The sequence below is a fragment of the Amblyomma maculatum genome, chromosome 7 (assembly GCF_055883805.1).
Source record: "Amblyomma maculatum isolate TAMU_Amacu chromosome 7, ASM5588380v1, whole genome shotgun sequence".
Lineage (NCBI taxonomy): Eukaryota > Metazoa > Arthropoda > Arachnida > Ixodida > Ixodidae > Amblyomma > Amblyomma maculatum.
Window position 1 is genome coordinate 101,520,886 of NC_139350.1, and position 62,168 is coordinate 101,583,053.

General features: G+C 45.9%; 1 protein-coding gene across 1 annotated transcript; it reads left to right on the forward strand.

The window, feature by feature from the left end:
- The first annotated feature begins 7,608 nt into the window (after positions 1 to 7,608).
- LOC146184159 (kelch-like protein 10) lies at positions 7,609 to 39,632 on the forward strand. The gene is made up of 8 exons (XM_084608498.1): positions 7,609 to 7,839; positions 11,422 to 11,628; positions 18,845 to 19,053; positions 34,670 to 34,887; positions 36,486 to 36,678; positions 37,901 to 38,085; positions 38,534 to 38,644; positions 39,436 to 39,632. The coding sequence occupies exons 1-8, from the start codon at positions 7,609 to 7,611 to the stop codon at positions 39,630 to 39,632; spliced, it is 1,551 nt and encodes a 516-aa protein (XP_084464624.1).
- Positions 39,633 to 62,168: the final 22,536 nt, after the last annotated feature.

Sequence of the window (62,168 nt, forward strand, 5' to 3'; positions counted from 1 at the left end):
TTAAGGGCCGTCGAAGCTGGTGGAGGCGATCGAGAACCCGCACCTTGACGCTCAGCTGCAGTTAGCCCACACAACTTTATACCACCTTTTATGATCGCAGGGATGCTTTCGATGCATACCTAGAATGTTTTGAGCTTATGGCAGAAGGGCACAAGGAAAAATGGGCTGCAGCACTTAGCGTCTCTTTGAATAGGGAGGCTCTCCGTGTGTTCGGTCGATTGTCTCGAACAGCGTTAATGAATTATGATAAGACGAAGCTAGTCCTCCTTTAATATTTTAGGTGGACCGCAGTGGGATATCGCGAAATGTTTCGTGAAAGTTGTCCGCATGATAAAGAAACAGGCAAGCAATACGCAGTCTGCTTGCACAGTCCTTTAAGATGTCGGGTACGACCCATCGCTCAATGCGTTGCGTGAGTTCGTGGTGGCTGAACAGTTAATAAGGAAATGTCATAGCGGTTTACCGAATTTCCTTCGAGGAAGAGCGTGCTGCCACTGCGTAAAACGCCTGAGGCTGGAGAACATTTCCAGGAGGCCCAGTAGCAAAGAAACTTCTCTTCTTTCAAAAAAGCGTTCAAAGTCGACACCACGAGAAATAAAGATGTTCCATCATTTAGACAGTCAGGAAGGTGCCTCATTTGTAGCCTACCTGGATATAGTGATGCCGACTGTTGCTCTAAGCAACGACAGCGTTATTGCCGTTATTGTCGGAAGGCAGGCCTTGATGTAAGATCCTGCTCAACGAAGCACGAAAACTAGAAGCAATCATCCTCTTGTATTCATCCAGAGAATGTTGCACCTAAAATGTTGTTCACCAGAGCGGTTAGTATTCAACCGGCTGATGAAAATGTGGTGGATGCACTTGTCCGAAATAGCCCTGCAGACAGATAAACAATGCCTGTGCTAGAAGGAGAGCTACGAGGCTTTCTCGTACGGGTGTTACGGTCCATCGGGAGCAATACGGTGTTCGCGCGGAGGGCCCTAGTCCTTGACACAGCTCTCGCCGGCTCGTGATCCACGGTGTTCCCTGTCGATGGCAGTACCCTACTGAAAAATCCTGCATCAGTTTCTTAATAGAGCTTTTGTTCTGGCCGGTGGCCATTGTTTCTGTAGAGAAACGCGACGCCAGCCTGGAAAAACTTGCACAGCTGTAAGATAACAAGCTACTCCTGAAAAAAAAAGCGAGAAGGAAACAATTGCACTCAAAAGTCGCCATTCGAGCTTCGGCCTTGAAGCTCCACAGACAGGCATTTCAACCACTACTCCACGACCTTTATTTTATGAATTGCCAGGATTTAACCGATTTCAATATACGTACATTAAGATATATCACAGAAAAAGACGCAAACTTCTAGGAGTATAACTTTGCCGCACTAAAATTCTCTAAGGGCGTTCAAGGGCTTATCGTGGTAACCAGTCAGGGGCCCATGTTTGAGATTTCAAAACCTCAATATTATTGTGAATACTTTCATGGCTAGTGAATGTGTGCTAGCCAGGGATCAATATCGCAGTGATTCACGGCCATTCGGTTGACCGATATACAATGGAGGCCCACGAGCAAAACTAAGTCTAAAGGACAACTACCTTCATTATCTGCAGGCAAAAATCTACTTCAATACGAGGTGAGCGTTAGCCCCTCTTTAACAGTCCTTTGTAGCACTTGCGAGAAATAAACCCCTTTCCAACAGTGCGAAAATACGTGATGTATATATTTGGGTATTGTTTACAGCTGCGTCAGTTGGTTACCCATGGTAGGAAAAAGCTATTTTTACTTGGAAGCACTTTACAGATAATGTTCCGGTGTGCAGTTTGAAAAAGGAATTTTTTGTTCCTGGCGGGACCTGCATCCTCTTGACCCTCTTCAAAACATTAGTGCCTCGGCGTTCAGAGTATAAAGCCCTGTACATGGGCTCCGGAAACTGTATCTCCTAAGTCTCTCTACAATGTTTGTAGCCTGACATTGCTTAGGTAATTCATAGAAAACCTGGCAGTCAGAAATCAGACACCAGGAAAGGCTTCTTTAAAGAATCCGGAAGTTCCTCCTATCCATTCCGATAACAAAATTGGGTATGGCAAGTCCAAGCCTGACTTGGCGAAAGGTACGTAAAAACGGATCTTTAACGCTACGGAGGAACATGAACCTATTTACCATCCACCGTACGAAAAAGTGCGCAAGGCACCCTAGGCTAGGGTGCGCAAGGCTAGGGTGCGCAAGGCACCCTAGCCCCGACTGAGAGGTCGTAAAAAGAGGAGAGAGCTCATGTTGCTGTTAGCGTGTTAGCTCGTGGAGCTACGCGTAGTTTTTATTTATTCAGCCTCTCTTGCAGTTTAATCGCCTCTTCATTGAAAACAAGTTTTCCGTACTTGTGTGTTATTATTGTTGTATAAGGTAAGTTTCGTCGTTTTACTGCAACTGTGTCCTCCGTCTCATGTGTGTTGGTGTGTGAACTACACGTTGCCTGCCTAATTGAAGAGAACTTGAAGACATTACTGTCCGTTACGTGTAAGGTATTTACTAAGGCAATCGCGTAGATAAGGATAACCTTAGATTGCAATCAAGCAGGGTTTCGGAAACGGTTCTCTACTATCGATCATATCCATACCATCAACTGGTGACAGAAAAATGTTGGGAATATAACCAGCCCTTATACATAGCATTCATTGATTACGAAAAAGCATTTGACTCGGTTGCAATTTCGGCGGTGATGCAGGCATTGCGAAATCAGGGAGTACGTGAAAGTGCTGGAAGATATATATAGTGGCTGCACAGTAACCATAGTTATGCATTACGAAAGTAACAAAATTCTCATAAAGAAAGGTGTTCGGCAAGGAGACACAATCTCCCCAGCACTATTCACAGCTTGCTTAGAGGAAGTGCTCAGAGACTTGGAATGGGAGCAGTTAGGGATAAGGGTAGATGGAGAATACCTCAGTAATCTGCGATTTGCTGATGACATTGCTTTGCTAAGCAACGTGGGGGTTGAACTGCAAATAATGATCGATTACCTCGACAGGAGAAGTAGAAAAGTAGGCTTGAAAATCAATACGCAGAAGACTAATCCTCGGGATGGAACAGCAGTTTACATTAGGTAGCGAAGTGCTGGAAGAAGTAGGCGAATGTCTACTTTGGAAAGGTAGTAACCGCAGATCCGGACCATGAAAAGAAAATAAGAAGAATAAGAATTGGATAGAGCGCATTTGGTAAGCACTCGCAGATTGATAAGCAGATTACCGGTATCGCTCAAGAGGAAAGTATACAATAGTTGCATCTTAACTGTACTCAGCTACGGGGCTTAAACGTGGAGGCTAACCAAGAGGGTTCTACTTAAGTTGAGAATAACTCAGAGGGCTATGGAACAAAAAATGGTAGGGGTAACATTAAGAGATAGGAAGCGTGCAGAGTGGGTCAGAGAAATACCTCATGTTACCGACATTCCGGTGGAAATTAAGAAGAAATGGGCATGAGCAGGACATGTAGTGCGAAGAGAGGATAACAAATGGTCGCTTAGGGTAACAAACTGGATTCCTAGAGAGGGAAAGCGTAGCAGGGGGCGGCAGAAAGTTAGGTGGGTGGATGAGGTTAAGACGTTCGCAGGGGTCAAGTGGACGCAGTTAGCACAGAACCGGGTTAATTGGAGAAATATAGAAGAGGCCTTCGCCATGCATTTGGTATAGCCAGACTGATGATGATGATGAAGGCGACAAAGAACCTGAGTTTTACTGGTGGCAAGTTGAAAAAAAAAAGGAACCGGAAAAATTTGCAACAATACCAACCGGTGCAGAAGACGTTCGTCGCGTTTGCTATTTTTCGAGCTAAATCCTGTCGCATAGCACGTCCGGCAGAAAATGATAAATTTACTTGCGGATAACTTTGAACATGACGAAATAGACAATTCAAAACTTTGTGAACATTGCCAAACCATTAAAATTATTTACTTGGATGTCTATAACAAACCAACGGGCATTATTGCAGGTGAGTGGCAACAGAACGAGGCTGTTAGAATAAAACCTTGCCCGCTTGAGTATTGTACTGATGGTTCTTCTAAATAAAGGTGCGCCTTTTGCATGAACTAAACAGTAATGCCCTTCATGAAATATAATCAGTATAGGAGAAACGATACAAAAAGAACACCCAGCAGAGAATAGCTTTTTGAGTAAAATCGAGTAGGGACAAGAAACATTCCTGGTTTGCAGAAACTCAGGAGAAGAGGGAATATTTTCTCATAAAGGTTTTCAGGGTTGGGTAGGTTTTGGAAAGTAAATTAGGCGTTTGGTTTCTTGAAGCTGTCCGAAAATTTATTACAGCATTTTTTATTTTAGGGTAAATAAAAGTGGACTCTCGAACTTGTGTGGTCAGGAATGTGATATTTTAGTGCGTTATTTGTCTATGAAGGAAGATGTCAGGACTTTCGCTTTTGATCAAAAATTGTTCATTTCCCCATACTGGCTTCTGTGAGGAAATTTACATTATTTGATGGTTTTGCTCCTGCTGATATTGCTTTACATACCCTATTGAAGAGGTTTGATTTAATCGGTTTCGTCGAATTTACAGTCTCGAACTATAGCCTGTTCCATTATCAAAACAGGAAATCTAAAAATCATATCGAAACCGTCATTTTTGAATGAATTATCGAAGGAGACAAAGAGGGATATAGAGTGCAGGTATCAATGCATGAGGCATCAAAAAAGGCAGCTGTAACTTCCAAATTCCCCTGTGCAGAGGATAGTAGTGGTTCTGCAGGACCGTCAGATTTAAGAACAGCATCAACAGACCATCCCCTGGTGCTTGTAATAGCAAAGATGGATAGCTAGCGACCTCCGTGGGCACTCCACGACGAGATTCACATGAACATGTCAAGGCTCGTCGAGCAGGCATGAGTGACAAACCTATCCACTACAGTCTTGGGCGTCTCCATGCAAGCAGAAGGGCGTGCAGAAAGCCCACATGCTGTACTCAAAGCACGGAGCCCCCACCTGTACAGAGCATGCAGGAGGTATTCAGGACCCTGCGAGGTGACCCTCTCTACCACCACAGTCAGACTCTAGTACAGCATCAAATGGACATCCGCTAGTGCTTGTAAACCAAGAATGAGATGTTGGCAACAACAGAGCGCACGCCACTACAGGAAACAGACCAGAAATGCACTATCCTAATAAGGTAGGTAGAAAAGAAAAGGGATACTTTGAAGGAAAGACAACAGAACCACGGGACGAAAATGAGAGTAAAGAAATGGAAATCAACTATAAAGTGTTACATAAATAATTGGAGCACATATTTGGAAGAAAAGAGTGTCAGAAATAGAGTAGGAAAACAAACCATAAGCAACATTCAGAGGTTATAGGTAGAGAAATAAATCTGGCAGCATGTTAATTTAAACGAATTTACACAGATGGCAGAATTTCAAGAAGAGCAGGGTTTTGAGACGTTGTAAAGCGTGATAGTAAAGTAGCAGCAAAATAACCATTGTGGAAGTAGTGACGAGCATCTCCAGACTTTTCCGCAGTAGCAATGTGTAAACAGGAGGAAAGACATACTTTTTGAAATAAAAAAGTAATATGTCATGCCCTGTGATAAAGTTTTGAGGCGAATTACGGGGCGAACATAATTTTGGAATATTGAGCGTGATAGGTATCCAATGAAGTAATTATATGCCGCTATAATTTTCTCGCCGAAACGTGCTCCTAAAACAAGGGAAAAAGATGTGTGCGTGAAGGCACGAAACATCGTGAAAGTGTAGAAATGCATAATCGGCCTTATTGGCTTGCACTACCAGCTGCTTGGTCGCCTAACTCATTAGCACAAATTTCAGAGTGGCCCCGGATATGGAATAACATGAATGGAGCAAGGGGCAATAAACGAAATATCTTCTTCTTAATAGCATTAAGAAATATCACAAAGCAGAGACAAATGATTAGTATATAAATGAATACCGTGGTGTGAGTGGTATTAAGAACATAATAAGCAGCAGAATGGAAGGCTACTAGTTCCGCTTCATACGCACTGGAGAGCGGCTGCAGACAAAGGGGGATGAATAATAATATATTTGGGTTGTGCTAAGCACAATAAAGAGCGGCGCCCGTGGAGTTATAGGTGAATGACCCATCATTAAATAGATATGGAGTGCCCGTTGCGAAGAAAGGAACGTGGCTTCCCGATGGGTGAGTTTAATAAAATGAAACTTGAGCTTCCGGGAGGGATAATCAGTCCCGGGATTGAACAAAAGCTGGGCTTTAGAAGTGTCAAATTTAATATTACCATATAATATAGGTTGCCGGGAGTGTTTTTAAAAAAAAACTTGAATTCAGCAGATAACTGGCCTAAATGAATGAAAAAACATTTGTTAGAACATGTAGAAACGCTATATGCGTGGTAGCGTAGATGCAGTAATAGCGAGGATTGGTATTCGTTGCAGTGACAGGACATAGGATTACCAAGTAATCTAGTCAGGTTTTCTAGTCAAGATTACCAAGTAATCTAGTTATATATGAGATCGGTCTCTGCATACTGCTTCCTCTATTATGCCATCCTAACACTTACAATTACCTTTGTTTTGTAACCCGAGGTGCTCCTTATGCAACAAAATATCATCGTCACTTACCACTTATTATGTGTCCTAATCCTTTTGCACAGACAAAACCTTACTCATTCCATTCAATCCTCCTGCGTTTCCCATATGCAATTCTTTTCTGTTACCGTTTATTTCCAGACAGGAAATAACATCAGCATCGCAAAGAGCATCGCTGACCGTTAATTCTTGTTCGCAGTGTTGTGCTATGCCTTGTCCTTTCTGTACTACCTACATGTTTTGTGTCGCCGCGTTTTCTTTTTTGTGGGTTGGCGCTGTCCCCTGCCGCGATATTGTCTTTTCTTCTCGCTGGATTTAGTGGGCTTATCGCGTTTATGGCTTTCTACATTAGCTCCATCATTCGCTCCTAATAGTGTCTTTCTGAATGATTTTTGTCGCGTCTACACCATTTATTAAGAACGCTTTATTGGTTGTAGCAATTATACACCTTGGGCTAAATTGTCAACTGCGGAACTGAAGATAATATGTGCCTGGCCGGGAAGCGTTCCACTCTCCTACAAACTTATAATATAATGCCAGTAACTCTCACCGAACATCGTGAATGATGGGTACGCGGCACAATTTGTGTCAAGCTTATATTCCGCATTCACAAATATCTTGATGAAGAATGCGTCGCACCGGCAATTCAAGACTTTGGACTTTTCATGCGATATTAGTGCTTTTGCTAAACCGGAGTTGCTAATTTCAAGAAGTAGAGGTCTGCGCAAAATTCAAAAGACCGTCGTATCCCCATGCGACCCCAAACTAGGGGAACATGTACAAAAATGCTTTGTCAAAGTTTGGAACAGCCCCAGGCCACTTCCTTTTCATCACCTAAACTTGCGCTCCAATAATTAATTATTTTTTGCCCTCTCGGTTCGGTACCTGGCTTTACTGGGGAAGTTATTTTCAGACGGAATATTAGAGTTCGGAGCCCAGCAGAAGAAGACGTTAAATGTTGCACGCGAAGCTCGTGGACTTAGAGTAAAGAAGAAGACAGTGCATAGCTTTGGCAGGACGCGCTTTCACCTCGCTCGGGAAAAATGTCGGTCTTGTCGATACTGCTTGGTCCCGGCGGTGACGCGCCCTGTGACTTCTTGATTCCAACGGCTGACGGCTCCGAGTTCAGCACCCACCGATCATTCCTATGCAGGGCAAATCCTTTCCTTCGGGCGGCGCTTGGCCCGGAATACGGTTCCAGCAAATGGCCGCTGCTGAAGGGTGTCTCGGCAGCTGACCTCGGCCTACTCCTTGTATATTACGACATGGGCGAGGTAAGCCTACGCGCCGGGAACAAGAGTGTAGAATCTGGGCAGGAAGAAAAAACCGAGGTTGGCCGTTAGGTTTCACCAGCGGCTACCATAGAAACCTAGAGAGTGTAGAATCATAGAAAATTTCACCAACCTTTGTGAAATGTAACAATAACAGTACTGCAATGCTGCATCCTCACAATTCATGGCGATGCATGCGCACTGTTTTTGACTAAACGCCGGATTCAGACTCGCAATTTTCCCAGTCCTGCCATCTGCCACCTCAATTACCGAGCAATCTATATCTCCTTGGGTTGTCATTTACTCCCGGCCAGAGCCAGCCTTGACCAAATCGGGGGGCTGCGCTCGCAACCCCTCACCAGAACCACTCAGTATTCATTCAAAGGAGCAGCCCTGCCCTGCGCAGCCCAGAGTCTGGTCTTCAAGACCATATCCTACTAAGCGTAAAACCTGCCTCCCCCATTGCCCCTTTCTCCTATGGGATAAATTTGTGACTCAATCATAGGGTTTGCTCAAGTAGAAATGGTGTCCTGCCTCTATAAGCAATACGTTTTCCCTGAGGCATGCCAAGGGCAATGGTATTGACGGAAAACCCAGTTTTTAGATCAGAAGCTGTACATCGTCCATGGTAAACCTCAGCCACCTGGCATAGAACGCTTCATCTTCAGGCGGTTCAGCGGATCCGTGTGCGTGACGTCATGCCACGTGATTCACTGCGACTCCCAGTGCAGGTACAATGTGCGGAGCAGGCGATGTACGCGTAGTGGTCATGGCCTAAATAGAGTAGGTGCCCACCAAAAAGAGAAACACTACTGATCTTTTCCGAAAGATCAGCGTAAAGAAACAAAATTTAAAATTTTTGAGGCACTTAATACCACTTAAGAGCTAGAAGGCAAACGCTGTTGAAGCTGCGTCTATTGTAGTGCTATTTTCAAAAAACTCCGCTGATCCTACAGTGCAGAACCGCAGCTTCTTCCGTTCCGGACTCAGAGTAGCTCCGCTAGGCGGCGATGGTGCGCGTTCGTTGCCCAACTTGGTATTCATAGTTGGCGGCATCAGACGTGCCATACGCTACCTCCTGGAGACCGAGGTGACACCGTCTTCGTCGTGACCCTGCGTTGCCATGGAGACAACGAGAACGCAGGACAAGGAGACCTAAATCATAGCTCTTACGTGACAGGCGTGGCCTGGGCGGTTAAGGGGTCGGCTGCTGATCGGAGGGGTAGGAATTTTATTCGTAGTGGAGGCGTTTGAAACATGAAGCCGTAGCTTCACTGTTCGAGGTCAGGAGCTCTCTGCGGCATGCGCTGCCCATGACTTGCAAGGTTCAGCCAAGGTCAAACTTAAACTGCGTGACAGAAACATGAACTGAGACAGAAAACACGAACACAAAGACAGCGCAGCACCAACCAGCCCGCCAGAAAGCCCTTCGTCGAACTTATTATTAAAAAAATGAAGAACCACTGGATTGCCAGTGGACGAGAAAAAGCATATAAAAGTCAAGGTGAAAGTCAACAGTGAAAGTCTTTTCAAGATCAATCCGAGGACATCCAGCTCGTTTAAGGTCAATTAAGTTCAACCAAATATTTTCACGTGATCGACTTTTGGCGGCCTAGAAACAAGTCGACATGCGGTGTTCCCGTGCTCGGCTGTGATGTCAAACGTTCAGGCGAGCACAGAATGAATGATCGGAAGAACTTTATATTCCCCCAGAAAAAGAGCCGACCACACCGGCCCGTGGCACGCAGGCCTTGGAGACGGGGCCGCCGCGTTAAAACGGGGCCGCCGCGCAAGCCTTGACGTATATAGCAGCATCCGCCGCCAGATGGACGATGTTCCGCTGAAGCTCAGGATCCGCGATTAGATTTAGGGTCTCCCAATTCTCTCTACTGGCTATATTTTGTCCCACATCGGGAGAGTGGAGGCATTGTTGTGCCGAAGGAGTATGGCCCGCAGCTCACCTTAACCGTTCTTGATCAAGGGCTGCCTGCTCCCTCCGGCGGTCGTGATCGAGCCCGGATACTCAGGCACAGTAGTCGTGCCTCTTACCACTGCACCATCACGTTATATCCTATGACAGATAATATTTTAGCTTTTTTCAGAAGGTTTACCGTCCCAAAGTGACTCAGGCTCTGAGAGAAGTCGTAGTGGAAGGCTCCGGCAAAATCGATCAAATGGGGTTCTTTATTGTGCACTAACATTGCACAGCACGGCAGAAACATCTCGCGAATATACGAGACGCAGAACAAGAAACACTGCCTTTTACAGCGAAGATCTTTGGGACCCGTTCTTTTGTTTCCCGGCGTTGCCGTTCTCTCTCATGATCAGCTCCATAAATAAATAGATAAATTAAATCTAAGCACTATGCCTCTCCTTCCCGGTGAATTTTTGTGGACAGACCCACCAGATTTTGTGTGCTGGTTTATAGGAAAGGAAAGGCAGAGACTGTCAAGAGTTAACGCAACGGTCTTTTTTAGTTCATGGTCGAAATCTCGCGTGCGCGGGATCTGTTCGCAAGATTTTGCGAGATGTGTCATTGACTGGCGTTGTTGCCATCTGCAATTCATACTTGAACATGCGCCAAGGAACGCCACACGACAGGTGCGACAGTGTACCTTCCACACACACTTGCCGGAGAACGTGCGATAGATACACCGCCTTCCCTTTCCGCAAACCAATTATCAGAAACAATTGTGAAAGATTATGTGCGTTTCCCTTCCTGTGAACTTTTTATTATTTTTAATAGCACTGCAATGAGTTGAGTTCAACTGCAACGAACATGCTCCAAGGAAAGGAAATCATTGCGCGGGGCACGAGTTTCGGCCTTGCTGGATCGGTGGCGGCGGATCTCGATATGTACACCGCCCGAGCCTAAATGCAGAGCCACCGCTGTTCGTCCACTGCGAACCCCCCTTCTTGCGACACGCATTAACATCCCATCAATCCACACCAATTTTAGCAGTCGACTGTGTCCAATGAAGCGGAGTCAAATTCCGGCCTCGGCGGCTTCGTTTCGATGGAGGCGAAACGGAGTGGCGTCCGTGTGCTGTGCGATGTCAGTGCACGTTAAAGAACTCCAGGTGGTCGAACTTTCCGAAGTCCTCCACTACGGCGTCTCTCATAGCCTGAGTTGCTTTGGGACGTTAACCCCACAAACCAAAATAAACCATATAGATATATAGACAAACAGGATTTTTTATCAGCTTATACGGGAGAACATCCGGTTCCTCTCGTTTGAAAAGCCTCTCACGGCTGTGACAACCTCGCGAAATGCTTGCATAGACCTCATATTTAAGAACCAGCTATTGGTGCAGCGAGTTGAACTTATATCCGTCTATTTTTCCGACTTGAAACTTTCTTTATGACAATAAAGAACTGTTAGTGAAGTGTTTCTTGAAGGAGGAACATGTCTGAATAACAAAACCTTGGTAATTGCACATACATACCTTCCCCTAATTCTTTGCCTCAGTTTATCGAAAAGCCTAAACGGGTGATGAGCACCGCTCGAATTTCGCATTAGGAAGTGACGTTATCGTCTGCAATTGTGTACGGCAGTAAAACAAGCTATATTTCTTATCGCTGAAGCTGCGCATTGACAACAACAATGTGGCTGAGGTGCTGGCGGCGGCCGACATGCTGCTCATGGATGAGGCGCGCGACCTGGGCCTGGACTACGTGCTGAAGAGCACTGACATCGACGACTGCCTCGGCATGGCGCAGCCAGCGCAGGATCAGCACTGGCCGAGGTTCCACGACAGCGTGTTCTCCTTCGTGCACGAGCACTTGGATGCGGTGAGCGAAGACTTAGTTGGTCTGTGATGGGTTGAGGTGTGCACAATGGTAGACCGTATTCAAACCGGTACCGCCAGTAAGATTACTCCAAAACTATTCGGCGTATGTGCTTATTGAAGGTACAGGATGCTGGGGAAGATATTGTTACGTAGATCTACAGTCCGAAAGCTCTCCGCACAGCTAACGTTGATGGGGGCACCGATTTCACAACACTCCTCATCACGAACAGCGAATACAGCTAAGTAACACTACCCCTCCCCCCCCCCGCGGGAAAAGCACAGTCCTGGTGCGGTCTATGTTAGCAAAATAGAACGTTGATAATAGGGCTTTAGACGGGACACATGCACTATTTCGGAGGTTGTAGCTGTGGACGGAGACTTCGGAAACACAGATTCAACTTCGTAGGTGACGTCGGTCACGGGACGCAAATCACTGTAAGGGCCAGTGTAACAGGGCAAAAGTTTTTCACAGAATCCCCCTCGACGGCACGGGAGCCACAGCAAAACGAGAGATCCAGGAGTGTAGTGGACATCACGGTGGCGGCTGTCGTACCGGAACGTTTGGGAGTCTTGGGATGCAGAGAGCCTGGCATGAGCTATCCGGCGGGCATCATGAGCGCGGGCGACGGCATCACTGGAATAAGTACTGGTGGCGTCTGCCGAGGGTAGGGAGGTGTCGAAGGGTAGTAACGGATGTTGGCCAAATAATAAATAAAATGGGGAGTATCCAGCGGTAGAATGTACCGATGATTTGTAGGCGAATGTTACAAAGGGGAGATGGACGTCCCAATCTCGATGGTCGTCAGACACATACATGGCCAGCATGTCTTTGAGGGTACAGTTTAGACGTTCCGTGAGGCCATTGGTCTGGGGGTGATAGGCGGTGGTGAATTTGTGGCGGACGGAACACGAACGGAGAATTTCGTCAACCACTCGCGACAGGAAAAAGCGGCCACGGTCAGTTAGTAGTTCACGAGGAGCACCATGATGAAGAATCACGTTTTCTAGAAGGAAGTCAGCGACGTCTGTGGCCGCAGCTGGTCGGGATGGCTCGGGTAATAGCGTACCGAGTAGCGTAATCAGTGGCGACGGCGATGTATTTGTTCCCCGAGGCGGAAACTGGAAAGTGGCCAAGGAGTTCAACGCCTATACGGGAAAACGGGTCAGCCGGTATGGGTATCGTCTGCATATGACCTGAAGGCAAAATTGTGGGCTTCTTCCGACGCTGACATAGTTGACATGCTGCAATGTACTGCTGGACAGAGCGGTAGAGCCCCGGCCAGTAGAAATGTCGGCGCAGGTTGTTGTATGTGCGAGAGACACCCAGGTGGCCAGCCGTGGGAGCATTATGGAACTGTTCAAGGATGGTGGAACGCAGGTGTTGGGGAACGACGAGCAAAAGGTCTGTGCCTTCTGGTCGCATGTTACGTCGGTATAGGGTGTTCTCGTGGAGCCCAAATAAGGCGAGAGAGGGGTCAGGGCGGTCGGAGGTACGACGGAGGATAATGAAATGCAGAGAAGAATCTAAGTGCTGTTCCTTGGCAATGTTTGCAAAGGCCGAGACAGACAAGACACATGCATCATCGTCAGAGTCTGTAGGACTAGGGGAGTCGACGGGATGACGTGACAAACAGTCGGCATCTTGGTGAAGCCGGCTGGACTTGTAGACGACGGAAAAGGTGTATTCTTGTAATCGTAGCGCCCAGCACCCCAAACGGCCAGTAGGATCTTTGAGAGAGGAAATCCAGCACAAAACATGATGGTCTGTTATCACAGTAAAAGGGCGGCCAAGCAAATAAGGGCGGAATTTCGTAATAGCCCAGACAAGCGCCAGGCACTCTCGCTCTGTGATAGAATAATTTTGTTCGGGTGTTGAGAGGAGGCGGCTGGCATACGCAATCACCCTTGTACGGCCGTGTTGTCACTGAGCGAGTATAGCTCCTATTCCATCGCCACTTGCTTCGGTACGGAGTTCAGTATTGGCGAAAGGGTTGAAATGGACCAAGACTGGTGGAGCAGTTAGAGCAGCAATAAGCTCTGAGAAAGCTTCGACTTGTTCAGGCCCCCCATAGAATGAAACGTCTTTCTTGAGGAGTTGGGTGAGCGAACGAGCAAGGACTGCGAAGTTCGGGACGAATTGTCGGAAATAGGAGCATAGGCCAATAAAGCTTCGGACATCGCTGGATGAACGCGGAGTGGAAAAATGTCTGACGGCACGTATCTTGTCAGGGTCAGGCTGAACGCCGGAAGCATCAACCAAGTGACCAAGGACTTTGATTTCCCGATGGCCGAAACTACATTTCTTTGAGTTGAGTTGAAGGCCGGCGCGGCGGAATAGCTCGACAATGGTAGAAAGGCGAGAGAGGTGGCTGTCAAAAGTGGACGAGAAAACAATGACGTCGCCTAAGTAACAAAGACAAGTCGTCCACTTGAAGCCGCGCAGAAACGCGTCCATCATTCGTTCGAAGGTAGCAGGGGCGTTACATAGGCCAAAAGGCATGAGTTTAAATTGATAGAGGCCGCCAGGGGTGATGAACACTGTTTTTTTCACGGTCTCTCTCGTCGACGGAAATCTGCCAGTAGCCGGAACGAAGGTCGATGGATGAAAAGTAGCTGGCTACGTGCAAACTATCAAGAGCGTCGTCGAGGCGCGGAAGAGGATATACACCTTTTTTGGATATTTTATTCAAATGACGGTAGTCAAAGCAGAATCTCCAACTGTTATCCTTCTTCTTGACCAACACGACAGGGGATGCCCAGGGGCTACTGGAAGGCTCGATTATGTCGTTCGCTGATATCTTTTCGACCTCCGTTTGAATGACGCGTCGCTCGGCAAGCGAAACACGATAGGGCCGCCTGTGAATAGGACTGGTATCTTGGTGTCAATGCGGTGGGTTACAACTGTCGTTTGACCCAATGGATGGGTCCCGAAGTCAAAAAGGTCACTGTAGGTAAACAAAAGCTTGTGTAACTCTGCGGCGAATTCAGGTAGCAGATCAGCTGCAATCATGCTGTTAAGCGGATCAGGGCGCGATGTGGACGACGAGGGGGTGTTGGCAGGGACGACAGTTGTATGATCTGTAGACAGAGCTAAAATGGCACAATCGGTCATCGGGGACAGCGCAGCTAATGAAATTCCCTCGGGCAGAACATGAGTTGAAAAGCTGAAGTTAAGGACAGGGAGAGTGGTGCGGTTCTGGGAGATGTGCACGATTAGATGAAGAAGGGTGACGTTCCGCTGCAGCATGACATCAGTAATGAAACAAGCGAGGTAGTCGCCATCTGGGACGGGTGGAAATGGCGACATAGGGATGTAAGTGGCAGTTTCAGGAGGAAGGCGGCTAAACTGTGCTGATCGAAGGCGGGGTGAGCAGGAGGGGTCTTCAGAGCAGAGCGGAAGGTCCAAGCGATGTAGGCCGCTAGAGCAGTTATAAGGGCAGAGTGGGCTGTTAAGAAGTCGATGCTAAGGATAACACGTCGTGGGGGCATTCATGTAGGACGGTGAACAATGACGGTCAGCAATTGTAACTCGCGCCGTACACATGCCAGCCGCGGCAGCAGAGCTTCCATTGACGACGCGAACTGTGGACGAGACGGCTGGCGTAAGGCCTATCTTGAGGCGACGGCGAAATGAGGAGCTGAGAACGGACAGTTGGGCGCCTGTATCAATTAGAGCAGAAACGAGAACTCCATCCACAAGGACGTCGATACGGTTATTTTGTAGGGCAGGGTTCAACAGAAGTTTTTCGGTCCGGGTCATAAATGCAGCGTCACCTCCTGGAGCTGCATGGGCTAGTTTTCCGGTAAGTGGCCAGAATAGGATGGCGGCGAACTGCGGCGAGGAAGACAAGAACGCGAACGTCGTGCTTGCGGGGATGGTGAACTGTTGGCAGCACGGACAGTGTAACCGGGGTCAGCACGGGTCTGGTCGGGGCGAGGTGAGGAATAGCGAGGGGCATAGTTCACCTACGCGGCGGTCGACGTAGGTGAACTGACGAGATGGCGTATACCAGCGGCTACGGCAGTGACGGGAAATGTGGCCAACGCGAGAACAAGTAAAACAGATGCGACGATTATCCTGGGTACGCCATTCATTTGGGTTGCGGTACCGATATCGGGGCGAGAAACCGGCGCTGGATGAAGCAGCAGGAATCACTGGAGGGGCAGGTCCTGAATCCACGGTGTCGATGGCGCCGGCAGAAGGGAGGCCCATATTCGCAACTTCTTGGCGAATAACAGCCTTAATAAGTGATATAGTAGCCAGGGTGTTGTCGGGTGTATTCGACAGTGAGGCCGCGGTAGTCATTGCTTCAAGCTCTTGGCGGACAATGCGGGTCAAAGTGCTGTCGTTAGAAGGCGGTCGAGGAGTCGGGCGATCGATACAGGAGGAGCTAGCAGCCGTGTTCGGCAGCCGGTCGAAACGGTGAGATATGCGCTTTTGTTTCGCCTGCTCGAAACGTCGGCACACTTGCAGTCCACGGTGGAGCAATCCCTGCACAACAGAAGGTTGAAGGCATCGTCGGCAATGCCTTTTACAATATGGCCGACTTTATCCTCCTGCCTTGATCGACTTTGCGCCATAGAGACAGGACGTCTTGAATATAAGTGAGATAAGACTCCGTAGACGTTTGGGCGCGAGAGGCGAGCGCTTTCTTGGCGGCGATGTGGCGGCCGATAGGCTTTCCGAACAGATCGTGTAGCTTCTGTTTGCAGATACCCCAAGACGTTAGGTCATCTTCGTGGGTTTCAAACCACACCCGCGCGGTCCCAGCCAAGTAGAAGATTACATTCGCGAGCATGAGTGTGGGATCCCACAGGTTGTGCTTGCTCACGTGCTCCTATAGGGCTAGCCAGTCGTTTACGTCGACGTCGTCGGTCCCGAAGAAGGTTCCGGGGTCACGGGGGTGGGCCATGACAACAGCAGGTGCGGCGGCTGTAGAGGTAGAGGCGTCTGTAGTCATTGTAGTGGTTCCGACGTGGCGACCGCTGCGGAGATCCAGCTTGTGACAGGGGATCGAATAGATTCACCTTCACCAAGAGATGTTACGTGGAAGATCTACAGTCCGAAAGCGCTCCGCAGAGCTAACGTTGATGAGGGCACCGATTTCACAACACTCAGCGTCATCGTCTTTTCGGAGTCTGTTGCACTGCTTCATCCTCATAACGAACAGCGAATACAGCTAAGTAACAATATTCACATAGAGCTCTGCATTTTACTGACATGCGCAATTCTCATTCCGGAGGCTATGCTTTAATACTTACAACCAGAAATTCAGCGCTTCAGGGCATCATGACCATTCGCCGAGTTTTTAGAGCCGAAGGTGGCATGGAAGTTGTACGGGTTAAGGAGCGAGTGCATCCATGCCCTGCAAATCGGCTGGTACAGGTTATGCTCCCCGGCTGGACATTGCATACGCTTTCTCTAGGTCGCAATGAAAACACAGAACTAATCTCGATTCAAAGAGGCTAACCCTTGATTTCTATCTTCTAGTGTGCCAGCCTCGTGTGCCTAAAAAAATGTTCGAAAACGTCAGCCTCATCATGTCATTGTACTTGGCTGAGCAAAATCGCGTACGTTCGGTCGGTGATGCGATTGCGAAGGTGTAGATTTCCGATGTACGAGTTATATGTATTGAATGCCTGCAACTCATATTTCGTCGGTTCATAAACTTCGCTGGCGAAATGAAAACTTTTACGTCTTCTGTACGCAAAAGAATACAAAATGAACTTGCAGGTTTTTTGTCAGGAATATGCTCAACCTTGCAGTGATATGTTTGTTCACCTAATTTTCGCATCGTTCACGTCGCAGATAAGGAGAATGCGAATGCAATACATCGAAAGCAGTTCACTGTATTTCGCACAACGGGGACCACAGTAATACGTTGTCAGCCATATTTACTTAGTAGAAGTAGTAGTAGTAGTAATAATGTTAGTAGTAGCAGTAGTTGGAGACTATTCAAGCGCAATACGTAGGCGCCTAATACATAGATATATTACGTCAACACTAGAAAGGTTATCTCAAGAGTAGGAATTATGACCAAATGTGAGCGTTCACCGTCCATGGTACAAAATATTGATTACGTCACTATGCCGGTATACGATCCTATAGAGAATATAAGAAAATATGTAGTCAAGAATAACGAAAGGCAAACTCTTGTGACCTTTAGAGGTTTTGTGAGCAAAGTCATATAATGACTCATATATTGCGGCGTATCATCCGTCAGCGCTTACAAAGCACATTATTATAAGGTAAGCGGTCACTAAAAATAATACGTATAGGAATATTTTTTATTGTTATAGTCGTGACTCATATTACACCAAGCATGAGTCCATCAACATTGCGCATAGTGATGTATATTTACTAAGAATCATTATGCGACGTCCCGTAATAAAGCCCTCCACGAACTATTGTAATGACTTCGAATTTTCACCTATAAGCTGGGGTAAAAGACTTGCTGTAGAATTGTTTTCTCCTATTTAAAGCGTAACATCTACTTTCGAAATGTAAATCGTTTCTTCTCTCCTTAGAGTCTTACATGAAAAGTCAAGGAATTATAATATTGCTATTTACAATTTACATGAAGTGTGACGCCTTGTACGAAGTATTACAGGTCTCTGCGGAACAATATCGTTAATAGTTTGGGCAGGGAGGCTGTAGAAGAGGGTTTATTAAACCAAGCGTGAACACTTCTTCTTTCGCCAGAAAAAAAAAAGCTGTTTCAGAGAATAGCTTTAAAGTCGGAAAAAGTACTAAATGTAACCCTCTGTACCTATCACGGGTTAACTGCATTAGCAAGGATTAGAGGCAGTTTTTTTAGCATTCCTTAATATTGCTTGCTCAACATTTTTGTTTGGTTTGACTGATGACATATTGAACGAAAGTTTTACCGCCTTCTCCAATGCTGCATGCTCTAACCTGCCGTCCGTTAATATGAAAGCGATATACATGAATGATCTTCCATGCGAAGCGGCGACCATCGTCAACCCGGTTCACTTTAATTCTGCCGCCGAATACTATCCATACCTAAAATAATATTGTTCTATCTCACCCACCTCTTCTGTAATTTTCCTTGCAGACCTTTCCATAAAAATGAATGAACTTTGCTCTTGCCTTCACGCATTTATTGCTGACCCAGATGGCCAGGTTTTCGGCAATTGGACTTTCTGGCACCTTCGGAATTATACAGCGGATCCCGCCTTTTGTGTGGTTTGTGCAGGCGTGGCGTAGGAGCAGCGCGTTTCAAGAGGTTCCAGCTCCGCTGCTCGTCGAGCTATTTTCCTCGAGCGAACTCAACGTGCGCGACGAGGTCGACTTGTTGTGCGCCATCCGCCGCTGGTTCACGCGAAGCCGGATGTCCGCAGCAGAGCTGGAAGACAGCCTGCCTTTCCTGCTGCAGTGCCCGCGCGTCGGCCTCTGCTCAGAAACGTGAGTGACACGTTCCGTGGGCGCATCACTACTAAAGCGCGCTACACGCCATCGGAAGTAAACGCGACTTTGCGCTTTTCTGATAGCATCTACTCAACTGTTGTTTGCATTGCAGCACATAAGCGAGCAAACGAGCTCAGCTGAACCTTAAAACAGCACTGTCAGTATGCGATGTATCAGTGGTTAAGGACCACGCCTATACTGACTGGAGCACCCGGGTTCCATACCGACCGCTGCGCCTCCTTTTTGATGGCAGGAAAAGGCCATGCGCATGTAGTTCACTAGGGCGCCTCACGTAGCTGAACTGCACTGAAGAATTAAACCTCATAAGCAAAACAAACTGCTCTTTCGTGACATTTAAAATATTTTTTGGATACACAAAGAGAAAGTTTAATAACGCTCTTACAAACGACACATCGATGAACGTACATTCCGAAGGAGCCTTCAGTCCGAGATTTATAGCAAAGTAATGTACTTCAAAGCACTTGTAAGCACTTCGAACCAAAATTAGTTGAAGCCGTACCTTAGGTAGGAGCTCTGTTCAGAGTCCTCTGATATAAAACAAACACTTCATCACCTTATCCCTCTCACTGGAGGCCAGCGGAGGCATAAAAACTGAACAAATTGTTTCATTTCGGTAAGCAGTGCACAAAATCTAGAGGGCAACGAAAAACGCGTGTGCCGCCGCCCTAGTAACGGCGCTTCCCCATCTGCTGCCAGCTGATCAGAAAGATACTTCCGCATGAGAAGGCGCTGGCTCTGCTGCGTTGGGTACATGGCCCGAGCCGGAGTGCGGCGAGCCTCAGCAAGGCAGCATCGCTTCCAAAAAACAGACATTCTTGCAATAATTTGATTCTGTATGCACAATGAAGAATGCTACCGACATTGACGTCAGCGGCTGAAAATGGTTCCCTTAGTCTAAAATCGACGAAGTAAGAATTGACGGAATAGTAAGTAGAAATCGCAAACTTGTAAAAGAATGGCGGTATCGAGAAAAGGGCAAAGAGGATAATGATAAAAGCAGCATAAGGAACAGGACGAAACACGAAGGAAAGGAGACAAAGACACGGGCGCTTTGTATTTGTTTCCTTGCCTTCGTGTTTTGTCCCGTCCGTTGCGCTGTTTATTTCATTATGCATTACCAACAAGCCCGGCATCCTGCACTTCTGACAAAGAGACGCCAAGCCACACACAAACGCACACACACAAGTTTATTTGTTGAGCAAATAAGGCATATTTGTGATGACAGCTACAAATTAGTCGTCAAAGGAAACCAGCACATGAAAATCATAAGCACGTGTACAAATATTGTTACAGACCAGGAAGAAGCGGGCAGTGGCGCAGGCAGGAGCTATTGCGCTAGGTCCGCTGCGATTCAGTAAACGTCATCTCGCGGTCATCGAACATCTTCTCTCTGTCCTCTGTTATCCTGTTTTCGTCGGCTTGCCGACTCGTAAATTTGGATGGAGGTGCCGGTTATGACATCGTTACCCCTCATCCTGGCCCGGAGATTCGGCGCCCTGCAACTTCTTGTGCCGTGGGCAGAAAGTTAGGAAGCATATCATGGCTGATTCCCCAGTCTGCAGGACCAAGCAAGACCTTGCCATTCCTCCGCCCCATCCCTCCGCTCCGATCACAAGACAGGACGGAGAGACTGTACGAGACGCCACACTTGACCACAAGACACAACAAGAGAACCGGACGACCATGCTTGACCCGACTGACAATCCGTGCCGACCAATGACACCACGACCCAAGATGCCGCTACACTTGAAAACATATTCACCTGCCTATGCCATGGGGTGCGTGCCTTGGCTTCCACCATCGGGTCTTGGCGATCTGTGGCCCGACAGCGGCCTGGGCAAGCTTCATGGGGAATCATCGTCCCGGCAAACCGGCACGATGCTTCCTTCTTCCTTCTTCATGTTCTCCTTCTCTTCGTCTTCTTCTGCAGCCATACAGACTAACCCATCGTTATGCTATGGTCTCACGAACATAGGCAAACTTCCTTGTCCACGATCGGGACAATCGCTCGGTGGCCCCGGGTTACGTTACGGACAAGGTAGAAGCGGGCTGTGGCGCGGGCAGGAGCGCTCGCGCTATGCCCGAAGGTATTCAGTAAACATGATCTCACGGCCATCGAATATCTTCTGTTTGTCCTCTGTGTGGCCCATTAAGTAAAGACAAATTTATAATATCAATCAATCTCACAAATTACCAGATACAATCTTCAAAAAGAAAAATGCTGTCAGGTACGATTACAGATCAGTAAGGCAGGTCACAACCGGAAAAAAACTATAAAGGTAAAACAAAGCAACGTCTCCATGTGGGTAAAATAAAAATAGTGAAAAAGACACCACGTCACACCGGAGAAAACCGCATAGCTGAGGAAAGCCTCTTCAGGAATAATATATACACAGAAAACGGAGGCAAGTCAGAATAAAAATTACAAAGTCATAAAAACACCAAAAAAGTCAGCAGTGGTTTAGTCCTGGCGAAACCTGGTTGAGTTGCGAAAGCAACAGCAGCATGGCTCACTCTCCGCACTTCTGCGCCGCTGAGCGGCGGCCGCGCTCTCCTTCTCCGGACGGAAAGAGTGATGCGCAGCTTAAAGACAGAATGCTAAGAAACTTTGACAACGTCTCCATAACGGCACTCACCAACTACGTTCAAGAAGCATAGATAGCGGTCTTCTCCCCCAGCCGTGGAAAACTGCAAACGTTGTGCTCTTTCCAAAACCAGGCAAACCACCGAAATTGGAAAACCTCAGGCCGATTTCTCTAACCTCATGCACTGGAAAGCTCATGGAACGCGCAATCCAAACAAGGCTAACAAACATCATGGAGCAAAACGACCTGTGGCCGCACGAGATGGTCGGGTTCCGACAGGACCTGTGCACGCAGGACCTGATGCTTCGTTTATAACACGATATCATTGACTCAAATTCCAGAGACGCGAAGGTAATGTTAGCACTAGATCTAACAAAAGCATTTGAGAAAGTAAAACACCAGGCAATTGTCGCGGGACTGCGGGATTTAAGAGTCAGCGAGAGAAGATATTATTACATAAGAGATTTCCTGACAAAGAGGAGATTGGAACTGAAATTTCAGCATCTAGAATCCTCCACTGTCCTTTTGGGCAGTAAGAGGATGCCGCAAGGCTCGGTGCCTTCTCCTTCCTCTTAAACGTGGTGATCAAAGGCTTTCCCGCCGCTCCTAATGTCAGTCATAAAAGATCTCAAGTTCAGCATGTACGCCGACGACGTTAATCTCTGGAATAACAATGGTAGCGACGGCAGCAGAGAGGAACGCCTACAGACGGCTGCGGACACCGTTGCGTCCTACGCGGCCGAAATGGGTTTCGCGTGCTCCCTGCAAAAATCCCAGCTTTTCATATATAACCCAAAATCAATGAGGCACAAGTGCGACTTTAGCTTGGAAATTAAGTTCGATGGCGAAACCGTACCAAACGTCCAGCAAATCAGAATCCTCAGACTTCTTATTCAAGAGGACGGATATAACGACAGAACTATAAAAAACTCCCACATATGCGACGCAAATAACAGGAGTATTTAGGAGGACTGCACTCAAAGGCAGATGCCTGATAAGGCGGATAAAAGGCGTTCAGAATAATCCGAATATGATATGCTTCACCGTTCCTCAATATCAGGAAAAATGGAAAAGACAAGATAGACGCGCTCATCAAGCTTTGCGTCAAGAGGGCTCTGGGTCCACCTCTACGGAACGCCTGCTAGAAATGGGCGTGCATAACAGCTGGACGGAACTTGCTGAAGCGGTGAAAAATCGCCCAACTTGTGAGATTAAGTAGGACAAGCACGGGTCGAACCATCTTAGAATGCGTGGGTCGAAAAGCAGATAGGTGTACAGCCGACAGGGTTGCCCTACCGCTACAATGCCTCAAGAACATTATTGTCCCTCTTCTCCCTCGCACCATGCACCCAGAATACCACAGAGAAGGGGAAAGAAAGCAGGAGCCCAGCTTAAAAGAGCCAAAGGATCCAGAGTAAAATTAGTTGCCTAAGTATGTGCTGCAAGTGGCCGATTGGGGGCGCCAGTCGTCGCAGTAGTCGATGGTAGCTGCGAACCAGTCGGCACTGCCACCTTCCGGAGCAGAAAAATAGACACGGTTGAAAACGTTTCAATAGCGCTCACTTTGGTTGGAATGAAGGCAAGATTGATCTTTAGCGACAGTAAAACTGCTATCTGAAATATCGGAAAAGGCAGGGTCTCGAGCGAGGCCGCCCGCATTCTATCCGCTGTAGCTAAAATATATCCCAAGTTCACCCTAATTCGGGTCCCAGCACACATGTCCGTCCCCGGCAAGGAGTCGGCCCATGATTTAGAGCGCGATCTCCACTTCCGGGCAAACGCGGAGCTGCCCGACTGCCAGGATATGGACGAGCGTTTGCAAACTTATAACGAAGTCATCGAAAAATATAGATTAGGCAGACATCTCATGGCGGCACCGTATCGTAGCATATTAAGAAAGAAGCCATAGCCTGGCAGTGATTACAAGCCGAAAACTTCACAAAACCTGTCTGGTTGTTTCATACCCATATAGATGGGGAAAAAAATTATAAATGCAAAGCCTGCGAAGCCATGGGGGACCCTCGAGCATATTCTCTGGAAATGCCGAAGTCTTTGAGCACTAAGCAACATTAAAACTAGAGGAGCCTGGGAGACTCTGCTGCGAAGCGACGTCCCCGCTGACCAGCAAAGAGCCGTCAGCTTGGCGGCTTAGGCCGCGATTAACCGATGTATATTCGCTAGTCCTTAGTCATGCAGGTTCCAGCCCCCGTTCCTCAGGCCTACATGCCAGGAGCGGGGAGTAGAGGGCCTCCTTAATTTGTGGAAAATAAAGTTTTACTCGATCAATCACCGGGGCAGCGCGGCCGCGATGGCAGGAATGAGCAAATATTTAGTTTTAGGCATCGGTTGGCATATGACCTTATAAGGCACGCATTCGCGCATACGGTAGTCCGGGTTGCATGGCATTATTTAGCAATTAATCACCTCGTTAGGCAACTGTCACTGTTTAGTATTTAGTAAATAATTTGTTCATAGTGTTCAGTAATTCAGAAGTTATATGATTTATAGCGCAAATACTACTAATGAGTAATAAATACTTAACTAGTCAATTATTAGTGATTATTCATTGATTGGTATAAGGCAAGCATTCGCGCATACTGTGGTGGTGCTCTGTGATTGGGCGAGACCTCCATGACGTCATCTCGTCTCAACCAAACAGAGCCGCCGCAAAAGCATTTCACTTGCTGATGACAGTGATGAGGCTATAAAGGCTTTCGCCCTAATACTAACAATATTGATAATAATTGCTTCACAGAAGAGAAAGGGGTTAGTATTTGTCATACTTGTTTCTCCATCGAAACGCAGCCGCCGGCATTCGGGACTGAACCTGGGTACTGAGACACAGTAGTCGGCCGTTTTACCACTGCACCAAAGCGGCCGGGCAACAATTCCCTTCTTCCCGCTTTCACTTCTACCTGGCTCTCTTCCCTTACGGCGCGGATGAAGTACCCATAGCGCAAGTCTGACAGATACTGGTCTTTCTCTTGTGAACCAAACATTATTAACAGAGAGGCAGCTCTGGATTTTGTGAAGTCACCTTGAACAGCCTTGAAGGTCAAAAGACTGATAACTGCCCCTTTCCTTTCTTTTAAACTAATGTACAATATACAATAAAAATTTGAAAACATGATCTTGACCTAGATAGGTGTAGGCGTCCACAATTCCATGGCATCCACTCAAAAGTATAAGGCTCCTTCTTATCCCCAAAACCTAATTTACGATTCGTCAGCGCTCCCGACGGCTGCGGCTGCGTTTCCATTCAGACGAAAGTAAGAAGCGTCCGTGTACTGTGCGATGTCAGCACACGTTAATGAACCCAAGGTTGTTTAAATTACCCCGTGGACCTCCACTACGGCTCGTCTTTCTGTCGCTTTCCACTTTCGCTCTAACCTTCCTCCTTTCCTTTACGGCGCTTTATGGTATCCAGAGAAGCAAGTGTGACAGATACTGCGTCTTTCCCTTCATGTAAAGCAATGAAAAAGCCGTCAGCGTCACGGAGGTTCTCACGCTCAACAACGTTGAAGGAATGAGGCAGATGCTGCGCCTTTCCTTTCTTCTAAACCTATGTAAAATATACTAAAAAAAATACGAAACATTGATGTTGACCTGGTTAGATGTAAGTGTCCATGCAAAAAAATCTAATTTTCCGAGAAACCTAATTTAAATAAAAATTACGAAAAAACCACGGATTGAAAAGCTGGTGTTAGAGGCTATCGCGGCAAGACACAGCTTTCCTTCTATCACTTGATTCAAAATATGCTTAAACCCCCACAATGTTTCGATTGCAAAGTGGAGACACCAAACTTCATTGAAGTAGAGACATCCGAACAAAGGGAAGAACGTCTTGGATGTGGAGATGCCAGAATGCATAGCCTTATGATAGTAAATTGGTTCTCAGTAAGAGGAAGGTGCAGAATCTCACACTTGCTCTGTGGACACCTGAGTCACGCTGTAGGGTAAGAAGGAAGGTTAGAAAGTGAAAAGAGAGAAAGAGCGGTCGTAGTGGGGGGATACGGAGTAATTTCGATCACCTGATGATCTTGCGCTGACATCGCTCAGCGCACAGACGACCCTCCGTTTCGGCTCCATGGAAACGCAACCGCCGGCAGAGCTTGAAAAGCAGCGCATAGCAGCAAAGAGAGAATGTGCCTAAGAAGGCAAAGAGAGCAGCGGAGACGTCCGAACAGAGAGAACGGCTTGCCAAAGGGTGAGGTGAGACTGCCGAACGCAACGAACCGCGTAGCAGTCGAGATGGGGCCTATGGAAGAGTTGATTTAACGGGAACCAACAGAAGTGGATGTGAAGGCACGTCGTGTGGCTGATAACTTCATTCGAGTTTCTGAAAATGCACCTACGCGCCGGACGTTTGATAGAAACATTGCGAACAGTCCGTTTGGACACAGGAGAAGGAGGTAGAAACCACTTTCGCGCATAAATAGGAGTCAAGGATGTGCTGGGCTAAGGTCATCAAGGCCAACTGATCTTTCAGCTGGTCAGAAGCTAACCAAGCCTACCACGCTGAGGGAGGACAGCTTGGAAAGTGAGGTGATTGAATTGCGGCTGGGAAAACATGCAATGTTCTAAGTTGGAATTGTGTTCTGAACAATTTGGGCATGTGGATGAATGTCTGATTCGGTATAGAAACGATCGGGCGGGCGTAAACAGTGTATTTAGTTGTATGCGTCTAAGAATACGTATTTGGGTGGTAGTGAGATATTTATCAGGAATAGGAAGTGTACGAAGAGTTTCTCTAATCTTGCTGTAGTCGATGTTGATTCCTTTTTGTAGTGAAGAGTAGTGTCCCACTTAGATGAATAAGGCCAGGGAATCCCATGAGCCTGATGTTGGAATTCCCGGGCGAGGCGATGCACTGCCTCATTGCCTGCGATTCAAGCATGGCCAGGAATCCACCTCAGTGTGACAGTTTTGAGACGTAGTTTGGTGAGAGTTCTGCTCAGATCATCCTGCAGTTCTTCTGGAATGCGACCCGCATGAATGGCGTGTATAGCCTGTATTGAATCAGTGTATATTGTATAACCGATAGGGTTGGGGGGTGCTTTTGCGAGGTCTTGAATAGTGGCGACCATTGGCAGGGGCTCGAAAGTCGCTGTAGGGGAGGATCTATGTAATGACCGATGGTATGCTTCACTACCTCGTTGCAGTTCTCATTTGAGTTAGCAGCCGTTCCGACGTCAGTTCGTGATGCATATGTGTGGGTGATCGTGGAATCAGGAGGCTGTACATGATTGCAAACGCGAGCGGAACGTCTGCCTGGGACAGTATCGAGTGCAACGTTTTTTGGAATGGGGGTTACTCTGAGGATATCTGGTAGCGAGGAAGGAGGGGTCTCCTAGGCGCCAGTAGAGAGTATAGGCGCTCTGTGGACGTATGTACTACACGGACGTTAAAGGCAGCCTGGTCTAATGTATTTCTATATGTCATATCTTCGGCTACATGGTACAGCAATGTATGGAACTATATGTAAAACTTTGCTGAGTGCTAATGCATGGACAAGATGCCTGGCTTGACCCTCGCGTAGCCCGGCGTGTTTATTGACAATGCGGCGAACTAGATGCTTAAGCGGATTACAAACTTTAACGGCTGCCCAACTGAAAATATTGTGCGAGGCTCTGCGTGGTTATCTGTGCATGGTTATCGACCCGCACAGCGCGAGGTTGTGCGATGCGAGGATGTGAGATGCAAGGATGTGCGACACTAGGATGTGCGATGCGAGGGTGTGCGATGTGAGGACGTGCGACGTGTGCACGGTGGGAGAACGTGCGACGTGCGTACGGCGAGAAGGCGTGCACACTGTGAGGACTTTTGTACCCGTGTGTGTGCGGCAAATTTTGTGCTTAGGTATCAACTTTCAGAGTGCATGGATGTGGGCACTCACCTAGTGCAAGGAATGAGTGCACTCTGAAGGTGCGATACATTTGTCTGATCTCAGAGAAGAGACATTCGGCATGGGAATGCTACCATGCTATGGTGATACTCTGCATGGTTGCAAGGCTCCTACATCACACCTCATGCTTGTGTTGCGCATAATACTAAAATGCCAGCTTTAGGCCTTGTGCAAGGCCTGAATCAGTGTCTGCTACAGTTATGACACAAAATGTTTTGCAGAAATGATGCTCTCCATGAGATGAGTCTCAAGTGCAAAGAATGCAAGCGTCCTAAAGATACATGTGGTCACCTGGATTGGCTTTATTAGCTTATACACCGTGGTCACAAAACATCTGCTTTCAGTCCACCAGGTTCGAGCTTGGATACAGGTTTCCTTTTCCGCTGCTCTTGGCCTGATGGATTCGAGCTTGGATACAGGTTTTCACTGTGCGACGTCTGCAAAATGCAAAAAAAGAGGCAGGACTATTCTAAAATCCGAAAATTCAGCTCATGTCTTTACAAAACATTCTGACAAAGGGGTAAGTAGGTGCACTATTATTATTTGATAACAATTCAAAAAGTTTCGATTCTGAAGTACAGAAATCTGAGGAACTGACACAACAATACAGGCTGTTCAGCATCAGTCCATCACAAAATTTAATACCTTAGTCGAACAGATATTTCAATGGTCTTTGAACCATATCCTATCAATCAAAGACATTTGAGCACTGCTTCATGGAAAGCTACAATAACTAGAGTGAACAGAGCAGTTCAAAACTGGAGATTTAAATGGCCTTTGAGAAATAGAAGTGTGCAGTCTAGGATGTGGCTTAGCACACAGGGCTAAGGAATAAAATCAAACCTGAAATGAAAGATTACGCAATCCTACATACATGATCATAGAAAGAAAACAAAATGGCACACAGAACAGTGCGGAAAGTATATCATTGCAACTTGTACAAAAATAGTTGATAACACATCTCCAAAAGTGCACGAATATTACTTGAGCCCAGCAGCGAATTATCGATTGCAACAGCGGGTCACAAGAGCTTACAGTGAGATGATGGAATCTTTCAATAGTGATCGAGAATGCCATGTAGAAGTGGCACAACTCCCATGTTTACGAAAAGCTTGGTTAACGGTCCCTCAGCCTTCCTTCCAATAAGGTCTTGAGAAATACTCTAGCCACACGAGGCAGTGGAAACAGTGCATAGGGATCAGGTTAACTGATATTCACAAACATGCCTTGATTAACACCTTTACTTCAAGCGGTCCTCAAGGCCCCCTTTTTTTAAATGAAGCTCCACTTGATTTGCTCCTCGAGTGCATGAGAAAACAGCATCTATAAGTGGCAATGACACCACTACGGGGACATCTAGACTTCCACTTGCAAACATGGGGCATCGCAGCTTTCACACACTGTGCAGACTTCGTTCTACTGCATACCCAGCCTTTCATGAAAGTGGATACAATAAGGATTCACAGACCCACTCTCTGAAGCATTGGCTCTGAGAACCTCAATCTGACTCGAAAATACTGAAACATCGTTTCAAGTACGACGAAGACAAGCCTCCTAAGTTTCTGCGGCTGACGCTGAGCATGGATAACTATCGTCAGTTGCAGATTTCAATGCTGTAGTTGATCATCGCATTACGCTACTGTGGTGTAGGCACATTTCAAGTCATCACCAGATACATTAGCAACATTTCAGAGCATGCCGAGTGCCAAGTTGCAGAAAGTATTTGATGTCTAACAGCAAATGAAGCATGTGCAGTGGTTTCTGTGAACCACTGTGGACAGTGGTGCAATCGTAGGGAATGTCATATTGTAAATAGGAAGACAGCGAGGTACCAGAGGTGCAGTTGTGCCATGGAACACCTGTGCTGCACGCATCAATGGCTTTCTGATTGCCTCAAATATACCTGTATGTCTAGATGCAGTGCTGAAGGGGGGGGGGGGGGTCAATTTTGTCTTTTTAGCTGTGGAGAGATATTTGCAGTTGGTGAAAGGCATGGCTTTTCAAGTGCGCTTACAATTATAGCTCCTAGCTTGCTTGAAAACAGAAGCGGCATTTGCTTCTGGAAAGTCAAACTTGTTGGCTCGGGTGCATGCGCTATAACATGCTTCTTTGCACCCCGCGTGTGCTCAACGCTCGCCGCTGAGCACTCAGAGGGCAAATATTCAACTAGGTCACTAGAGTTCACAGCAGTTCGAGCAGTTCTCAATGCCTAAATCTTGTTCTACGTGAGCCATATGTCACTGGCAGTGAATGTTGGTAGATGTGAATTGTTTTCAGCCATTTTTCACAGCTGCCTTGTTCACGCAGTCTGCAAAACATAATTTACCAGGCTGTGGCTTTTTTTTAACATCCAAAAGCGACTCAGGCTATGAGAAATACTGCAGTGGAGGACTTCAGAAGTTTAAACCACCTGGAGGTCTTTAACGTGCACTGATGTCGCACCTCACACGGGCGCCTTGCTTTTAGTCTCCATCGAAAAGCGGCCGCCACAGCCTACTAGCCTGTGACTCTTGAGGCCGCTTGTGGATGCTGTTCACAAGCACTTGGCATTAGAAAATGAGCATGTTACACGTAATGGCATGCACTTTCCGGGCCAAATTTTGGCCTTATGGCCCATTCGGTTAGGGGGACGAGAGCAGAGGCGCCGAGCCGTACAGAGAAGTACAGGAGCACACCGAGTGAGGGTGTAATTGTCCTTCCACGGGAACGCTCTCTGCGTGTCGAGAGCAGCGCGCCACGACCATTGTGACCGCACTTCCTCCCTAGCATCATCTGCCTGCCCGCAGTAGCTGCAGTTGCAACCTGAGGAGAAGCAAACACTCCGTGTAGAACTGCTTGCTTTGCATGCCTTTGTTCTCACAGCGCGTCGATCTGCCTCCTTTGGCCCGTTCGATGCCAGCAGTGACTCTCAAACCTGAGCAATGCTTTGCAGCCGCCATTTAGAGCATCACCGACTCGAGAAAAAAAAACGATGGCACGGATATAACGCTTTATGTCATGTGTTGACTCATGGATATGAAGTCCAAGGATCCGGCAAGAAGATACGCAAGGGATGGGGTGACCTGCCATTGTGAGATTGATTAGCTGGCTATGTTGGCGTTCACAGCGAGTTTTTGCAATCAGCAGCGATTCAGATTTTTCAGGTGCGGGAATTAGCTCTACTTTGTCAAGATAACTAGCGACTGTATCAATACCTTGCTGTAGGGTCTCCTCTACTGCCCCAGGAGACCAGGATTTGCACCAAAGACTAAGGTCGTCTACATAAAATGTGTTTTAGGTTTGGGATAGATGCTTAAATACCAGATAGGGCAGCCATTAAAAGGTTAAGGATGGGTGAGAGAACAGCGCCCTGAGGCGTTCCACAAATGAGGGCTAAAAGATCAGGTACAGAATCATTAACACGGAACTTGTCCATGCGCTCACGGGAGAATGCAGTGCGGTAGCCATGCATCTTTGGACCCCAACAAGTTGAGGCAAGGATGTTTATTAGAAGAACGCGGGCAAGGTTGTCAAAGGCCTTACGCACACCAAAGGCCACTATAGCTTGGATCTGGAAAGAGGGCGGAGGGTCAAGTTCATGCATGAGGAGAAAAAGAGGTCCTGAGTAGACACGCCTTCTGGGCAGATAATTTGTGGAAGGAGAAAGAAATCTGTGGGTTCAAGATGATCCTCGAACCGTTGAGCACCATCCTTTCCATGGTCGTTTCCAGGAATGATGTTAGAAAAACTGGGTGGAGGTTTGGAAGCGATGTTTTTGTCTGGGTTTGGCTGTAGGGTTATAAGTGATTGTTTCCAAGATGCTGGGAGACTGCTTTCTTCCCAATATAAGATTATAATGCACAGAAAATTTCCTTTGTCCTTGTTAGAGAGATTTCGAATGAGTGAGTACGTAATCTGGTCCTCAGCTGGGAATGACTTCCACTTTAGTTGTTCTAGCATCCAGTCATAATCCCAGAACTTAAACGGCTCATTGAGCTCTGGATTGGAAGCACTAGTGTACGGGAGATAAAGGCTAGGTAGGAGAGCACGAATGCAGAGATCGCGGAGGGGGTTTAAGGCATCCGCCAATAGTTGCGAATAGCCCTTCTAGCTAGTGAGAACAAGAGCAAGTTGAGGCCCGAGGAGTTGTCTGAGTAAGTGCTAGGTTCTTTTATATTTAGAGTGTCATTGATGGCGTTAGAAATGTTGTTTCAGTGATTCGTGTCAAGTGCAACGCAGTGTTCTTTAACCTGTCGTGTCAATTCGGTGACGCGCTCAGAAAGCGAAAATTGTTGGACTGAGTGCGAAGGGTGCGCAAGAGTCGTTGCCGTCTCTTCAAAAGTGTACAAGGTAAGGGTCCGGATTATCTGAGGGGGCTGAAGTGGAACTCTCCTGCGTAGCTTATTTCTAGGCCTGCTTGAGTGCTTTTGTCCAGCTCTGCAGACTGCCAGTAGTATGACAGGTGTTGTGAATAGTGTGAAAGGTATTCCCCTTTCTGTGGGAAATTTTACGTTTACGAGAACGGGTACGGCTATGGACAGTGATTTGGATAATGTAATGGTCGCTGAGCAGTTTTTCATCTGTAACCTTCCATGTGACATCTCGCCGTTCGCTGCCCATTGTGAGGTCTGTCATGGTGGAATATTAGTGCCCGTCCCCTTCCCAAGTAATGAAGTTTGGGGTAATATAAAAGTTGACTGAACTCCGTTTAATACGTCATTAAGTATGCGTCAAAGTTGAAGGTGTGTAGGTAACCCCAAATAACGTCCGGGGCATTAAAGTCCGCACCTATCAAGAAGTTGGAGTCTCGAAATAACCTTAAAGTAAAGTGCATGAACGGTTTAACAAGCGTGTACCCAGTAGGGGGTTAAAAATTTGAGATCGTACAAGGCGAGATTAGTGATGGCCTCAAATAGGAGGTTCTGACGAATATAAGTGGTAACTAGTGAGGCACAATCGCTGCCAGGGGCTGCATGCAGGGCCCGGTAGCCCGAAATACCTTTAAGAATGCGCGATTCTTGAATGAGAATAACGTTGGGCTGCGAGGGTAAAGTCAAGCCATTGGATAAAGAGTGTTCGATTGGTACTCCTGTGATGTGAAGTGTTTGCGAGAGACTGCTGCACCAAATGAACTTGACACTCATGAGTAATCTAGTGTACGAGACTGTGTTTAGACACTGCCAAATTGAAGTACTCTATAGAAAAAATCGAGATCGCTGCATGCTACTTCTCAGATGATCGGGCAGTCTTCGCCTCTGTCAAACAAAATGAACAAAAGATGTGTTAACCCAATGTCTCTCATTTCTAAACATACATGACAACAAGCTCAGCCAGAGAAACGCACATCTCGCTACGTATATACTGGCATAGCGGAGCAAAGCCATTGCCATTTTTTCCTGGACGCAGCTAGGAGATGGTGTCATATTTTACCTTTGTTGTTTGTTTTAACCTTCTTTACTGGTCTGTAATTGCGCCTAATACCAATCGTTTCTTTGATGGGTTCCTCGGGTCATTCGTGACAATAAATGACTTTACTGATTGTACCTTACATAAAGGGCTGGCTAAGCTTCAAACTATCTTCCTTGCCGTGAGTTGTTCTCCTTCGTGTTGATAACTTGTGCGCTTTTTGTTCCCAAGCTTTTATCTTTTGACGATTAGAGGAGGTCACTCATTAACGCCTTAAATTTCTTGAGGAAATAAAATTCTTAGTCGGCGTTTTTGTCCGTCTTGCCTCTTTGTCATTATCTCTAAGGGCAGCTACTTTCTGTATCGAATTGTGAACCAATTAGACAGACAAGCTCTACTTCAGCTTGAAGAAACCTTTTCGTATCGGCGAAAGACAATGGGCACTGAGTGCTTGCCACTTGAAACGGGTCTTGTGGAATTCTCACTGTCGAACGCTGTTCATCATAATCAGCCGGACTATGCTTAATTCCGGGTGAAGCCTTTCTCACACTCCTAGAAAGATATCATGATACCGGTCTCGTGCTAGTTGCGTCCACTTGGACCGGCAAATGTCTCAACCTCACGAGCCCACCATATATTCTTCCACCCCCTACTATGCCTTTCTTTCCTTGGAATCCGATTTGTTATCTTAGCCATCATTGGTTATCCTTTTTTTTTCGGAATACATGTCCTGGCTATGCACATTTCTTCTTGATTTCGTTTAGAATGTCATTAACTCTAGTTCTTTCTCTGTCCTACTCTGCACTATTAACGCTACAGTTACCATTTCCCATTTCATAGCTCCCTGCGCCGTCCTCAAATTAAGTTGAACCTTTTCCTCTACGCTCCACGTTTGAGCCATATTAAGAGAGCACAGATAAGATGCAACTGTTATATACTTTCCTCTTGAAAGATATTTATCAGAATCAATACATGAGTAGACGCCAAATGGGCTCTACTGCAATCTTATTATTCTTGTTACTTCTCTATCATAGTCCGGATCTGCTGTTACTCTTAATCCTAAGAAGAAATATTCACCTATCACTTCCAGTGTTTGAGCACCGTTTCACGTATTAAGGGCCCTTATTTCCTGGAAGGCGAATTCGACTAAATTTGAGGCGGTACATTTTTTCCCGATTTGCCAACTGTCTGTCCAGATACTTTACGTGCGGCGGATATAGAGCCTCCATTTTATTCATGAGCACGTACAAGTGCGGACATAAGTAATCGGAGCACAATTTTCCGTTCAAATTAAAATCACGCTTCTGCACTGGAGATAAGAAAATAACTGTCCAAGTGAAAATTTACTGCAACCGGTTTGCACATCCACGGCTGCCAGTTTCAATTATGCAATGCGTAAAAAATTGTAGAGGGAAATTTCGTGCTCCGTTTACTTCTGTCCACACCGGTACAGATTTCCCAGGATCCACATTGCTGACATCTCGGCTGATGATTGGATAACGAAAATGGCTTACGTGACTGAAATAAAAGCCGAGAAACCGGCAAGCTCCCTGCCCCTCTCAACATTTCTCAGGTCAGTATCACCGAAGGTCACCTGTCAGCCATGACCGCAAACATATCTTATCCCAATAGTTGTTCATTTTCGTTTGCTGATTTTGTGGCTGAATTCAGATCATTAAGTCCAAGGTGGTGACCGTCCGATGGTGGTGCGGCGCAGGACACTAATCATGTTCCGAGAGCTGTGTCCTACCTTTGCGACAGTGCGCGGAGACCTGCGCAGAGGACCCTGCAAGTGTTCGGCCAGCCAACGTCTGCTGCTGCACTGCGATGACATCGAATTGCAGGTGTGCATAGCGCTTGGCTCACTGGTCTCCGAGAGTGACGAAGCTGAAGCTGTGAAGAGCAGAAGCACTGAACGCTGGGTACGAAACAGAGGTGAGTTGCATATCCAGCGATTGCATCTCAGTAGCTGGATCCCATAATTTGTATTTTCTACAAACCTTCAACAACACGCTCTGTCTTGCATTTGAAGGAAATTTATCATCCTGTGTTATTAGTGCCTCTCACAAAGCCCTCACGGGTATTCCTTCTTTTTTGATAAGCTTGTCGCTCCTCTAGGTTGCCTAATATTGAACGGCCCAATTCAACCAAGTAAGAGGTGAAATATATGGATCGTCCACTCAATACATGCCGTACCATACTCATACTACCTACTCATACTAACTAACGAAAAGCATGAGGAGTCTTGAAAGGGTTCAAAAAGGCGCCAGCGGAAAACGTAGATGCATTAAGAGAAAAGCGCAAGAAAATAGTTTTCTTCTAAATTTATACAATCACGCTATTGGCATCGATTGAAAATTAGCGCTTATGTGCCTGCTTTGAGCGCTTTTGTAGCTTCAGATGTTTGTCTCCACGTAGCCGCTGCCGCGTCACTTGGCTTAAGCTCATTCAAGGCATGAATTGCATCTGGTACACCTGCCAGGATCGGAACATACAGGCCCCCTAAAAGAAAATCTCCTGAGATCTGAAGTCAATAAGTGTGAATCATAGCAGTCAGCTTTAATGAGAGCCTTCTAGAATGTCGGGATTCGCACGATAATAGCGCTATGTGGAACACCTTGATGGAGATAATACCTAACACTGCCCAAGTGCTTGGTTATATAACACCTGTACCAAATATTGTGCATCCAAAACCAAACGAGCGCCACAGGTCGGAAGCTGAGTGAACAATCTGGCTTCTGACAGGTACAGTGTGAGCGCTCAACGCCTTGCTTCATCTAGTGTGAATATATGAGCAGTATCAAATGCATTTCAATCGTGTCGTCTATATCGTTAAAAGGCAGCAGTGAAGGACACACGTTTAGTCAGCCCTGTGTTGTCGATTTTCTCAACCTTGCACGGCCACAGAATAGAACTGAAGATGCGCCTCTTGCTCCTGCAGTTGCAATAATATCTGAGCTCTTTATTTTCGAAACTTGAGCACTTTTATTTCAATACATATCAAAAGCAAGATGCCCTTACCCGTGTCCAAGAGCAGTGTGTATCTCTTCGCGCAGCCGTTTGATACAGAAAAGGTAGAACACGAAAATTATAACAGTATAGGTCTCGACCCGCGCTCCTCCGGTTATTCTTCCGTCTGCTTTTTGCCATTCATGTTTGGGCACTCATAAGGTCTTTTGACCGTCATATCTAGCGCTATAGCACGTGTTGTTGCCCCGGTCATTTTTTCCGATATTTCTTTGCATACAAAAGCATCCGCTACATGAGTCGCTTAGTCGCTTTTTATCACTTTACATTAGTTACGAATGATAATATTCCCTCTAGGCTCTTTAACTCCGAGTATAGACTTAAAGGAGCTCTGCACCTTCCCATCTAGCAGCAACACCACGTTCACTGAAATAGCGACAGCGTTAATGTTTCCCAAGGTGTTTTATTTTCTTCTCAGGAGACTAGATTCAAAACACGCTGGAATAAACTGCCAATGTTTGTTCGATCACATGAAGAAATTGCACCTTTTCACGATTCACTCGCAGCAATTGCAGCCCTGTGTCAGGTTTCCTGCATGGTCTTCGCCCGCACTAATCCCGAGCGCTGGCTTCCCCGCGTGCCGCACGAGTTGTTCATGGTGCGAGGCTGCAACTCCAGAGTGTGCCGGGTTGCTGTTGAGCCGTACGATCCACGAGCCTCGCGCTGGCTGCTGCACACCATGCACGGAACATCACCCAGGCAAGATGCATTATCCATATTTAAGGGCTATGTCATTAAATGTGAGCCATGGTGTAACATAATGCCCACTCGTATTTCGAACTAAAACTGAAAAATATTGTTTTGGGCTGTTCGGTTTCTTCCGACGATGCTTCTCCTAGTTATCGTACTAATCTGGGTATGTCTTTACGGACTTCTGTAAGTCATAATTCGAAGTACTAATCATTCCATCAGCGGCAAATCAAACGTAAACGAGGCAATTTGAGCACGACTACATGTAACGAACAACAAATGCCCCGGAGGCTTATTTCATCCTATTCCAGCGAAGCTCTAGCATCCAATACCCTTTAGCTCACAATTATAGTATTACGAAGAAGATCGGCACTACATGGTGACAGGATGAATGATGATTGGATGGCTGGCCTAGCGCCACTTGCGCAGTAGATCGGCAACAGCGCTAGGCCAGCCAATAAATTATCGTTCATCCTGTCGTCATGTTGTGCCGTTCTCTTGCTAATCAGCACGTAATATTTTCGTGGACGTGCGGGGTAAGTCATCCTTATCCTCGACTTGGAGCATCGGCGCCATTCGTACTCCGGGACTGTCGACCAAGAGCCCTGAGATATCGCCGCACAGCTTCGCCTCAGCCCTTCCTGCCCAGACCACACCAGCCGCAACTACCGCTGCCCAACTCCCAGCCCAGGTTTGAAGACAAGGCGCACACATTAACTGAGCAGAGACCAGATCAGACCAAAGACCCGAAGGACCCGAAGAACCAAAAGACACGAACACGCAACCCCCACCCTGCCCAGCCGCCCGACGTGACTTCGAGCCGTCAGTCCCATAAATTCTCTGGTGGCGGATGACTCAAGAGCTCCAGGAGAGGCGGATCACCCAAGTTTCACCGTTTTCATTGTCGTCGTGGTGGCAAGCTAATCTTCCATTGTATCTTTTCTTGAACATTCTCACCGTCACGTCACCAGCAACTTCTACCAACCGATCGGGACCATCGCTTGGTGGCCCCGGGAAGTGTTGAGAAGAAGATGATTGGCAGTAGCACTAAGCCAGCCATTAAATCATCTTTCATCATGTCGCCATGTGTTGCCTTCTTCTTGAATGTCACCGCGAAAGAATAATTTTTTTTGGCATTTGCTTTTACGATTATCTGCAATCACATAATATATTTGTTGCCTGACATGCTGTTCATGGCCAAATCGCTGACGCACGAATCGTTTCCATGCAGGGCATTCCACGGCGTAGTGTTGGCGGTCGAGTTCATCTACATAGAGGACGGGAAGCAGGCAGACGCGTGCCTGCGCTCTTGCGACTGCTTCAGCACCGAGCGCTGTGTATGGGAGCCCTGCTCAGCCATGGATGTAGCTTGCGGCTACGTCGAAGTTGCGGCAATGAACAACATCTACGCTTTCGGTAGAGAGAACGGTATGAGCTATTGCTGTTGAGCCATTTTGCCTGAAACCTATAGGGGAAGCATCATGAGTCCATGCTGTAATAGTATCATTTCATGCGTACACTCTATCACACTGTAAATGTGATAACATTTTCTCCAGTTGAAATGTGCGAAGGAAGTTTAATCGAATGACAGTGAAGAGACCTCAAAAACATAAAAGTGAAGATTAAAGAAATGTTCGCCTAGATATGTTAACCTAATTCTAGAGGCCTTCTAGCAAAATCATCGATGTTTGAGAGAAGTTTGGTCGAATGCATTAAGCGTAAAATAATCGTCTGTATCGCGTTACACTGCCACAGCCATGGTGACCATTCTTACCGTAAATGAAAAAAATTATGGCTGAAGTTGCAAATTTTTTAAACATTTCAGTATTCTTGTAGCGTTTGCATTTCGGGCTCCTTGATGCAGCTGTCGGTTGCCCTGTCACCGTGGAGCGGTTCAACCCCGCTTCCAATCATGGAACCAGTGTGCCCCCGATGTACAGGGCACGTAGCAGTGGTTCAGCTTCCGCCTTCATAGGTGGGTTCGAATGAGATAAACTTTTCGCTTCTGAATGTCTCACGCACATTTTAACGAGAAGAAATAATCGGTTGTGAACTAACTCATTACTTAACTGACGCATAATGCCTGTGAGTGTTTCCTTCCCTTTGAGTCTAAATAAAGGTCTCATATATCACTTGAAGCTGTGAAAGGCATTACACAGAATTCATTATTGGCTTCATCTAAACTATATTCTCAGCATCAAGGATTCTATTCTGTCACAGTGATCGATCGATGAATCGAGCTGACAGGTGACAGTGCTTTCTGTGGCACAACGCAAAAGATAAATGGAGTGGCTTGCACTGCACTTAGTTACGGTCTTAGCGCCTCGTCCGATTCTATTTGTAACCAAGGTGTTGCACTTCTCATTAACCTGAAAACTTTATGATATGGGTGGCCCTCGCTATTAAAAGTCCTAAAAAGCATTCATAAAAAGCGTGACCGCAGAGTCACTTGCCGATAGCCACACGTTGTTCCCGCTTACCTTCATCGCGTTCGCTGTCAAAAGCAACAAATACAAGCGGCACAATTTCTGAGGTTTACTTGCTGCCGCATTCGTCTTTTCGCTAACGCCTTTCTGATTACAGTGGCGTGAATTAATGTTACCATTTTAATGCCAGCTTCAAGTTAAGCCGATAACTTCAGAGCAGGCTCATATCAGAGTGGAATCCGTGTCTTTACGCTTACCCGGGACAGTGTAAATTATAGGAAGAGCAAATTTAAGGCTGTGCAGCGCAGATGCTTACGACGGGGCTGGCACTTTGGCGCAGGCAAGCTATATTTGAACGGTGGTAACGACGGCCACGAAATGCCCAGCAGTGTGGAAGTCTACATTCCTTCGTCCGAGTCTTGGTTAGTGGTGCAGCGCATGCCAGGCCCTCGCTGCTGCCACCGGATGATGGAGATAAACGGCCGCACCTACATCGTCGGCGGATACGACGACAGCTCCCGCCATTTGCACCAGTGATGGTTATGAACTGCTGAACATGCAGGTTTACCTCTGTGGAACTCTCCAATGTTGCAAGTGGGCCTAAAACGAGGAAACCTGTACAGCAGGCCTATTTGTTCAGGCCGAATCTCTTCCTTGTTCTAGAAGGGCGTATATGGCGTGTCCTTTGGCGTTCAGACAGAGCAGGTTAGTTTCACAGCGTCCTTTGTTAGAATGAACGGCGAATCAGACAATTTAAGCTCTTGGGAAAACGCCCGTCAATAGTTTATACCTATTATTCTTCTATACCCGACAACAATGGATTACGCTACCGCCAGACTGGATTTCATATAATTCGGAATTAAGTAATTTCGTTGTGCTTTTCATGTCAGTGTCAGGCCTATTATTACAAATATACTGGTGTTTCTGCGAACAATTTCAAACTTGTATGACGTGACTTTCAGGAATGGCGACTCGGTAAGGTTTTCTGTCAATTAGGCTGGCGCCTCCGGTATCGATGCGATGAGTAACTAGGGAGGTGTGACCCAAGGAACGGTCACCGAAATCAAAGATATCAGCGTACGAAGTCAGAAGGCTCGTAAGTGCTTGAACACGAACATGACTCAAATCAGGAGCAACCATTCCTGATATGCGTGCCTGTAGAGGTGGGGATGGTGCACGGTATTACTTCAGGATTAGGGTCGGGAAAAAGAGCAGACACATTGAAGACTGAGGGTAGCACTTGCACAAGAAAGCTGAAGTTCAACACAGGAAAAAGGTGTGGCTGTTCGCTACGTGCACAATATTGTAAGGGAGAGCGATCGTAAGCTGCAGAATCACGTCGCATGTGGGGCAAACAACGTAGTCGCCATCAGGAATGGAGGGAAAATGCGACATGAACACATACACAGCGGCATGTGGTTCCAGGCGGGTAAATGTAGCGGAGCGGAGACATATCATTGAGTCAGTCCAGAGCGGCAGGTATCGGTTAAGTAGTCCGGAAAAACAGTCAATCAGAGTGGAGTGTGCAGTTAAAACGTCGAGGCCTAATAGAACGTCTTGAGGGCAACTGGTGAGGACTGTAAATAACACAGGGATGTGGCAGTCGGCAATGCTAATCTCGCAGTACACAGACCAACCACAGTAGCTGTGTTGCCATCAGCAACACGAGCGGCAAATGAGGCAGCGGGTGTAAGACGTTTCTTGAGGCGTCGACAAAGCGAGGAAATGAGAACAGAAATGTGGGCGCCGGTGTCAGTAAGAGCAGAAACTGGGACTTTGTCAACAAGTATGTCTATGAGATTACGTCTGGGTGCGCAGGTTAGTACCGAGTTTGCAGTCCAGGTCGATAATGCATCGTCAGTCCAGGGCGCTGCACTCGCTAGTTTCCCGAGTAGGTGCCGGCGTATGATGGGAAGGAACTGCGACGAGGTACCGGTGAACGGGAGCGACGATGTCGCGAGGATCGAGATCGAATGGAGCGACGGACACTTGAGACAGCGTCGGGGCGAGTTTCATCTGGTTGATAGGGGAAGTGTAAAGGCCCCTCATACGCGGGGCGGAGCTCTTCAGGTTGGGAAGAGGAGCGTATAGGTCCATAGTAGTACCGACGGTCAGCGTTGTAATAGGAACGAGGGCTGGGGCAGGTACGGCTTCGGCAATAGCACGAAGTGTTGCCGGCTCGACAGCAAATGAAAGAAATTGGCCTGTTGTCAGACGTACGCCTTTGTGCAGAATTGCGACTGAGGTAGCAACATGCGGGAGGGGGGGGGGGGGGGTGGCTTGACTGGTGGTTTCAGCGGCCTTTAGTGGAACAGGACGCGATGGTGACGAGATTGGCACGGGGGTGGAGAAGAGGCCGACGTTGGCAAGCTGCTGGCAGACAACGGCCTGTATCATGGCCGCGGCGTCGGACAGTAGAGATGTGAGTGGCGCATTAGCTAAGGCCTCTTGTTTTGGACCGACGATCCGAGTTATGGCCCTGGAATAAGAAGGCTGTCGCAGAGGGGCCAGATCATCGCAAGGTAACGTAGCCGCCGTATTCGGCAGGCGCTCAAAGAGAAGCCCGTGACGTCATTGTTTAGCCTGCTCGAATTTTCGACAGACTTGAAGCACCGAGGCGCGCGCGCACACACACACACACACACACACACACACACACACACACACACACACACACACACACACACACACACACACACACACACACACACACACACACACACACACACACACACGCACACGCACACGCACACGCACACGCACACACACACACACACGCACACACGCGCACACACACACACACGCACACACGCGCGCACACACATACACGCACACACGCGCGCACACACATACACGCACACACACACACACACGCACACCCACGCACACACGCGCGCACACATTTTCAGGAACGTATTCCATGAAGGCCAGGGTTTTCTTCCTCATGAGCATCGACCCAAGGCAATTTCACACTCATTATTCAGTGTAAATACCCCTCCACTAACAGATGTGATTATAATGAGCACTATGTAGAAAACGTCAAAAACGAATAAGCAAAATGACGCTAAAAGAAGCGCGAGTGCAAGGTAAAAAAAAGGGAAATGTTCTTTGACATTAAGAGTGAGTTCAGCGGTTTCATCCATTCTGTTAAGTATAGACTTTCGCGCCCACAACTCGTTTGCGGAGGTGTTACCTAGCAGCTGAAAGGGTCAGGGAGCGGCAACATGGTCAGCTGATGTTTCTTGTTACAGTGTTATCTGGGTAATACATTCGGCCGAATGCAATGCCACGCACACTCAGGCCGAGTCATTCCATTTCGCCTTGCTTGTGGATGCTTGCGCTCGGCGCCGTCGATCTATCCCCAGATCTCACTGTCGTGACGTAGGACTGTCGAGAGGGGGACTTGCGCAGGCCTTTTTTTAGTCTAGGGGGCGTTGGTCCAGGTATGCTTAAACTGTCCGTTTTTGGTCGTGTGCGATCCGAGAAGGATCCGTACTTCGGTGGGAGCGTAAAGGTGACGCAAGGCTCAGGCAGGTCCACCAGTTTGGCGAATGGAGGGCCGTCGTTACGTCCTTTACCGTATTCTACGAACGTGCACAGCTGCGCCTCTATCAGATATGTTGTTTTGGTGAAAATACCATCCGCAACAGAACTGACATAACAAAATTCTAAGGATATAGTAGAGTACGGTGGTAAAAGCAGAAACCGTGACCGACGGACGTCGAAGGACAAAATGCTGTCTCTTCTCTTATATGCTCAATGTAAAGGTGGCAACTTGGAAAAAAAAATACCCGTGCGTCCGCCACGACACCAATTGGTGTAGAACTTTCTCTCGTCTGCTATTTTTAGAGCTATATCCTGCCGCATAGCATGTCCGGCCCAATAGGATAAAGTCACGTGCGGGTCAATTCAGTACTTTACAGCATTGCAAAATCATTTACCATTTATTTACTCGGATGTCTATAACAAACCAACGTGCATTATTGCAGATGAGTGGCCATAGAACGAAGTTGATAGAATAAAGCCTTATCCGCTTGAGTATTGCATCGATGGTTGTTGTGAATGAAGATGCGCTTTTTGCATGAATTCAAACAGTGGTTCTCGTCATAGAATGTAATAAGTACAGGAGAAACGATACGAGAAAAGCCGGCTGCAGATAATTGCCTTTTGAGTAAAATCGAGTAGCGGTAAGAAATCTTGCTGATCTGCAGAAAATGAGGAGAAGGAGAAGCGAGAATATTTTTTTATCAAGCGTTTTAGTGATGCGTAGGTTTTGGAAAGTAAATAAGAGAATTTTCTTTTACCCGAAACAGCCCGAAAGGTAAATACGGTGATGTTTTATTTCCCGGTAAATAAAAGTGGACTTACGAATTTTGCGGCCAGGAATGTGATAATTTAGTGCGTTATTTGTCTGTGAATAAATATGTCAGGAATTTCAATTTCGCTCAGAAATTGCTGATTCAGATCTTTCGCATACTGCCTTTTCTGAGAAAATTTATATCATTTCATCGGTTTGCTCCTGAAGATTTTGCCTTATATACCATATTGAAGAGATTTGATTGAATCGCTTAGGTCGAATTTACGATATCGAATTACAGACTGTTCCAGCATCAAAATTAGAAATTTAAAAAAGCTTATAACATCCTTTATTTCTGCGTGGATCATGTGGCAGACAAAGAAGAACATCTCGTGCAGGTCTCAATGCATCAGGCATCAGAAACTGCGACCGGGACGTCCGCATTTTAGACGTTTAGGTGTTTGCATGGTAATGATACAAATTCTCACTTATGGGTTCACCTGAATAAAACCAGCTGTAAAATTTTAGCGATAGCTCAGTACATAGCACATAGTTTTTTTTATCGTTAATACTATCTGTGTGACTTCGCAACGGTTAATTTATCTCTCTTCAGAACGTTCAATATCGGATTAAACTGCTCTGACGAGCTTTGTCCTTCAACCTTCTGTCATTACTGCATGGACACACAGGGGCCTTACCTTTTAAAATTCTTGCTGTCAAATTTCCAAGGTTGCTTTTTTTAATAGAAATAGACAGCTCGATTATAGCCATGCAGACATTAGTGTCTGACATTTCTATCGTAAATACCTCTGTGTGTAGATGGTTTTGAGAGTGTGTGCATAGAGTTACTTTCAGTTTTCAACGGAGAGGTCTTGTTGCCTTCGGGAGCCAAATTTTCCTTTCTATCATTCTACGCACGTGGCTAGGTTTTCAATTTTTTTTGTCAGCACTCTGAAACCACAATTCGGCCCGGCAATTTTTATTCACTCTAAAGCAAAACAACACAAATATGTTTGTTTTTTGCCATGCTCTGAAATTCAATGCCTCAGTGTGTGTAGAAATCTTCACGTAAGCGAAACTAATTTGAGATAAATTTGTCTTTTTTCGGCATTCAGAGATTCTGCGCTTTGGCGAAGGGTGTGTAGGCACAGGGGTAAGGTTTTGGTAAAGAAAAACACTTCATTTGGTCTGCACACTCTGGTAAGGTTTGCGCTAGCAATGTATTCTGCCAAAATTATTCATTTCATTCTGGTATTTTCTTATTTTAAATATAAGAATGGTTTGGCTTATAGCGTTTAACGTCTCAAAGCGACCAAGGCTATGAGTGATGCCGTAGTAGTCATCTCCGGAAATTTCAACCACCAGAGGTTCTTTAACGTGTACTGTCATCGCGCAGCACACGAGTGTCTGGCTTTTTACCTACATCTAAAAGTGACATCCGATGTCGCCTGTTATCCAAGGATGGAATTTTAACAGGGTGGAAATCGGGCTTGTTGGTGCATGATCTGTGGCTAAAAACAGCGCTAATACGAGACGAAGCAGAGAGAGGGGACACATGGTCTTGTCCCCTCTCTCTGCTTTTGTCTCGTGTTAGCGCTGTTTTTAGCCACATATAGAGAATGGAATGTAGGTAGCAACAGTGTGAATGCCACTACAGCAATCAGGTTATAAATGCACCCTCCTAATAAGGCAGGTAGAAAAGAAAACGTATACCAGGATGCAAGACAATGTAACCACGGGACAAACGAGAGAGTAAAGAAATGTAGAAAAAAACTGTAAATTATACCATAAATAATTGGAGCGCATATTTCGATGAAGATATAAGAAATCGAGTAGGAAAATAAAACAAAAGTAACCTGAGTGGTGATGGGTAGAGAAATAAAACCTGCAGCATGTTAATTTAATAGACTCTACACAAACGACAGGATTTTTAAGAAGTGTCGGGTAATGAGACGCTCTAAGGTCTGTTGAGCAAAATGACTTTAGACGAGAATGTAAAGGAGCAGTAAGATAACAATTCTGGAAGTGGTCACCAATGTTTCCACACAAGCTTTCCGCAGCAGCCATGTGAAAGAGAAGCAAAGGAGTGCTTTTTGAAGTAAAAAGGGAACGTGTTATGCCAGGTGATTAAAGTTGTAGATGAATTACGAGGCGGACGTAGTTTTGGAATATTGAGAGTGACAGGTATCCAATGAAATAATTCTGTGCCGCCATTATTTCCACGACAAAAGGTGCTGCATTAAACAAGGGAAGAAGGATGTGTGCGGAACACAAGTAACTTTGTGGAACGGTAGAAATTTGTAATCGACCGAGTTGGCATGCACTAGCAGCTGCATGCTCTGCTAACTCATTAGCATAAATTCCACAGTGGCCCCGGATATGGGATGACATGAATGGAGCAAGAGATAAAAAAGCGATACGTTCTTTTTAACGACAATAGTAAATAGCAGCAAGCAGAGACGAAGCATTAGTATGGATATGAATAGGCCTAGTGGGAGTGCTGTTAGGGCGAAAGCCTTTAATGTATCATCGTTGTCGACAGAATGTTGTCTGTAGAGGTGTCACGCTTTCGAGAGCTAGAGTTAAAAATAAATGAATAAACTTTATCTCCACCGCTAATTGAACCTCCATTGCTTGGATCCCCATTCCAGCGTTTTACCAACTGCGCCACGCTCTGGATCACGAAAATCTCTTCCTAATTCCCCTTCTCTACCATGAGGATGATAGCGGGATTCTGCGAGTGAGAGGTAGTGCGCCTTTTCTTTTCTGCAACCGAATTAAAGAACGCCGGCGAACTTTTGATGCGTTCAATGAAATGCTGGTTGTGTTCTTCAAGGGGCGCGTGATGTACCGTCGTGACAGGTCATGACGTCATCCGCCCGGCATCCCATCCAGGAATCCGTGCGGCGCCTTTCATTGGCCGCTTCCTCGAACGCCGCACCACACAGCAAACCGAAGCAGACCCAGATGTCTAGGAGGCGTCAGTACAGCAGGCATCAGTGACGTTGGAAATTGATTTACAGGCTAGAAAAGGCGCAGTATATGACACAATTCTCCGCGGACACATCTACCACGCCACAAAAGAAGAGAGCAAGGTGGAGGTACCGTAGTTGATGGCCACGATCCGCCAGGCTATAATGGCTTTCGCCGCATCTCTAGAATCTTTAGAATGTTTTTAAGAACATAATCAGCAGCAGATCGGAAGGCTACAAGCTCTGCTTTATACGCACTGGAGGTCGGCTGCAGAGATATGCGGTGGACAATTAATATATTTCGGGTTGAGTTAAGGACAACAAAAACAGGCGTTCGCGGAGAGATGTGTGAATGACTCATCATTAAATGGATATGCAGCGCGCGTTGAAAAGAACAGAACATTGCTTCCCAATTGCTGAGTTTAATAAAATGATTCTTAAACTTACGTGAGGGATGATCGGTCCAGAGATTGAACTAAGGCTCTGGTTCACAAGGGTTATATTTAATGTTTTCATATAATATAGGTTGCTGGGGTGCTCTTCAAGAAACTAGAATTCAGGCAATGAAAGAACATTTGCAAGAACATGAAGAGCTGCTTTACGCGTTCTTGCGTAGGAGGAGTCATAGTGACGATTGGTATTCGTTGCAGTGATAGGACACAATCCCTTAATCGAGAAAGAGGTTTGTGGTACCTGCACGCTAGGGCCAACATGCTAGATCACTTCCTCAGTTTGCAAACTCCGGCACCACTGTTGTCAACCTTCCATGCCCCAAAGAGTGGGGGCGCGCTTGTCGCCGTTTGATCATTCTGCCTTTGGAGTTCGTACCAGTGTGCACGCACCGCAGTCAACGTATGCGCGATTTTGCGCCCAACATTTCTTTGTTGTCTTCGCCTGCTTTGCATTTTCATCGCTGCCCCTGTATGTTCTCGGAACATTTATCTAAATAGGTAAAGCGACACAGCTTGTGGCGATCGTGTGGCGTATTCTTCTTCCGCAACACAACACAGTGGCGTCTGCGCGTCCAACCTGCGCATCTTCGTGTGGCGCTGCTCACGTGAGAGGCAGCTTTCCAGCTTGAGTTATCCATCCGAAAATAAAAGCCCGGCAGTCATGCAATGTCATTGGTACTTCAGAGCCCGTTGTTTGCTTCGATGTATGGCTCAGTATATATATATATATATATATATATATATATATATATATATATATATATATATATATATATATATATATATATATATATATATTGGAACTTCAAGGAAAGTATATAAACAACCATGCTACAGATATGTTGAGTTTATGAGGGTTGTTAGAGGTTGTTTTCCACATTACGTGAAGCTGGCGCCTGTACTAACATTTGCTGATGGTAAGGAATGAAATTAGGCGAATCCATTCGTAGCTCAGGAAATTCCGAACCCCACAAGAAGATGGAAGAAAAAAAATACTCGAACTAGCCCACAAAAATCACATACTTCAAAGTGAATTAATTACATGAAAGCAGGGACTTATAATGATCATCTAAATAACAAAATAAGAATGGAACGCCAATGAATCCAGCACGAAGCAGGGATTGCAACAGGACGCGTGCGAAATATGACGGCTGAAGTATTCTGACCTTCTTATGTAAGAATTAAACCGCGGTTTCTTAATAATGAACATGAAGAGCTAAAGTAGTTGTCACCCGTTTGACGCGATAGAATGCCTCGACAACTTTAGTTTTCATTTGTGCCTTCTCTTAGATGTCTCTTAAGAGGAGAATCGCGAATGCATATCTTTCCTATTCTATAATTTGCCTTCCATCGTTCAATTCAGCTGTACTAAATCTACCCGGTGGAGCACGCGAAGAGGGGAGCAGTGAGCAGCTGTGTGTCAGTCATTTCTTATTTACTATAGCATTACCGGTTCAGCCTGGCAATGTACTTTTTTGAAATATTATTAACTCTACAGAAGAGAAAGCATGTTCTCAACGAGTGTTTGAAATCAGTTGACATGGGGTGTGAATTTAAAAAAAAAATTGTTTGTTTTATCGCACTGCGTTTCGTGGCGGTATTACCTGCAATATTTAGGAACAGTAGTTCCTGACATCTTAAAATTGTCATTCTTTCATTACTGTTTTCTTTCCGCTCATTAAAAATTTGTAGTCTTATTTTGTAAAACATTGCAAACCCGTCTGCATTTGATGCCGGAAAAAAGCCACAAAAAATGCACAAAACGGGTCTGAGTAATGTGCACGACAGCTGTATGTAGAGGCAGGGGTCCGCTTAGGTCAATCTGAAGCATGCTATATTAGGGCACCCTAGAACACATACAACACACTCTCATTTTCTTTCCGCTTTAATGCATTACCTGTGAAAGCAGTAATTGAGGTCTATAGATTAGAAAAAGAAATTTCATGTCTAAGGCAAAATATTAGTGTTCGAATGAGATGTCATTGAGGCCTATTATTTCTACACATAGACTGAGAACAGCTTCACCTTGGAACCGTTATCGCTTTCGGGGGAAGAGATGTTTAGGCGGCCAAGTGCACAGCTTGCAGTGGATTTGAGACGCACGTGGCGGACTTCTTTCTTCCCTCTCCTTGGGCCCAGACGAAGAAAAGTCGAGTTGTCCAAACCTTAATTCGGCCTGCGACGGAGGCTGCCCCCCCCCCCCCTCTAACCTTGTTCAGTGCTTTTTTATACACACAAAACCTTGCGGATTTTTCGACGCCCCACAATTGCCGTTAAGTTAGTATAAGAGTTTACTGTTAATATTGTCGCGTGCCAAGACAGCTTGTAATTTGAAAGAAGTGCAAGTGACAGAGGGGTGGGTTCTCAGAATGCGCAGATATTGTCGACCTTGCTACCAGCTTTGCCTCTAGTAGAACCCCCCTCATCTATATATAAACGCATTCCATTCGTAACAATATCATAAAGCGGTGAATAAATGTTTGATGAATTCCCGTAGAAATCAGAGCATTCTCCTGGCTTGTTTACATGGTTAAATTGGTTAGTTTTGTGAATTTGGTGTTGTTTAATGTCCCAAAGTGACTCCGGCAATGAGAGTCACAATAGTGGAGGGCTCTAACAGTTTTGATTACTGAGGTTCTTTAATGTGCACTGACATAGCATAGCGCCTTGTTTGGCTCCTGCATCGAAAGGCAGACGGGATTCGATCTGTCATCCTTGGGCACAGCAGCCCGAGCGACTCTGCCACCGCGGCGCTGCGCTAAACGTTTGAGAGATGCCTCTATGTATGCATGTACAGTTACAAGGGTACCACGATCGCCAATGGGCAAGATGGGAATAGAACAGCACTTTGTGCTTTTGTGCTCTAAGCAGATGTGGTTTTGTTGGTGCAACTGCATTCGTTCTGCATCCCGGTGTTTAGGGGAACCACACTGATCACTATAATAATAATAATAATAATAATAATAATAATAATAATAATAATAATAATAATAATAATAATAATAATAATAATAATAATAATAATAATAATAATAATAATAATAATAATAATAATAACAATAATAATAATAATAATAATAATAATAATAATAATAATAATAATAATAATAATAATAATAATAATAATAATAATAATAATAATAATAATAATAATCATCATCATCATCATCATCATCAGCCTGACTATACCTACTGCAGGGCGAAGGCCTCTCCCATATTTTGAGAGGCATATTTTTGTGACGATCCAAAGAGAACTCGGAGAAGAAGCAGAATAGCAGAATAGTTCGTGGCTCTTCTTTCGCTTCTTCTGAGAAATTCTTTTTCTTTGGCTCCTTACTCTCTCGTGGGTATGGCTCACAACATTATTTTATGAATGTTATGGATCATGACAGTTTCAGTTCAGGCGTTCAGTCGTGTCCTACTCTTCGTGACCCTATGGACCATGTCACGCCACGCTTTCCGGTCTCTCACTATCTTCTTAACATCACATAGCTTCATCTGCAATGCCTCGAGAATGCCATCTAACCATCGCGTTCGCTGCCTACCCCTTCTCCGGCGACCCTGAACCTTTCCCAACATCAAATCTTTCTCCAGCGACTCCTCTCTTCTCATCAGATGACCAAAGTAGCTGAGCTTTAACTTTAGAATTTGACCCTCCAATGAGCAGTCAGGGTTTATGGTCGACAATATCGACTGATTTGATCTTCTGGCAGTCCAAGGAACTCTTAAGAGTCTTCGCCAGCACCACAATTCAAACGCGTCAATCCTTCGGCGGTCAGCCTTTTTCACAGTCCAACTCTCGCATCCATACATCACAACTGGAAAGACCATAGCACGGGTTATACGGATCTTGGTTGGCAGACTAATGTCTCTGCTCTTTACTAGGCGGTCAAGGCTAACCATTGCTCTCTTTCCCAGAAGCAGGCGTCTCCTAATTTCATGGCTGCAGTCTCCTTCCGAGGTAATCTTGGCGCCCAAGAACAGAAAATCTGTCACAGCTTCCACTTCTCGTCCATTGATGCTCCAGGACTTGATAGGGCAAGACGCCATGATCTTCGTCTTTTTAATGTTCAGTTTAAGCCCAAACTTCTCACTCTCTTCTTGTACGCGCATCAGAAGTCTCTTGAGTTCCACTTCACTTTCTGCCATTAAAGTGGTATCATCCGCATATCTAAGGTTGTTGATACGTTTTCCAGCAATCTTCACTCCAGCTGAAGACTCGTCCAGACCGGCCTTCCTCATGATGCACTCTGCATATAGGTTAAATAGGCAGGGCGACAGTATGCAGCCTTGCCTCACCCCTTTCTCAATCGGAAACCAATCAGTAAGACCATGCCCAGTTCTGACTGTGGCCTCTTGCCCTTCATAAAGGTTCCTGAGGAGACAGATGAGGTGAATTGGAACTCCCATCTCTTGGAGAGCTTGCCACAATCTGCTGTGATCTACGCAGTCAAACGCTTTCGCATAATCAATAAAGCAGAAGTAAATGGGTTTCTGGAACTCTCTTGCTTTTTCCATGATCCATCGAAGGTTGGCAATTTGGTCTCTAGTTCCTCTGCCCTTGCGAAACCCAGCTTGCACGTCCGGAAGCTCCCGATCCACATACTGCTGCAGCCTACCTTGCAGGATTTTTAACATCACCTTGCTAGCATGCGAAATAAGCGCGATCGTGCGGTAGTTGGAACAATCTTTGGCACTGCCTTTCTTTGGAATGGGGACGTAAACTGACCTCCTCCAATCTTGTGGCCACTGCAGGGTTGTCCAAATCTTTTGACATAATGTATGCAGTGTGTTAACAGCGTCGTGGTTGAGGTTTTGAAGTAACTCAGCTGGAATACCATCAATTCCGCTAGCTTTGTTCTTAGCAAGGCTGGCTAAGGCCCATTCAACTTCACTCTTCAGGATGCCCGGCTCGAGATCAGTAATCACAACCGTCCTATGTTGGGTTTGCACATCCGGGTCCTTCTTGTACAGTTCTTCTGTGTATTCCTGCCACCTCTTCTTTATCTCTGAGGCTTCAGTGAGGTCCTTGCCTCGTTTGTCCTTTATCACGCCCAGCTTAGCACAGAAGCTTCCTTTGATATCTTTGATTGTCTTATACAGAGCTCTTGTGTTCTTTAATTGGTTGTTGTCCTCAACTGCTTGACACTGTATGTTCAGGAAGGCATTCTTATCTCTCCTTGCTATTTTCTGAAAATCCGCATTGAGAACCTTGTATCTTTCTCTTTCCCCCATACCTTTTGCCATCCTCCTTTCCTCAGCTATTTGCAAAGCCTCTTCAGATAACCAGTTTGCTTTTTTGCATTTCTTTTGCTTTGGAACTACCTCAGTAGCAACTTCTTGTATTATATCACGAACATCAGTCCACATCTCTTCGGGCTCTTTGTCTTCTAGATCTAATTCTTGAAATCGATTCCTCACTTCCACAGCATATTCTAATGGAATCTGATCCAGATCATACCTGAAAGGCCTTCTAGTTTTCTGCGTTTTCCTCAATCGAAGCTTAATTTTGGCATCAAGAAGCTGATGATCGGTGCCACAATCGGCCGCAGGCCTTGTTTTTACTGCTTGTATAGCGCTTCTCCATCTCTGCCGGCAAATAATATAATCGATCTGATTCCTGTACAGACCGTCAGGTGAAATCCATGTGTACAGGCGCCTCTTGTGCTGTTGAAAATGAGTATTCGCTATGGTCAGGTTGTTTTCTTGACAGAACTCTACTAGCCTCTGCCCAGCTTCATTTGGCTCACCAAGACCGAACTTGCCTGTAATTCCGGATATTTCTTCACTCCCTACTTTAGCATTCCAGTCTCCTATGAGAAAAACGACGTCTGATGATGGGGTGCGGTCTAAAAGGCATTGCAGGTCCGCATAAAATCTCTCAACGTCAGCTTCTTCAGCAGCAGTGGTCGGTGCATAGACTTGGATAACTGTTATGTTGAAATGGATCATGACATGCAGTACAAATCTCTTTAGAAACATATCAACGACAATGAGATATGACGAATCGCGCTTTGGTGGGCGGCGGATAAAATGAGTTGACTCAATGATTGTATGAAGATTTGGACCATATCCAGTGTCCATGGGCGTTCGACTGTTTAGAAATAGAGGCTCGCTTTGCAAATTTTTCAATTCATCTTACATAGTCAAATTTTTCTCGTCATGTCAAGAAATCTAGTTATGCAAGGAAAAGTAAGGAATAAAAATCAAGAAATGTGCGGACAGCCGGCCTTCAACTCGAAAGGTCAAGTGCAACAAGAAGTGAATTTGAAGCCTAAATATTTCTCTGGCTGACAACAGCGTTATAACCTTGACACGACATTGTCATAATTGAGGTTTCAAATACGGCGCATGAAAGATGGTCGGCGATAGGATGGGAGGGGGAAAAAAATGTCGTGACAAAGTACCGCATGCAGGTGTATCGCAGCAGCAGTGTAAGTGAATAAGCGTCCCTGCGGAAAAGATCTTTAATTGAATCGCTGTAGTGGGAGGCCTATGAACAAATTTTCGGTGGCAAAAATAACGAGGCAAAGGCATTTCTAATCTGTAGTTAGCCTTGCGCAGAATTTCACTGCTGGTATTTTTGCAACCGGAGCCATCATTCTGTGACAGGGGCTTTGAGCAATGTAGAGAAGCGTTAAAATATCCACCTACAAAGACAGGCATGTCTCTTCCATCGAGCTCCCTAATTGCGGCCGTGTTGAAGAGACAGTCGGAGAGCAGTCACAGATACTTATATTAAGCTTGAGTGTCCTAAGTGAGTGGCAAAAAAATTTTGGCTGCTGTTGATCTTGCTTAAGTGCAGGCGAAACTTAGAGCGAGTTTAGCAGTATTTTGCATTGTCGAATTGCGCTTTGCCACAATCGGCCTGGTTCAGCTTCAGGGTTTGAGGATTAAACTGCTATCAGGAAATTTGTGCTTCAAATTATTTTTTAATACAGCACCGATAAGCAAGCGACAGGGCCCGAGCTGTTCAAATTTATTTTGTTCTCTAAACTCCAACGCAATACATTCCAAATGGAAATATAGACAGCTTTATCACGTAAATTCAGGCATAAGTGTCCAGACGTTTCTTTTACGAATACCATTTTTTGTAGATGTTATGTCTTGGCTTTAATATTTTAATCTTGGTGTTTTAGAGGCTGCGAGGTTTCAACGGAATTAGAAGTAAAGTAACCGGTGTATGCTTTTTCTTGAGGAGCAAAATACGGTTTGCGTATCATTTTACGCGTGTGGCAATTTTTCAATACTTGTTTGTCAGCGCTCACAAGAAAGATCATTACGGCCCGATTGTATGTATTCACTCAAAAAAGACATCATGCGATAATAATCCACTGCTACCTATAATGATCAGCTAGCGTATCTAGAGAGAGCTCGGAAATGAAAATAAACTCGTGGCAGTGGTTTTAGGACAACCGCAAATCCGGCTGACGAAAATACCGCTCTTTACGCCTCATGCTCGATCGCGCAACTTTTAGTTCTACGTGACGGAGCGTGGCGGCCGCTTCTCCGAATCACATTTCTATGAACCCCCTGACGCTTGGGACCCAGGAATGTCTCGCGGGATGAAATACGAAACCTACGAACTATCCGCTGCCGATTATCCCGCAGATTTATTAGCAGCTCTATATCTGTGAGCACTGTGTGTTGTTGTCATCAACTTGTAATCACAAAGCAAAACCATAAGCCGATAACACTAAATAAAAGATTTCGTTCTTCTACCCGTCTTAAGTACCTTAAAATACTGCCCTCTTTCGAATTTGCGCATAATTTATTTAGCGTGATAGCGTTTAAAGTCTCGTTCGTCAGGAAATCCGGCGTCGGTATCAGAGTTGTGAACTAAAAACCTAGGAGGGCACTAGCACGTGCACACGAGAAATTCGAAAGCCTGAGCGCCCCACAGTGCGATCTTGTTGGCGCCATAACTTGTGAGGCGGAGGGGGGGGGGGGGGTTGTTAGTTTTGGCTGTATGCAAGGGGATGGCGCTGCGAGTTTTCGTGAAACGAGTCATCGTGAAATTCTTTACTGTGTTGAATGTGGTGTGTCGTGAGTGATTCTGTGCACATGTCTTCCCAGAAATACACGTATGAACATGCGAAACACTCTCGGAAGGTGACGGCGACCAAAAGTGGCGAGTACGAGGAGCGGTTGCTGTTCGAACGTGGCCTTCAAGTGTGGAGGTGGCCCTCTTGGATCGCCTGCATTTAGCCTGGATATGCGTCTGCTGCTAATATTAAGTTAGTGAGCGGTTGAGGGCAGTCCACGGGTGACGTCCTGTGGACATCTCCGCTCCTACTACGACCTGGGTCCCATTTGACACTGTCTTCAATGCAACGCCAGCGACGCGTCGCAGTCCATCAACCCGCGTCCTCTCTCTTTGCGAGGCATCCCTGCTTCACCTGGGACGCTCATTAACTGCGTAGTGAACCCTTCCCTTTAACCTCTAGTTTTTTGTGCATGTGTGTGTGTGTGTGTTTCGTTTTCCTAGGGATTAATTTCTTTATCCATTCTGAGGGCACGACAGCAATAACACTCTTTACTTTAAATCATAAACACTGCTTCGTCTTTTATTTTATCTATTGCTTCACTCGAACCTGCACGTGATAGCATTTCATTTTGTAGTTGTAAACGCGTTCCAAATTCTCGAAAAATTCTCGTCCGCCAGAAGACGAAGCGATTAAATTTTATTTTAGTTTTTTTTTAACAAGAATACGAAGCGGACACTAAATGATATGATTGAATTAGGCGAAGAACTGTGACTGAGGGATGGCAGGCTGCATTTGTGGGTTGCCGCTGAGAAGGAAAAGAAACGCAGTAACGCCCATGAAAACGTAGACGAGGAAAGCGAGCACACCAGTGCGCAAGCAGAAGCAGAACACAAGCATAAAAAGGTACTAGCGGAGGTTGCGCATAGTAGCTCGGATTAAGGGCCGCCGAAGCTGGTGGAGGCGATCGAGAACCCGCACCTGGACGCTCAGCAGCAGTTAGCCCACACAACTTTATACCACCTTTTATGATCGCAGGGATGCTTTCGATGCATACCTAGAATGTTTTGAGCTTATGGCAGAAGGGCACAAGGAAAAATGGGCTGCAGCACTTAGCGTCTCTTTGAATAGGGAGGCTCTCCGTGTGTTCGGTCGATTGTCTCGAACAGCGTTAATGAATTATGATAAGACGAAGCTAGTCGTGCTTTAATATTTGAGGTTCACCGCAGGGGGATATCGCGAAATGTTTCGTGAAAGTTGTCCGCATGATAAAGAAACAGGCAAGCAATACGCAGTCTGCTTGCACAGTCCTTTAAGATGTCGGGTACGACCCATCGCTCAATGCGTTGCGTGAGTTGGTGGTGGCTGAACAGTTAATAAGGAAATGTCCTAGCGGTTTACCGAATTTCCTTCGAGGAAGAGCGTGCTGCCACTGCGTAAAACGGCTGAGGCTGGAGAACATTTCCAGGAGGCCCAGTAGCAAAGAAACTTCTCTTCTTTCAAAAAAGCGTTCGAAGTCGACACCACGTGAAATAAAGATGTTCCATCAATTAGACAGTCAGGAAGGTGCCTCATTTGTAGCCTACCTGGATATAGTGATGCCGACTGTTTCTCTAAGCAACGACAGCGTTATTGCCGTTATTGTCGGAAGGCAGGCCTTGATGTAAGATCCTGCTCAACGAAGCACGAAAACTAGAAGCAGTCATCCTCTTGTATTCATCCAGAGAATGTTGCACCTAAAATGTTGTTCACCAGAGCGGTTAGTATTCAACCGGCTGATGAAAATGTGGTGGATGCACTTGTCCGAAATAGCCCTGCAGACAGATAAACAATGCCTGTGCTAGAAGGAGAGCTACGAGGCTTTCTCGTACGGGTGTTACGGTCCATCGGGAGCAATACGGTGTTCGTGCGGAGGGCCCTAGTCCTTGACACAGCTCTCGCCGGCTCGTGATCCACGGTGTTCCCTGTCGATGGCAGTACCCTACTGAAAAATCCTGCATCAGTTTCTTAATAGAGCTTTTGTTCTGGCCGGTGGCCATTGTTTCTGTAGAGAAACGCGACGCCAGCCTGGAAAAACTTGCACAGCTGTAAGATAACAAGCTACTCCTGAAAACAAAAACGAGAAGGAAACAATTGCACTCAAAAGTCGCCATTCGAGCTTCGGCCTTGAAGACAGGCATTTCAACCACTACTCCACGACCTTTATTTTATTAATTGCCAGGATTTAACCGATTTCAATATACGTACATTAAGATATATCACAGAAAAAGACGCGAACTTCTAGGAGTATAACTTTGCCGCACTAAAATTCTCTAAGGGCGTTCAAGGGCTTATCGTGGTAACCAGTCAGGGGCCCATGTTTGAGATTTCAAAACCTCAATATTATTGTGAATACTTTCATGGCTAGTGAATGTGTGCTAGCCAGGGATCAATATCGCAGTGATTCACGGCCATTCGGTTGACCAATATACAATGGAGGCCCACGAGCAAAACTAAGTCTAAAGGACAACTACCTTCATTATCTGCAGGCAAAAATCTACTTCAATACGAGGTGTGCGTTAGCCCCTCTTTAACAGTCCTTTGTAGCACTTGCGAGAAATAAACCCCTTTCCAACATTGCGAAAATACGTGATGTATATATTTGGGTATTGTTTACAGCTGCGTCAGTTGGTTACTCATGGTAGGAAAAAGCTATTTTTACTTGGAAGCACTTTACAGATAATGTTCCGGTGTGCAGTTTGAAAAAGGAATTTTTCGCTCCTGGTGGGACCTGCATCCTCTTGACCCTCTTCAAAACATTAGTGCCTCGGCGTTCAGAGTATAAAGCCCTGTACATGGGCTCCGGAAACTGTATCTCCTAAGTCTCTCTACAATGTTTGTAGCCTGACATTGCTTAGGTAATTCATAGAAAACCTGGCAGTCAGAAATCAGACACCAGGAAAGGCTTCTTTAAAGAACCCGCAAATTTCTCCTATCCATTCCGATAACAAAATTGGGTATGGCAAGTCCAAGCCTGACTTGGCGAAAGGTACGCAAAAACGGATCTTTAACGCTACGGAGGAACATGAACCTATTTACCAACCGCCGTACGAAAAAGTGCGCAAGCAACCCCCCCCCCCCCCCCCCCCACACACACACACACTCCTCCCTACCTTGACGTGGCTGACGGGCCGACGATACGCCTCGTGTAAAACTGAAACACACACGCTTGCGTTGTGCAGAAAACATCTTCATGAAGATCCATCTCCGGCGATTCTCTAATGTTCCGGCGCACACGCCGCAGAAAGCGGCGATGGAAGATTCGCCTAGCTTCTAGAGAGCGACGCGACCGATTGCGCAATCACAGCTACGGCGCTGCGCCTCCTCGTCGACACGGGCTGACTCACGCGTGCATTCCACCGCACAGACCTGGCCCTCCTCCTCACTTCGGGCTGGAAGGCCGCGCGTGCTGACTACGGCTCTCTACGCGCAGGCACCCTAGCCCCGACTGAGAGGTCGTAAAAAGAGGAGAGAGCTCATGTTGCTGTTAGCGTGTTGGCTCGTGGAGCTACGCGTAGTTTTTATTTATTCAGCCTCTCTTGCAGTGTAATCGCCTCTTCATTGAAAACAAGTTTTCCGTACTTGTGTGTTATTATTGTTGTATTAGGTAAGTTTCGTCGTTTTATTTCAACTGTGTCCTCCGTCTCATTGTGTGTTGGTGTGTGAACTACACGTTGCCTGCCTAATTGACGAGAACTTGAAGACGTTACTGTCCGTTACGTATACGGTATTTACTAAGGTAATCGCGTAAATAAGGACGACCTTAGATTGCAATCAAGCAAAGGATCAAGCAGGGTTTCGGAAACGGTTCTCTACTATCGATCATATCCATACCATCAACTGGTGACAGAAAAATGTTGGGAATATAACCAGCCCTTATACATAGCATTCATTGATTACGAAAAAGCATTTGACTCGGTTGCAATTTCGGCGGTGATGCAGGCATTGCGAAATCAGGGGGTAGACGAGCCGTACGTGAAAGTGCTGGAAGATATATATAGTGGCTGCACAGTAACCATAGTTATGCATTACGAAAGTAACAAAATTCTCATAAAGAAAGGTGTTCGGCAAAGACACACTCTCCCCAGCACTATTGACAGCTTGCTTAGAGGAAGTGTTCAGAGACTTGGAATGGGAGCAGTTAGGGATAAGGGTAGATAGAGAATACCTCAGTAATCTGCGATTTGATGATGACATTGCTTTGCTAAGCAACTTGGGGGGTTGAACTGCAAACAATGATCGATGACCTAGAGAGGAGAAGTAGAAAAGTAGGCTTGAAAATCAATACGCAGAAGACTAAGCCTCGGGATGGAACAGCAGTTTACATTAGGTAGCGAAGTGCTGGAAGAAGTAGGCGAATGTCTACTTTGGAAAGGTAGTAACCGCAGATCCGGACCATGAAAAGAAAATAAGAATAAGAATTGGATAGAGCGCATTTGGTAAGCACTCGCAGATTGACTAGCAGATTACCGGTATCGCTCAAGAGCAAAGTATACAATAGTTGCATCTTAACTGTACTCAGCTACGGGGCTTAAACGTGGAGGCTAACCAAGAGGGTTCTACTTAAGTTGAGGATAACTCGGAGGGCTATGGAACAAAAAATGGTAGGGGTAACATTAAGAGACAGGAAGCGTGCAGAGTGGGTCAGAGAAATACCTCATGTTACCGACATTCTGGTGGAAATTAAGAAGAAATGGGCATGAGCAGGACATGTAGTGCGAAGAGAGGATAACAAATGGTCGCTTAGGGTAACAAACTGGATTCCTAGAGAGGGAAAGCATAGCAGGGGGCGGCAGAAAGTTAGGTGGGTGGGTGAGGTTAAGACGTTCGCAGGGGTCAAGTGGACGCAGTTAGCACAGAACCGGGTTAATTGGAGAAATATAGAAGAGGCCTTCGCCATGCATTTGGTATAGCCAGACTGATGATGATGATTAAGGCGACAAAGAACCTGAGTTTTACTGGTGGCAAGTTGAAAAAAAAAAAAAGGAACCGGAAAAATTTGCAACAATACCAACCGGTGCAGAAGACGTTCGTCGCGTTTGCTATTTTTCGAGCTAAATCCTGTCGCATAGCACGTCCGGCAGAAAATGATAAATTCACTTGCGGATAACTTTGGACATGACGAAATAGACAATTCAAAACTTTGTGAACATTGCCAAACCATTAAAATTATTTACTCGGATGTCTATAACAAACCAACAGGCATTATTGCAGGTGAGTGGATATAGAATGAGGCTGTTAGAATAAAACCTTATCTTTTGAGTATTGTACCGATGGTTGTTTAAAATAGAGATGCACCTTTTGCATGAACTCAAACAATATTGCCCCTCATGGAATATAATCAGTACAGGAGAAACGATACAAAAAGAACACCCAGCAGAGAATAGCTTTTTGAGTAAAATCGAGTAGCGACAAGAAACATTGCTGGTTTGCAGAACCTGAGGAGAAGAAGGAATATTTTCTCATAAAGGTTTTCAGGGTTCGGTAGGTTTTGGAAAGTAAATTAGGCGTTTGGTTTCTTGAAGCTGTCCGAAAATTTATTACAGCATTTTTTATTTTAGGGTAAATAAAAGTGGACTCACGAACTTGTGTGGTCAGGAATGTGATATTTTAATGCGTTATTCGTCTATGAAGGAAGATGTCAGTACTTTCGCTTTTGATCAAAAATTGTTCATTTCCCCATACTGGCTTCTGTGAGGAAATTTACATTATTTGATGGTTTTGCTCCTGCTGATATTGCTTTACATACCGTATTGAAGAGGTTTGATTTAATCGGTTTCGTCGAATTTACAGTCTCGAACTATAGCCTGTTCCATTATCAAAACAGGAAATCTAAAAAGCATATCGAAACCGTCATTTTTGAATGAATTCTCGAAGGCGACAAAGAGGCATATAGAGTGCAGGTATCAATGCATGAGGCATCAAAAACGGCAGCTGGAACTTCCACATTCCCCTGTGCAGAGGATAGTAGTGGTTCTGCAGGACCGTCAGATTTAAGAACAGCATCAAGAGGCCATCCCCTGCTGCTTGTAATAGCAAAGATGGATAGCTAGCGACCTCCGTGGGCGCTCCACGACGAGATTCACATGAACATGTCAAGGCTCGTCGAGCAGGCATGAGTGACAAACCTATCCACTACAGTCTTGGGCGTCTCCATGCAAGCAGAAGGGCGTGCAGAAAGCCCACATGCTGTACTCAAAGCACGGAGCACCCACCTGTACAGAGCATGCAGGAGGTATTCAGGACCCTGCGAGGTGACCATCGCTACCACCACAGTCAGGCTCTAGCACAGGATCAAATGGACATGCGCTAGTGCTTGTAAACCAAGGATGAGATGTTGGCAACAACAGAGCGCATGCCACTACAGGAAACAGGCCAGAAATGCACTATCCTAATAAGGTAGGTAGAAAAGAAAAGGGGTACCTGGAAGGAACGACAACAGAACCACGGGACAAAAATGAGAGTGAAGAAATGGAAATCAACTATAAAGTGTTACATGAATAATTGGAGCACATATTTGGAAGAAAAGATTGTCAGAAATAGAGTAGGAAAACAAACCATAAGCAACATTCAGAGGTTATAGGTAGAGAAATAAATCTGGCAGCATGTTAATTTAAACGAATTTACACAGATGGCAGAATTTCAAGAAGAGCAGGGTATTGAGACGTTGTAAAGCTTGACAGTAAAGTGGCAGTAAGATAACCCATTCTGGAAGTAGCGACTAGAATCTCCAGACTTTTCCGCAGGAGCAATGTGTAAAGAGGAGGAAAGACACACTTTTTGAAATAAAAAATTAATGTCATGCCTTGTGATAAAGTTTTGAGGCGAATTACGAAGCGAACATAATTTTGGAATATTGAGCGTGACAGGTATCCAATGAAGTAATTATATGCCGCTATTATTGTCTCGCCGAAACGTGCTCTAAAACAAGGGAAAAAGATGTGTGCGTGAAGGCTCGTAACATCGTGAAAGTGTAGAAATGCATAATCGGCCTTATTGGATTGCACTACCAGCTGCTTGGTCGCCTAACTTATTAGCACAAATTTCAGAGTGGCCCCGGATATGGAATAACATGAATGGAGCAAGGGGCAATAAAAGAAATATCTTCTTCTTAATCGCATTAAGAAATATCACAACGCAGAGACAAATGATTAGTATATAAATGAATAGCGTGGTGTGAGTGTTATTAAGAACATAATCAGCAGCAGAATGAAAGGCTACTAGTTCCGCTTCATACGCACTGGAGAGCGGCTGCAGACTAAGGGGGATGAATAATAATATATTTGGGTTGTGCTAAGCACAACAAAGAGCGGCGCCCGTGGAGTTAT

Excerpts from the sequence above, each read along its gene's own strand:
- LOC146184159 (XM_084608498.1), top strand. The coding sequence starts at position 7,609 with ATGTCGGTCTTGTCGATACTGCTTGGTCCCGGCGGTGACGCGCCCTGT. Across the intron at positions 19,054-34,669 it reads GTCGGCCTCTGCTCAGAAAC|GACACTAATCATGTTCCGAG; the intron begins GTGAGTGACACG and ends GGTGCGGCGCAG. Across the intron at positions 36,679-37,900 it reads ATGCACGGAACATCACCCAG|GGCATTCCACGGCGTAGTGT; the intron begins GCAAGATGCATT and ends GTTTCCATGCAG.